Genomic DNA, 72089 nt, shown 5'->3' with positions numbered 1-72089 from the left:
CCCTTAGTGCAGTTATGTGCAACTTTAACTTAAAGGGAGCCAATTTTGAGTTTCTAAAATTTTGGCGAGCTACAAGTATCTAGTGCACTTTTAATATTTCAGTTATAAATGCATTACACAAAGTATAAAAATGTGTGGTATAATATGTTAAAGAAAAGGTATACTCTTTGTATTATTTACAAAAATTCAGCAAGATGAAAGTTAAATAAAGGGAAATCATATTTTAATGTGAAATTTAACACTGCATTTCTTCTACGAGTTTTTTTTTCCCCTTCTGCTACATGCAATGATATGGCTAAGTCGTTGGGATGTTGACTTGTTATCCTGTATCTAAACATTGATTTTAACAAGTTCATTGTTGAAAATCCTCTTTCACATTTTTAAGTAGATCGGAAGCAGGAATTTATCTTTTTAAAAGTTTAACTGTTCATGATTTTTCTGTTCTAGGACTATTCAAATGGCTTTTTGTGATATTCTTGATCTTAATTAGGATGAAAATCAGTTATTTCCATTTCTAGATCAATAGAATTGTTATTTAACATATTTGCAGTCTTTTACCATTTTTCTTAAATACTAGTATTATGGAATTGGATTGAAGTGAATGAAGTAGTTAGCCTAATTTTAAATACACTCAAAACATCTAATTTAGAAACTAATTTAAGCTCGATGAGATTTTTCAAATGATCGTATCAGTTTTCTTATATTTCACGCTTTAGTTCTCCAGATTTTCAAAGGGGCAAAACGTACATTACGTTATGGTAAAAATGTACATTCCCCATATTTGTGTAATATTTTCACAAAATTAATTTCGATTTAAAATGAATTTATTATAATACCCTTTAATTCAAAGACTTTAGTTTAGTTCTCTAGCCCCCCCCCCTCAAATTTAAGATTTAGTAACTCTGTCGGTAAGAATAGCTAAATCATAGAACCAGGTATGTTCAATAATTTCTTCATAAGTTTCTTTTCTGGATTTTTAAAATTCTTCTGTGAAACTTTTGTAACAGAAGCTGGGATGGAACCCGGGCAGCCAGACAGAATGTCCCTTCCCTAAGTTAAAAGTTCTATCATTTCTTTGAAAGTGACCTTATAATATTTCGGAATAAACCCTCATATAACACTTATAAATGTATATAGATTTTTTAATGTTTATGTAATGCGTGTTTGGTTCTTACAAAATTTTGAGCTATTATATTACTAATTCTGTATGTGAATTAACACAGTTTAATATAGAACACCTGCTTCAAGGCTAAAAGTTAAGTATCTGAATAATGTTTTACCTTTCGTCTGTTTTCAGACGCAGGTTCTATTCTACAATTTACGGAATTTCTCGGTATTGGACATCTCACATAGCTGACAAAATTTCATTCCTATGTGTAGGTTTCATAGTACAATAGGTTGAGCATCCCTACATTAGTATATGACTTTGATTCCTTCGAAAGAAAAAGGAGTATCTTAGTTTTCTTGAATTTTTGGTCAAAATTTTAGTATGTAGGTAATTGCAATAGCTCTTCCACGAAATTGCATTAAAATTTTTTGTAACATTTCAAAATGCTCTATCATTCAATGGCATTTGATGTGTTTTGGCTTTCTGTATTAAAGCTGGGCTGAAACCCGGGCAGCTAGGCAACATGTTCTTTCCCTAAATAAATATAAATTCTGTTAAAAATACATTTAAGTCTCTAAATGAAGAGGCTAAATGAAATATTCAAATCGTCTAGCTTCTACATTTAGTGTGATAGTAAAAAGTCTGAAAATAATATTAATTCTTTGGTAAAAATATCTTTGATTTGCAACACTTGGTATAAACAATCTCAAGTTATTTCTCAGAATAATATATAAAGCTACATCCCTGAAAGTAAGCATTAAGTATTTAACAAATAGATTTGATCATATTTTATGCATCATGCAGACTATATTTCCAACTCTTTCATATAAGTGCAATTTATTTCCAGTGTATGAACGTGAAATATCTTCTAAAAACTGTACAAGCTTAATTAGGATGAAATTCGTAATTTAATTCAGTTTACCAGACTATTGCTTTCTTAACATCTATTAAACTAAAAATAGTTTAATAGATATTAGTTTAATAGATGTTGCTGTAATTTAACACTTTTGATTTTAATGTTTTCAGAAATTTGCTAAATCAAGTTTATCTTTGTGTGACCTTGCATCAAAGGCACCGATATTAAATTTGTTTTGGCATTCACTGGTTAAATTTTTAAATAAAAACTTATTGATGTAAAAGAAGGAACAAATTATATTTATCTTGGTAATATGTCTTATGTTATCGTGTCTTATGATTATTTATGGTATCTCATGATATTGTAGTAACTTAAAGGGCATTTCATAGAACTTGTTGTTTCTTAAGTTGCATAACATGTTTTCATAGCTTCTTGTCATCTGTATGTTCTACTGTTCCATGTTATGAAATATATATAAAAGGTAAATTTCTAATCAAATATTCTTCTATTCACAGCACAGTAATATAATGTATGTTTGCATTTATTATACAGTACTGATCATTATTCATTATTGAGTTTTATATATTATATATATTTAATTTATATCATTCTGTATTATATGATTTTGCTTTATAGAATATATCACAATATATATTTTGAGTTGCTAATAGAACTATTATGTTTTTCGTATGTTAATGAGATCTGTGTGTCTTTTAGGTTAATTATTTTCATAAAGGAATTAAAATAAAATCATACCCTTTTAATGTAATTCACATTTTATCATAAAAAAAAGGAATTTTTTAAAGTCACATTTGATAACATTATAAAAAATGTTCGTAGAAACTTTAAAATTATTCCTATTTTTATTCGCAAGTATTAAATATTCTTCACAAAATTCCATTTTTCGGCACACACCATCACAATTAATTTAATCAGTTTCCAAATAAAAATGAAATTTAGTATGTCGCAGAGTAAGTACCAAAAGTAGAATTGCATAAAACACACAAGAACATATCCATATTTAACCAATCACTGTTCACTTCTAACTGTTACTAATTGAATTTAAAAAAATACAAGTTCTATGAATAAAAGAACAGTTACACTAAAGAAAAAAAATTTTAATATACATTACATCTTAATTCTATATAATTATTCTTTTGTTTTTCACTTGCCCTTGACATTAGTTGATGACAACTGATTCATGTAAGAAATATTGTTCCTTATTAAAAAAACATAAATTTTATGTTTTATATATAGAAAAGTCTATGTACTCTTCTGTTATAGGGACTGGATTCAGAAATGTATGTATGGAATGTATGTATGAAATGTTTATACACAAACATACGTGCATATGTGAATGCATTCATACATACATTTCTGAATTCGGTCCTGATAACAGAAGTGTACCAAATTTTGCCGCAGTTGTTAAATGAATAGTCTAAGGCAGAATGGTTTTGGTTTATTTGATTACAGCAAAGCTTTCTCAGGCTCATCTATACATAAGGGTATAGATGATGCCTTTGTGTAGTACTTTCCATTGAAAACTGGCACACATTAATATTACATGTGTATAATCAGCTATGAAATATGCACCAAGAAACTGAAATTGTCAACAGTAATTTAATATACTTTATTCTGTGTTACATACGAATAATACACTGTTTTTGGACAAAGCTATATGAAGCATACACAATCAACCTCATTCAAATACTAAATATTTAAGTATTTTCTGAATATTTAACCTCTAGTTTCAGCATTTTATAAAAGTGTTAGGGTTTTTTTATGCATTCCTGTTACACATGCGACCAAAGACAGCGCATACAAATGGTTATGATTTTATAGTTAACCGTCATTTCACTGGCAAATAGTTTTTTTATCATAATAAATTACAATAGAATTCTGGAGTCTATGTACTTTTAAGAAAGAAAGTGTTGGATTTCTTTAAAAATACAATGTTTTCCCTAAGAATAAAGAATCAAAAATGTGCATTCTATGAAATTGTACTTTTTAAATGATAAAATTTTAAAATCTACAATCTAAATATTAGAATATGGTTGGAAAATTACTGTAAAATTTCTTGTTTCTACCAAAGTGCTTTTAATATTCTGTGATGGAATGGGATTGCTCTTATGAAAATTATGTTATGGTACTTGAAATGGTTTCTTGTTTGCTTAAGAATTATAACCAGATAATGAAGCTCTTACAACAAGTTTTATCTGATTAATATAATTTATGCCTTTTTTTAATGAAATGGCTGTTGTATATAATGATTGTAGTTGTTTATCTAAGAGGTGTGTTATATTTTCCCATAAAACTGTTATGGCATACTAAAATTCATTAAGTATAATTTTTTTTGGTTGTTGCGTACTATATTTCTATTGCAAAGATATTATGGTATATTGATGATTATCTTCAAACTCCTAATATTTTTACTCAACCTTCGACCATTTTTGGCAAACAAAAACTGATAACAATGTATGTTAGCCCCAATAATGGTTAAACGTGATATCAAAACATACTGATGAATTCTCGGTGGTTTCTTATAACACTGAGAAATCTTTAATAAACCACTTTTATCTGTTGATTATTGAACCAAATAAATAGTTTCTCCCAAATTTCCACAAGTTTCAACACATAATTTTTCAAAGTTTTTTATATGCTATATCAGTATAGTTCCTGTTGATCATGTAACTCAAAAAGAAATATTTGTTTCTCCAAATATATGTCGGAATAATTTTTGTAAGGACAATATTTCCATCAAACTTCTTGACTGACAGGAAAGTGTGTAGATAATGTGTGAAGTTATTATAGCATAGGGAAAGACATGGCACACATTTTACAACAAATCTGAATTTTTTTTTTGTGTGTGTGTCTTTGGTTACTCTAAATGCTATAATTTATTTAGGAAATTTAAATAATTCTTTGGCATAATGTAATTTATATCATCTATGTTGCTACAATTCTGTTTCAATGCAAGAGCATCATGTCAGTGTAATATTTCCTAAGTGGAGACTTGGTTTCTAATTTTTGTGTAATATAATATGGAGAAGCTCGTACTGTGAATTTTGATATGTATAATTTATTCTTGTATTAGATTGGAATGGACTCGGTGTTTTCATTTAGGATGTTTCATATTCAAAGAGTTAGTTCAGTGTTTAATATTCAAAGATGATGAAGTTCATACAATGTAATTAATAGACTTATCACACTGATATTTTTAATAGACTTATTCTTAAATTTTTGGTTCAGACATAATGTTAATAATTAGAAACAGCATTAGAAAAGCAAAACTGGTTAAAAGAAAACTTCAGTTATTTTTAAAATTGATATTTTATATTTAAATGCTTTTGTTAATATAAAAACAACAATAAACACATTTCTAAATAATAAGGTTATTAAGAATCCTTAAGAAAATTTGAAACATTTATAAAGGTTTGCAAGGTGAAAACATAATCGATTTTGTTATAAATCACATGGTTTTGACATGTTTTGAGTATGGTCCTGCTGGAATGGTAGAAGCTTGGTGGTCCTGTTATGAACAAATCTTAACAGATAAAGATATAACATGTGAATATAGAATCTAAAGGAAAAGTAAGGTTAGATTAGGGTCTTTGAATATGACTAAGCACATTGGTTATCAGCCTGAAGAAGAATGTCTTTATGAAGAACTTTATAGGGGAAACTAGTTCATATTCAAAAAAAAAAAAAAAAAAATGCACTGCTTGTTTACCCGGATTTGAGCTGAGATTGAACTACCACTTTTAACCACTCGTAGGACAAATCTAAGGAAAATGCTTGTTAATATTATGTAATCAAAAGTTAACTACATGTTATATGACAGGATTGCTTTCTCAAGTACTGAGGTAGGGAATACTTAATCTGCTCTTTTTTTTTTTTTTAATTGTTTGGTAATGGTATTATTCATTGCATATATTTTCTATAATACATATAGAACACTAATATTTCTATTACAAGTGTCTTTTTTCATTTTTAAGTGCTTTGCTTGTTCAAAATTGCATCTGATAATTAGTGCTATTATGTATATAATAGATACATATATATTATGTATAAATTAAAATATAATGCTAATACATATAATGCTATGTATTATGTGTGCTATTATTTATAAATACAATAAACGCATATATAGATCAATATATTTTTAGTATATAATGATTCAAAATAATTTTTATGGAAAAAAAAAATAAAAGACACTTTTGATAGCAAAGTTTTTTTGGAAATCCCAAGTTAAACACATATGAAATCATTTGTTTACAATCAGTGAACGTTAAAATCAAAACAGCGACACAATACTTACAACAGCCAGCAGTTCCTCCTTTTCATGAACAAGAAATGTTTTTTAAAAAATTTTATTTCTCCTTTTTCAACAATGAAATGTCCTTCGATTTCATGCGATTATTACGCTATAGAACTTATCCTTCAATAGGAAGCCAAAATTTGTGCATTGGGTTTTTCATGTAAAATTCTGTGCTTTACCAAATGATGTGCTTTTAAAAATTCTTTCTGCTTCAGTAATACAGCGAGAATTTATGCCTCCTTGAACAAATCAAACATTTCGGGAAAGCTAAGCAACTCCATTTTTGGATGGGCGAAATCAGATCACAAACCAAAATACCGGTTTTTATCCACCATACTAATGTGTGAAAGTGCCACCTATATGTGAATTAAATCGCGGATAGAAAGAAAAGGAAAAGTAGTAGAAAATATCCTAAAAATATTATTGTGTCCATGGGTGTAGTCAAAAGGAGAGGAAGCTGTGATCATTTACAATAAATAGTGTCTCACAGTTGCATGTAGTGAGTATGTTTGGTAAGGCTGAATAGATGTGATGATGAGGTGGAGGGAAATGGATAGTGTTGAGATGCTTCATATTCAAGGTATTTAGCATGGAATACAAGGCAATATGTATGCTTTCATCCTAAGACACACAGCAAAAGACCTATAACATCAGACAAAAATATGTACAGTCAAAAGTCTTTAATCCGAACTCGTCAGGACTTTGCCCCCCCCCCCGTCAGAGCAGCGTGAAATTGATAAACATATTTCGGAATGGTTAGAGAATCAAAGGATATGCCTTTATCCATTTTTTGCAGCAATTCCACTTTTTGTTTGATAGCGAAACATGCTTTTGCTTTGTAGATCCTTTAGTAGCTCCAGAATCAGAAATTCTTTTTGACATAATCGAAAGTTCAAGCTTACTTTTATAAAGTTGCGCAAACAGTCTGCAAAAAATAGCCGGATTCAAATAGAAGATTAAGGAACAACGCAATCTGCAACATTAACTGAAATAAATAATTAGATAATTTTAGCTTAGCTTATACCGTCCGTTATACATTTAACGTGCATGTGTAAATGTATTATGCACATGCGTAAAGGTATTATGTGCATGCGTTAACGCATTATGTCTTGACGCATTCGCAGAAGGTTTGTAGCTTTGAGGTCTGGATTATAGATCATTCCAGATTAAAGACTTTTGACTGTATTACTTTAACTAAAATAACTAAAGACAATAAACATAGATCCATGGTATTTAGTAATATATTTATCATAATTTATTACAAGTTTATGGATAAGGTTCGGAGAACAGCCTTAACGCCAAAACGGGGAGAAACAGCTTATTATGGTAGACCACGTTATGGTTGTCATCCGATGACGTACTTCTTCTAGGAGGACAGCGTGATACTTTTTCCCTGCTAAGGGATTATTCGTAGCAGCAGATCGGGATACGTATTCGGAAAATATTATTATGTTTGCTGTTTGCTTATCAAGCAAAGAGTATTAAATTAGAAATAGCACATAATTGAATAAAATATAAAATATTGGTAATATATGTAAAAATAAGTGTGTTGCACCTGTAAATATTTATTTAATGCTTTATTTTCTGTTTTTATTTGCTTTGTTATGCTTCCCTGTACTCATCGATGTTCAAACATGGTTTATTCTATAGCTTTTTAGTATTTATTTTATGTGCATTGATTGCAAGTAATCTATAAACATTTTATTGTACTTTCTTTCTTGCAATGTGTGCTTTCATATCGTAGTGCAATAAAATAAGTCAATGTGTGGTTTCATATCATATTCATAGTTATGTACAGTAATTTGAATTCAGAGGAACTTTAAATTTGCCTATAGAGTGGCAGATTTACTTCACAGTTGCTAGAAATATCTGGCTTAAACAGACCTAAGTTCGCAGACTAAACATATTTGCAGTATATTTGTTCTGGGACATTTGTAGCCTCAGTCTGATATTTAGTTTATAGCACATTTAATATTTTTAGTATTTATTGTACGAATTAGAAATAATAATGACTTTTTAGAAATATGTATACGATAAATTTGTGTGCTGTTAGACATGGTAATGCTCTCAAGTCTTAATTGTTCAAAATTCGACAAAATGCAATGGTATTGTATTTCATTTTTTAACTGCAGTATAAATATAAAAATTTCATTAAACCTGCTAGAAGGATACATATTTTGTAGTATTTAAACACATATTTAGTTACATATGCATTATGTAATGGAAAGAGTAATTTGCATTAAACATTTCCTCATCTTTATAGTATTTTATATATATATAATGCATTATAAACTGAGAAGTCTCAATAAATTTTAATAAATTAATATTTCCTAAAATAAAGCTGGATGCAGTTAATAAAAGTGGATTTAAATGCTATAAGAATAAACTAAAAATAGTTTGTTTCATTTTTTATTTTAATTGTCATAAATATAAATCATCTCCAACTTGCAGAATGTGATAGTGAAAATTTTGCAGCATTTTCTTCATGATTTATTTAATTTAATTAAGTAAACTGAAGTCCTTGGTAATTGTTTATGATTATAGCAAGATATTTGAGAATTATTATAAATGAATTGTACAAATAGATAATGCAAACTTCCTGCATTACAAAGACAGTGGATCTTGTTTACAAAACAGAGATTGATTCTACTGCAGACCTTGTCAGCCAATTAGCATCACTGCAGCAGAGACTTGCTGAATAGCTTTCAAAGTATATGCCAATCACTTCTTTGTCATTGTGATGCATGTATTGCAGTTAGTAAAAGTTCATCTGAACAATTCTGATAAATATCAAGCATTATTTCTTGTAAATATCTATGATTAAAATGGCATTTTATTCTCTATGTTCTTTTCACTTAATATGTTTCTATATTCATGTTTCACATTCCACAATACATTGTATTGCAAAAATTATTACTTAAGCCATGCTATATTATACCTTAGAGAGTTGACTATAGAGGCAAATAAAAATTTAATTTTATGTATATTAGAAATAGTATTTATATGATAGTTGAATATAGAGTTCATAAGTCATATACATAACTACCTATCAAAATGTTTTGCATTGAAATTTATTATCCCCCTTTTTACTATATAAAAACAAAATGAGGCATTTAACACCTGTAAGCTATGTAAATAATGAGGCATAAAAAATCTGTAAGGCATGTAAATAATGAAACATGTAAAATCTGTTACTCATGTAAGAGCAATACAGTTATTCAACTAATATGTTTAACAATAATATTGATTCTAGATTAGCTAATTGCCCCCTTTCTTGAAAAAAAAAAAAAAAAAAAAAAAACATATAATGCATAGGGCATTTTACAGAATTACAGCTAAACTCAAATTACATACTTTTTAATTTACTTATTTAGTAATAGTTTGACTTATTTTATTGTGATTTTCATTTTTATTTTAATTTGATTTGGCTTGGTCTGCATGATTTGTTTATGGCAAAGTATGTGAGAGCTATTTGCATAAGCAGAAGCATGCTTTCATAGAGGACTTTCTAAAAGACATTCACTCGTATCCTCATTACACATGCAGCCAATCTGTTTACCTAGAATTGCAGTTAGGTCAAACTACCAGCTTTGAGCTGTGATATTGAGACTATTGTGGTGTCATTTTGCAAATGACTTGTATTCATACATGTGCCCCCAATAATGTGTGTAATTAAAAACTTGCTCAATGCTTATTATGCAAAGTATTCAGTTTAAAAGTGTACCCTTCATAAATATCATAATTGTACACATTCATAAGACATACCTTGTATATACATTCAGGTTTCAGCCTTAGAAGGCCAGCGAGTGATGTTGTTCCATTTGGAAAGATTGATTGGAATGAGCCTGTGCGTGAATACTTCATAACAAGATAGATACTTCATTTACTGAAGAATACTACTGAATTATATAGATATTGAAACTATCAAAGTGGTAGTACAAGAATTGGATCAGAGTATGGAATCATTAATCAAGGGATACTATGTATGGCTCGACAAATCTACTCCATAGATTGATCTTTGCATAAATTCACCTTTGAAAACTGCCAAAAATATTTAACAAAAAAAAAGGGGGGAGAACTCTTAATGTTATGCAATGAAAGGAATGGGTTTTTATTTCTATAGCAGGCTTCTATAGCACACTTCCTGACAATAGATAAATTAAGTACACAAAGTAATGAAATCTGGCATTTAAAAGGAAACCAGATACTTTTTCTGGTAGTAATGAAGATAATCTGAAGGTATTCCTAAAGGTTTTCTAAAATTGTCAGAAGAAAACTTCCAAAAAATGCTACTAAATATGTAAATAGTAAAAAAAGGTTGTCATCTTGATTCATCTAAACCCCAAGATAGCAGTCAGCCTTCTACAAGTAACCCAGATAATCCTAATAGTCAAACAGAATTTGTCACCTCAACCTAGTTCAGTTTCATGCATCAAATGTCACAGTAGGCGTGAATGTCATTCTTTCTGGCATGTAGGCATTTGAATTCTGCTGAAGCAAAAGTTTCCTAGAGCAGCCGATGATAGAAAAAGATAAATACAAGACCATTGGCTAATGAGTTGCACTTTATTTTACATACACAGTCTTATGCTTTCAAATATATTTTCATTTCAGAGCACGTTTGCCAAAATGGGACCTTCATTTATTACTTACTTATTTATTATTTTTAAAAATTGTATTTATTACAGAATTTCAAAATTTTAGTGATCAGTTTATTAATTAAACTTATTTAATTTTTACAAAAGTAATTATTGATATATCTCAGGCTATTATAAATCTCAGTATATCAAAAATTTTAAGGTATGTATATATCTGGAACTGTTAATAAGAAATTAGCACATTCACATTATGTAACTAAATTCATTTCATAAACTTGGTATATTTTTAATATATTAGAGGTATTTTGAACTGTGAGTCATAATTGGTTGGGTTTAATTGATTATAGCAAAGTAAACTAGGGTTCTCTTTCTAAGGGGAGGATGCCATCGTGGAGGACTTTCTCGGGGAAACTAGCTCATATACATGGTACAGGTAGGGAAAACCATGAAAACACCCATGGAGCCAACCCAATTCTTCTGAAATGGAATAGGAACTGCCCGTATTCAGTGATTTTTTACCACTCAGCCACTGGTTACCTGTGAGTTATAAGACATGTGCTCTCATTTACACTGAGTAAAATAAATTCGGCTTTATCGTAATTGATGACACTTTTGTATGTCTTGCATTAAACTCGTATTTAAAATTCTTCTACCGTAAATGCAAAATTCAAGGAGGGGGAAAAAACTATCTCTTTCAAAAACATTGAGATTAATAGTTTTAGAAATTTTTATAATACCAAGAGTAATTTCTTGTAAATAGTTATTCAGAATACCAAGAGTAGTAAATTACAAATTACAGTGTTATATAGAGAAGGGAATGGAATTCTAAAATAAAATGCGTTATAGATAGAATCATTGTACACTATAGATTATCTTGTATAAATAAAGCAACAAGAAGAAGAAAGTTCACAAAGCTTTCAACTTTACATATCAGTATTGAAAAATGTTCTACAAAAGGATGAGAAGTTTTACACTGAATTTTGACCATGTGGTAATTTTTTATTTAGGAAATACAGCTACAAAAGCAAAATAAACAACGCAATGGCCCATCTTTAGCCCTAATGCAAGCTCTAATTCGGTTAGGCAATGACTCGTAGAGTTGGCGGATGTGCTCCTGGAGGATTCCTTGGCATATACTTTCAAACCGGCAAGTTAGATCGGCGCCATCCAGGGAGGGTCGGACATGGCTCCTCAGAGCCCAAACGTGCTCAGTTGGGGAGAGATTTGACGATCGCGCCGGCCAGGCAAGTGTTGGAGACGCACGAAAACAATTAGTAGAAAGGCATGCCGTGTGCGTCCGAGCATTACCCTGCTGAAATGTAAGCCCAGAGATCCATGAAAGGAAGGGCAAAAATAAAGGGCTAGAATCTCATCGAAGTGCTGCCGTGCTATAAGGGTGCCGCACCAAACGAGGCCGGCTGTCAAATGAAATGGCACCCCATACCATAGCTCCTGGTTGTCTCATTGACAGTATCCAGATGAGTATGCATTGCTGTTCTGAACGTCTCCAGACATGTCTTCGCTAGTCGTCGGAACTCACTTCGAAGCAGGACTCATCGCTGAAAGCAATTAATTATATTCCACTCGACCTGTGATCCAATATTCGATCCGGTATCCGGTATTCAACCCCACAAACATGCTTAATGGTGTGCAATGATGATGGGTAGCCGGCGCAATGCCTTCTGTGACTTCAGCCCCGTTCCCAGAGTCTAATTATCACTTTCCATTGCACTGATGTTCCGGCTACACGTCGGATTAAAGCATCAGAGGCTGAGGTTGTGAAGCGTGTTCGGACGATCACTTTGTCCTTGCGTTCTGCCGTCGCTTTTGCTCGACCGTTACATTCTTGACGCTCTCTACAACCATGGTTCACCCATTCCTGCCAACATCATAGAATGGTCGCATCGCTCGGATCCAAATATCTAGCTATCCTGCGGCCACCCTCATTCCTTTATTCTTAAATTGTGACAACTGCTCATACTTTTGACGAACCCGTCTACGAGACGTTGGTACAGTCCACCTAGATCGACAGACCCATACTCGCATGGAAGTTATGCATTATCAGTAGAATATCTTCCGTTTTATGTACCATCCGTCCATAGCTTAGTTGGCAGAGCAGTGGAGTGTAGAGGTGGTGACACAGTTATCCATTTCATCTGGATGCTCCGCTGGAGCTCCATAGCTTGTCAATCATTCAACACTAAATGTTAATCATTTCCATATTTCATCGTAAGGTATAGCCATACGCAATTTCTACCTATTTGGATAACTTCTCAATGAGTCAATTTCTATGTTATAGGCTGTATGTATATCTGTATGTACGTACGATAGATTTCAATTTATTTGCAACAGTACTTATTTGTCAGCTGATAACATTATGCTACCTCCTATTAAAATTGCAACATCATGAAGGCGACATGCTATAAATGTCAAATTTGCATGAACCCCAAGTACTGTATCCTGGTTATAAGAACAATTAGCATTCCAGCGCATGCGCGCAAAGCATGTATGAGTAATACCATCTGCATTGCATGTAAATGGGGGAAAAATTGATAAACGGGTTTTTCATTCAGAAATCGTATTTAAGGGTTAGTTGCTCTGATTAGATTATATTACGCCCCCTATAAAAAGAAGAAACTCTTACTACTATGCATTGGAATTCGACCATGGCAAGATCGTGGACTCTTTGGACTACGATTCATTCTTCCGCAACATTGCTGTCCGTGTTGGTCGGGATCCCATGACTGTAAGTCGAATATGAGATTCAATGGGTCCATATTGAACGCCGTGCAAAATCTCAGCGTCCTTGGGGCATTAAAACCCGAGAGAACGTTGCTGGCAGTGAGATGACATCTGCAGCACCACGGACAGTCAGCACGGTGAGCACTGTTGCTGCTTCCCATGATGCTACAACAGAAACAGGTGCACCTACAGTGGAAGTCATCGACGACACTGGGCACAGGAGTGCACCATGTCGTGATTCACACGAAACCCATTCTGCGTACAGCATGATACGAACGCATTCGTGTGCCAGGCACAGAGGAGAATGACGTTGCCAACTTGCATTCGTGAAAATCACATGAGCCCAGCACTTGTCGTGCTGGTATGAGGTGCCATTCTGCCTTCATCCTAGTTACGTCTTGTTCCCATAACTGGCAATGTGGGCAAACGGCTTTACATTTGATGTGTTAATGCCCGTAGCTGTGCCGTCTTCAAGGCCTGCGTGACACCATCTTTCAACAAGATGATACACGACCTTATGTTGTCTGTGCTGTCCTGAAGTTCCTTGAGACAGAATGTGTTCGAGTGTTGTCCTGATCAACATATTCTCTAGGTCTAGATCTCTCACTCATCTTATCATGGGTTGCCGGGAGATTGCCATGCCATCACTGGCCAGAAAATAGAATTGAAGCTGCATGAAATGAAGTACCTGTGTTTGCCACTCCATTAGTTCCATTAGATGCTCAGCCGGATTACAAATGTTGCCGCTGCCAGAGAAGTTGGGAGACCCTCGGAACACCCGCAGGGCCATCTTCCATTAAAATCTGAGATGCAGCTTACTAGTTAACAAGACTCAGCAATACACAATGTACTTTCGGGAATGGACGGGTGCTTACCAATTAACTTAACCTACAACTGCCTTTTCCAGTTGGGATGTTATGAATGAAACTTCTATAATGATAGAATATGTGAAAAGATTTATTTCCATAAAATTAAAGAGTGTTTTTAAACTTAATAGTCCTCAAATAATATTAAAAATGATTATTAACGGAAACATAGTGAGATATACCTAAATTTATTTACAACCTCTCCTATATTCCCGAAAATTCTTATAAATGCTGTTAGTACAGGAAGTTTTGAAAGCTAAAAATTAAGAGCAACATAAATAAATGTACAGTGGGGGGGGGGGTAAGAATCCAAAATGATTTATATAGTTTTTTGTGGTCAGTACAAAATCTTAATTCAGAGTGAATTAGTTTCGACGTTATTTGACTGATTGATAAATAGCGCTCTAAAATTATATTGGCTGGATAAGTTTCGGATTACAAAACATCTACAGCATTATGTAGACAGACATTACTAGAAATGTGTATGTAGGAAGTCACTTGACATGGATTAATAGAGGAATGAAGCAGTCCAGAGAGGTTTATTATAAGTAGTTACTATTTTTAGTACAGAAACTGAAAATACCTAAATTAAAAGGATGAGTTAAGGGCAAAACAAATTTAAATTAGAATTTTGATTTACATAGTTTTTATCTATCAATCTCTAGATATACGGTTAACAATATACAAGAAACATTAAAAAATTAATATTCTATTTTCTGAGGTATTTTTTAAATATATATGCGGAAAAAGACTTACATCTATAGTTCATAACATAATATCTATAGTTCAGATTTCAGACACAAACTGTCTGCCTAAAGAGATAGTTCAGATTTCAGACACAAACTGTCTGCCTAAAGAGATTTGGATTTATTAAGTTATGGAAAAGTATGCTAGTATATATTCCTTGATGGAATAATGCTGTTAAGGAGGGCTTTCTGACTGAAACTGTCTTGCACTCATGTTATGCAAGGGAGAATCTATGAAAACGTGCATGCAGCCAATCTGTTTCCTGAGAATTGAACTTGGACTGAACTATCAGTGCTCAGCTGTCTTACCTGCTGGGCTGTGAAGGAAAAAAGATGCCTTCATGATAACTTTCTACGAAGAACTGCCTCTGTTCATGTTATATATAGGGAAAACTACGGAAGCATCCATGGAGCGAATTTGTTCACCATAATTTGGCGTTTGTCTAACTATCAATGTTCAGCAGTCTTACCCACCAGATTCCATAGTAGGCTGTATATACAGTCAAAAGTCGTTAATTCGGACACCCATAATCCGGACCTCGAAGCTACAAACTTTCTGCGCATGCTTCGCGTTGACGCATGCGCGTAAGACCTTTACGGCTTCCAATATGCGTGTGCGCATACCTTTTTCATGTATTAAGGTTTACTTTGTTAATGTAAAATTTACTATGAGAGTTTGATACTTTTAAATGAAAATTCTCTTTCTTTAAAAATTTTTCTCAACTGGCAAAATCACCTAATTTTTACCTATTTCAAAACATCTTATTCAAAAGGCTCTCATGAATTTTCCAATGGACCCCCCGCCCCTAAAATGTTCCAATCTCATAACCACTTTTATACTTTTACCCTAACGGAAATGTTTTAACCCATGACATACTGTTATCTATATTTTATCCATAAGTGAAAAAAAAATAGACCCATCTTTACCTTAGGTAATAAAGAACTTTTCCTAATTACAAGCATCTCATGAGTAGTTTTGTGTTTAGTGCCTTGTTCTAAGTTACATTAACACTAAAAAAATGAATCTAAACAAAATTTTGTAATATGCCAAAACAGAAAAAGAAAACGCTTACCATAAAAGATATTTCCGCAATCAAATAAAGTAAAAATAATTCAATTTCTTTCTCATCGACACTTGATAATATCATTCAGATTTCTTAATAATTACTTAACAATAATCCAGGAGATCCAAAATTCGATTTATTTATGTTACAAACATATAATGGCAAAATTCTTTAGGAAATTTCATGGATAAAGTCTTCCAGCAGATCTTATGTCCAAATTTCAACTTTTTTTTCAAATTAGAGAAATCTCATGAGTAGTAAAGTTTTCCAAGTTACATTAACACTAAATAAATTATTGTAAACAAAAAACTACTAATTAAACATATTTCTCCAGCCAAGATCAGTTTCTTTCTGACCAATACTTGAAAATATCATTTAGATTTCTTAATAATTTACGAGATCCAAAATTCGTTTCCTATTGATATTTAAAACATACACAAACTATATCCATTTTATTCATTATAAAATCGGTGTTGCATAGAGCTTTATTGGAATAATTGATCCATATAGTATGAAACAGCTTAAATTCTTTATGAAATTTCATTAGTATATTTTCTGCAGATGATACAGCAGGATGTGAAATTGTATTGTGTTACTATATAATGATTTAATGCAGTTGAATTGCCATAACTAAATTGCATAATTAAAAAATGAATTTTAGTGCCTTGTTCTAAGTTACATTAACACTAAAAAAATGAATCTAAACAAAATTTTGTAATATGCCAAAACAGGAAAAAAAAAAAACACTTACCATAAAAGATTTCCGCAATCAAATAAAGTAAAAATAATTCCATTTCTTTCTCATCGACACTTGATAATATCATTCAGATTTCTTAATAATTACTTAACAATAATCCAGGAGATCCAAAATTCGATTTATTTATGTTTTCCAAGTTACATTAACACTAAATAAATTATTGTAAACAAACAAACTACTAATTAAACATATTTCTCCAGCCAAGTTCAATTTCTTTCTGACCAATACTTGAAAATATCATTTAAATTTCTTAATAATTTACGAGATCCAAAATTCGTTTCCTATTGATATTTAAAACATACACAAACTATATCCATTTCATTCATTATAAAATCGGTGTTGCGTAGAGCTTTAGGAAATTTCATGGATAAAGTCTTCCAGCAGATCTTATGTCCAAATTTCAACTTTTTTTTCAAATTAGAGAAATCTCATGAGTAGTAAAGTTTTCCATTAACACTAAATAAATTATTGTAAACTAACAAACTACTAATTAAACATATTTCTCCAGCCAAGTTCAATTTCTTTCTGACCAATACTTGAAAATATCATTTAAATTTCTTAATAATTTAAGAGATCCAAAATTCGTTTCCTATTGATATTTAAAACATACACAAACTATATCCATTTCATTCATTATAAAATCGGTGTTGCATAGAGCTTTATTGGAATAATTGATTCATATACAGTGTCTCACAATCTCACAAAAGTGATGGGACACTTGTGCTTTACAAAAGGAAACTGTAGTAAAATAAATTAAAAAAACATGTAAAAATTTTTTGTGGGTATATTTCATACTTAAATTTAGTAACAATTATTACATAACATACATTTTCTAAAAATATTAAAATATTAATTTAATAAAAACACAATTGTTTAGAACAGAGCAAAAAATGGCTCACATGTGATGGGACACTTAATTTTCCATCAAATATTTATCCAAAAATTTTACTTTTTAGAAGGTTTTAATATTTTGTTGGATTTCCTTTTACTTTTAAAACATGATTTAATCTTTTTGGTATGGATTCGACTAATTTTTTTTATGATTTCTGAAGCGATTTTACCCCATTCTTCTTGAAGCACCGATTTTAATTGTTGCTTTGAAGAAATGGTGTGTTTGCGAATTCTTGATTCCAATACTTGCCAAATATTCTCTATGGGATTTAAGTCTGGAGATTGTGGTGGTGTTTTTATTATTTCAGGATAGTTATACAGCCGCCAGAGTCTAACGTTCAAAGCAGTGTGCTTGTGGCCATTGTCTTGGTAGAATTTAAAATCATTATGAAGGTTCAATTTTCGTGGTTAAGATTTCAAATTTTGATTTAAAATGTCAATATACTTGTATTGATCCATTATACTGTCAATAAAAATGAGATTACAAACTCCAGCGGACGACATACACCCCCATTCCATAACTCCTTCTCCACTATGTTTTACTGTTGGCACCAAGTTCTGTTTGCGAAATTCTTCCCTGGGTTTTCTCCACACCAAGATTCTACCGTCAGAACCAAATATATTAAATTTACTCTCAACAGCAAATATAACTTCATTCCAGTAATCAGAATTTTTATTTATGTTGGATTTTGTGAAAGCCAGTCTGAGTTTTCTATTCTTTTCACTTACGAAGAATTTTTTCCTGGCTGCTCTACCGTGATATCCAGCAAATCGAATTACTCTTCTAATAGTCTCAGGATTAACAATTACTCCATATAATGCTTGTAAATCAGCAGCAACTTTAGGAGCACTCATTCTTGAATTTTTTTTTAATATTTCGAACGATAATTCGCTTTATTCCATTGGATAGCTTTGATGGTCGGCCAGGTCTTCTTTTATCCTGAATCATATGATTATTTTTATATCGTTTAATGATATTGAAAACTGTTGAATGACTCAAGTTAACTGTTTCAGCAGTTTCTCTAATAGATTTTCCCCGTTCAATATGCAAATTAATAACTAATTTTCGAATTTCAGGCAAAGTTTCTTTTCGTTTAGCATTCATGGCTGCACAGAGCTAAAAAACACAAACTGGAGAGAAATACTGCAGACGATTTTATAAATTATTGCCAATTGCTTTCGAGTAAAAATAAAAACACACAAAAAATATATTTTTATTGTACTACGTAGTAGTATCTAATGGTGTCCCATCACTTATGTGAGCCATTTTTTGCTCCGTTCTGAGCAATTGTATTTTTTATTAAATTAATATTTTGAGAAAATGTATCTTATGTAATAATTGTTACTAAATTTAAGTATGAAACACACACTAAAAAAAATTTTTACCTGTTTTTCAAATTTATTTTATTACAGTTTCCTTTTGTAAAGCACAAGTGTCCCATCACTTTTGTGAGACACTGTAGTATGAAACAGCTTAAATTCTTTATGAAATTTCATTAGTATATTTTCCGCTCATGATACAGCAGGATGTGAAATTGTATTATGTTACTATATAATTATTCAATGCAGTTGAATTGTCATAACTAAATTGCGTAATTAAAAAAATGAATTTTCTTTCGGGGATCATATAAATTCATTTATAATTAAGTTTCGCCCCTCACAAAAAAATATACTTCTTTAATGTGTACTAAAAGTTATAGCATTAGTGTAAAGTCAGAATACACGTCAGATTGCCATTCGACAGATTGGTAAATTTGGTTGTTCATTAAATAGCTTCACAAAACTCACTTCATTCTCTGACGACTGAAAGTATTAAATTATATTGCTTGTATTATTTGTTACTGTACTAAAAATGGTCTGCCTTAATAGATGTTGTGTATTATTTATTTTTAGATTATTATATTAGATTAAGTTTATTCTTATAGGAAAAGAAAAGTAATAATGTATATATGTGCAAGATAAGTTGATAAAAAGGTTAATTTTTTTGATTGTTTACTTAAAACATCCAACAGAAGTCATACACTTAAAATTTATATGTATAAATTGATTCACATATTTGCATTAAACTGAATATTTTTAAATACATTATCTTAGAATAATAATGTACTTATGTAGAATTTACTATTATTTTACTTTATATACATACAAATATATTGCACTATTTCAGATTTCCATATTTAGATAAAAAAGGCCAAGCATTTTTAGATGTCACATCTGTAAATAGTATAAAGCAAAACTCTTACAGAAAAAAAAAAAAAAAAAAAAGGAAAAGAAAAGGACATTCGAAGTACAGTTCTTATACTAGAAATTAGGTGCTTTGAACCTGTAAGTTCTTTTGATAAAGTTAATGACAAGACATAGTGCTGCCATTTATTTCTTAAATAGAATATATAAATATGTCATCTATTACTTGAATATAATATATATATATTAATATATAAATATGCTTGAATATAATGTATAATTATTTTCAGGAAAATATTTTTTTAGAAAATATTCATAACATTATAATTTTTCTAACAAAAATAATCATCTGTTATCATACTTCAATACCATAAAATATATTTGGAGGTAAAATGACTTTCCTGTATAACGTTTTATTTTTGAGCTTATTGGGGCAGGATATGATAATAAAACAAATACTGCATAAGTCATTTGTAAGCGATTATTTTCTATATTCAGAGTGTGTAATCAGTCACATATATTTATAAAAAATACCTTAGAATTATCTTTATTATAATTTTGCACATATCCCCCTCCTTCTTTTCAAATTAAATATAAGAGAGTCAATTGTGTTTTAATAAATCATCAGGTACACTATCAAAAGGTCAAAAATTTTCACGTCTTTATATTAAAATTTGAGTTCTTCTAAGAGTTTAAAACAAACCCACCCACAAAAGTTTGCTTTAGAAACCAAAATTATGATAAAAAATTTCTAAACTGTTTTTTTAAGGAGCTGGGAGGTTTGTTTACATTCTTTTTCAGCAAGACTTTTTTCGAGACCAGACTCAAAAATGTATGTATGCATGTATATCTGTGCACACACACATATACATATGCTACATGAACACCTACATCCGTACATACAAGCATATGCACATACATTTCTGAATTAATCTCCTGAACACACTCTTTATGTATATAAATGCTTCTGTATGCAATTTTATAGAAATATTTAGCTACGCATGACAGAAAAGTTACACAAGGTTTTAAGACGATTTTTCAATTTCGTTTCATAAGAATGTGATTTTACTGCTTGCATGCATGATTTATTTAAATCTGTTGATAAGAATTTCAAGAAATTTTGATTATTTGTGTAATCTCCGCATCAGTATAAAATGATCAAACATTAGCAATTTAAAACAAGAAATAATATTCAGATATATTTAAAGTTCTTTATTTTATATAATGTTTTAGATATCTATCAAAGAATGATAGTAATTAGTCATCAAACGAAATAAAAAATTTTCTTGACATTCTAGCACTACACGGAAAAGCAATTCACCCTTCCGATAATCAACACAAATGTAAACAAACATCTCTTTACGCGCAGAAATCACGAAAGTGTCTCTGCGCAACTAGTCGTACGTTTAGCATTTTTACCATGTTTCAGCTAAACGTCCGACGTCGTACGGGTAGACACAGCCGGATTTTAAGGGGAGGTCTATAAAGGAAGTCACTCGGTGCTCAAAACTCAATGAGGTTCCATATAAGTCAACTAATTAATTTAAATAGTCTCATGATAGACATTTTTATCGATTCTAGAATATTTCAAAAAGCGTTGCCAATGTTTTCGAAAGCGCTTTTGTTCAGCCTGCTTCTTACTAAATAGAGTAAGTACCCGACTTATTACCTGCAAACATTATTATCTGCAATAGTCCAAAATACAGCTTCTGCACTCTTAAGAACTATAGATCTCAAAAAGTATGCTTTACTTGCAAAGTAGGAAGAACTCTCTATCTCTCTCTTTTTTTCTAATTTGGGAGGCTTCAGTAGTAACAGCTTATCCAATAAAACTTCGCTTTTGTTCCCCCAGAGCAGGGATAGTCAACCTTTTTATAACTACCGCTCACTTTATATATAGTAAAACTTTCTTACTGCCCAGAGGTTCCTCTGTAACTTAATTTAGGCAGTTGCAAAGTAATATTTTGAGTGGAGGTTTAGTAAAAAATTTATAGTCTAATTGATCCATTTATTTGTACTTTACAAAATAGACAGAAAATTCATTTAAAAGTACCAAATCTGTTTAAATTGAAGAAAATGAAAACTAAATAAGAAAAGTTTATTTATTTATTAATGGAATCCTGCGGGATCCAATATCTTGTGTCTGGTTCAATTTTCGTAAGGAATGTAAAGAACGCCTCTTTCGAAAATATTCAGATGACTTTACTCTTTGGTCCCAATATGAATTAACCTGATTAAACCTGAGTCTATAAGATATGAGGTGGGGAAAGGTATCAGTAAATTAAATATAATTTTCCTCATATTTGGATGTAATGCAGGTTCAGTCAAGGTTTTCGCATCCGCCACTATCAAAACTCTTCATCTTATTTGAATTCTAATAGTTCTTCTCGGCAAGTAATATCAACCTCAGCATTATATACAATAAAAGTATTATCCAGCCGTACAGCTTCAAGTTCAAAATATCTTTAAATTGTTTTTACATATCCCATTTAGGTTCAATAACTTGACCACTGAACCTTTCAATCTTTTGTGAAGTTATATCATCTTTTATAGAGGAGAATTCAGGAAGCTGATGAAATTCTGTGTTCAGTAGATTAGGATGAAGAAGATCAAGTTTGTCAACAAATAATGACCCAATATTTTTTTAAATGATCAGAGTTTTATTGGCTCATCCAAACTCCAAATTGATTTCATTAAATCTCTTAGGAACTATTAACCCCATCAGACGTGAGCGAATGATCGCTCTGTCTAAGTAACTACGAGCCATGGAAAGGTTTCAATAACATTTTTAATTAACAGAAATTAAAACATCAGTGCACGTTCTTGTGCTTACAATATCAATCACAGCCCGTGGTGATGCAACTAATGAAAGAATAAATTTCAAATTAAAGATTAGGCTAGTAATAAAGAAGTACACAATTAGATTAATATCTCCGCTGATTCAATGACTCTACCGGCGTAACAAATTCAAATGTCGGCAGCGATAACGCAAAGCCGAATAATTACAAACTGATCAGAGCTGGCAGGAAATAAAGTAATGTGCCCGCAAAAATCAGAAATACGGTTTGTCTTACAATCTAAAAACAGCTACTCTAACTAATTTGCATTCTGGTGAGAAAACAGATAGAAAGAATTATATAAAAGCGTGAAATTATAAAATAACCTGTTAATTAAATAATAGTAATGCTTTCAAGGAGCTGTATGATGCTGCCATATAATGCTGCAAAACGAGACAAGCACGTGCCTTTGATAGCCATCGAACTTCTGTATGCAAAAGTAACATAACAAAATCCTCATTATAGTCCTAACATAATTGTCGAAACATTCTGTCATGTTTGGCATTAGATTTGATCCTGTTTACAGCTTTAATTATTATCCTTAATGATAAATAGAGACTTATACTTAAATGCAATTGTTTCCCTATACAATGTAATGGAGCTACTCCTACTTTGGCGAAGCTTTCCTTCTTAACAATACATATTCTTTGACTCTACCTCAGAAATATTTCCAGGAATTTTAGCTTTCTGGATATCTGGTTCACTTACGCGAAACCATCTCTTTGGTTTCATAGGTTTTGGTCTATGAGGGACAAAGCTTCAAGCGAAACATTTTCATCTATAATGCAAAATGTCTCACCTAGCTGGCCTCATGCATTGTTAGGTGTGATAACCTCATTATGCGCAAATATAATCGCAGAACACCAGCTAAGAGAAGTGACAAGGCAGTATAAATATATGGAAAGAGAAGAGCGCTGCGCGCCGGGAATGCTGAAGCACAGAACGAAACTTTGATGTGTCCCATGTATATCGAAATGTGTTTTGATCTTCCTCGATCTTCATCATTGGATAAAAATCTCTACCGCCCACCGTGACAGCTTAAATTGGACACTAGTTTGCGGTAGGGACCAGGTTGGTGATCCCTGATTGGCAGCATTTTAGCAGCTAATTTCTTTATCTGTGTAGTTTTAGATCGGTATATTTATATTTACATTTTTCGAAAAGTAAATATAGTTATACAAAATTCACTTAATGATAAGCAAATCTCCATAAATTGCTCAACTGGAATTATCGTAATGTGCTTAGAGATTATAAGAACTAAAATGAGTTCCAACTTATTTATTTAACTACAAGTTAGATAATATTTCAAAAAATAAATGCCTTATTTATTTGATGTCATGTAGCTAAATCTAAATTAACTACGCAAAATATTATATGTTTGGAGGAATATGCTTGAGCTTATAGCACGTAGAATTAATTGTACACTTATTTGGCTAACCTTTAACCCAAATTCCTCTATCACTGACGAATTTTGCATTCAAAAGAACTCAGAGTAAATTTACTCAGTAATGTCTACAGGCAGAAAAAACAACTAAAATTTTTATGCAGATTCTCTTAGATTTGCTAATATGGAATTAAGGTCTTTCTGGCATTTTAGCTTTCTGATCAACTTTGTATCTGCCTTTCAAACTTTCATTTCTTTATGCCTGTGACAACTGTGCTATCTCCTTCAAATTCGTGATACTCTTTATAAGCGCAGTCCAATAATTTTATGATATCCTGAGTTAAACACAAACTAAACTTTTCCAAAAATTAAAATTTATTACAAAATCTTTAGAAATTGCAGTAGCTAATTTTAACTATATTTTCTTATTAATAATTATTGTAACTATTCCCTTACTGGTGAGCTTGTTAACACAGTAATTGTTAATAGTTGACCAATAATACTCTGGCGGTACGACTATCTGTAATAAACAACAAATTTACAATTTAAATAATTACCTTATTAAATACTACTTAAAAATTAATTCACAAAATAGTAACAGCAAATAATTTTCTCACTATCCTATTTAAGTTAACTTTAATTGCTCACTTCATTTGAGCAGCTTATTCACTAATCTTAATTCAAACTACGATTAGAAAAATACACTGTTGGATTTGTTCAACAATAAAGTCCTGCTAATAGCAAATGTAATAACTAGAGATGGGACTAATCGTAAATGTTTTTTTGGAATTCGAATTCTAAAATTTTCTCGAATCTTCCGAATGACAGATATTTCATATAAGAATAACTGAGAATATAAAGAAAAACAAAAACTTTTACTTTTGACAGTTAAATAGTTAAACATTTTGTATTCGAGGAAAATCTGAAAATTGTGTGTAATAAAAACCAATTTAAGAATACAGATTTCAGAAACAAACCTAAATTTATTAAGAAGTAGCAAATGAAATTTAGTAAAAGAAGCCCATCTTTTACATTTTCCCAGAACCTTTTAAAGAGAGCATTATATCAAGTGTTAATACAGATAAATGCGAAACATGTAACTCTAAATTCTTTCCAAATATTTAGATAAATTATTTGAGATTATTTGTATTTGACCAAGGATTTTCTCCTGTCGCAGCCTTTAAAAAAATTTCAGCTTGATAAAGCTTTAAAAAATATTCAGCTTGCCATCAACAAAGACATTCCGATATTAGAAATAACATTAATAACCTTGTGGTGCTTCCATTTCATCCTTCTCTCAGTTATACTAAAATTGAAAGAAATTCTTTAGAAGTTCAATTGTCGAGTCATTTTCACGCCTATGAATAAAGTCCAGAGTTTGATTCTTAAAAGATTCTGACTTTAATTTTTGGCATTTCGTGTCAGTGTGATTTGAGATATACCGGCTAAACTAAAAGAGCGTTAAAGTTTCGTATCAAGGAACACGAATCTTATACTTAAAAAGAAAGCCTTCGAAAATTTTGACTTTGGGTCTGCAAAAATTATTCAGAAAGTTTCTTCTATGGGGGAATTAGATCTTCTTGAAGCTTTCTACATTCACAAACATTTATCTTGTTAATTTAATGTTTTTAAGTCCATTCTAGTCCTTCCTAACGTTTTTAAAATTCTAGTAATTTAATTTTTCAATTTAAAATTCTATTAAGATAATTTTTCAATTTCATTATTATTTTTGCCGACAGTTAACTCTACCTTCATTCGTTTTACTACCATAGGGTATAAATACGTTTGTTGCGTCCACTGCTTTCTAGTCATATCGATCAATTTGGAATTCGGCCAGAGACTTGGTGCGTGAAGGTGCGTATGCCCCTCCCTGAATGAGTTAGCTGACCTCGACTCACTTTTTGCTCATTCTCTCTCAATCTCGTCATGAACAAGCAACTGCCTGACAAAGATACTCTCTCCACGTGGTACGATGCTGAATCTGACCCTGATTTTAAAATGGAAACTAATTATGAAATTAACGTCGATCCCCAGACTTTAGAAGCTTTTAGAATGCTGTCCCCGATTACACGGGAAATATTGGGGAAGAAAAACCCGCAATGGTTTCGACCACATAAAGCTGCGAAAATTAGTCACGCTGAAGCTGCTGCCCTGGAAATCTCCAAAATAAATTCGGTAAACTTTCCGTTGATGAAAAAGAGACAGACACCCAGAAAACTTTGTAAAATTAAGGAAATAAAGATGAAAATATCCCATCAGTGGTTTTTCCCAGGAGGAAGTGGACTGGATCACAGTCGATGCTATTTTTTCTGAACTTTGCTGTACCCACGAAGCTCAGATGAGGAAAAACTACATTTGCGTTCAAATGAAGACAGTCAACGAATATCGCGCAGTAGTTTCTAATTTAAAAGACAAGAAGACTCCTTTTCACTCATGCAAGCATTTTTTTCTGAAAGAAATATAAAAGCCGTAATCAAGAATCTACCCAACTCTGTTGCTGAAGACGCAGTTAAAAAAGATCTAGCCCGCCGAAATTTTCCTATCCTGAAAGTATGAGAATGTAGCAGGTCCAGTAAGAATAACTGCGTCAGGCTACCTCTCTGCTTCATAGAACTTGAAAGAAACCCAGCTGGTGAGGCAATTTTCAACGCTAACTACATGTTCAGCGTTAATATCCTAACTGAGAAATACGTGCCAAGAAAACAGCCGACTCAATGTTACAGATGTAAAGAATACGATCATTCTTAGCATTCATCCTTCAAGCAAGACAGGTGCTGTAAATGTGGACTTAATCACCGAAGCTTACTCTATCCCCCAAACCGGATGAAAAACCTACTTGCCCTTTTTGCGGAGAAAGTCATGTCAGTAGCTACAGAGGTTGTCAATACTACCAAAAGAACTTTGTTAACAAAACTGAAAAACTTAAAGAACAACCAAAGAAGCAATCTCCTAATATTTCAAGTGATGATTTTTCATTCCTAAATAATACTGCTGCTGAAACGCCCTCCATTTCTACAGGTTCCACCTAGGCGGAGAAGGTTAAAAGAAAAGTGACTGCAAAGCCCCTCTCTCAACTGAATTAAGCTTCTGATTGGCTACAGGATGAAAAAATATTAGACTTCCTAGGGAACATTATGATTTCTATTGTAGACATCCTAAACTCTAAAAGTACTTCTGAAAAAAATTATTGAAGGAGTTAAAGCTGTCCACATACTTTTCAACTTTGCTGAAATCATTCCTTAACGGTACCCTCATTCTCTGGTAATCTCCTTCCTTAGCTTTTCTTGAACTTGTACCTGATTTTTATTTCTATTCACTCTTCCGCTGAGCCTGGCTCACATCTTTCACTCCTCTTCTGCTTTATGATTAAGTGCCATTGCCAATGATTCTTTATCTCACTTCCTCCTAATTATGTTTTCTCTCAGCTATTGCTCCTTTCTCATAACGAAAATTCTCGCTTCTCAACTACTTACAGCCATGTTGGCTTCCCTTTTATCTCACCTCTAGCTTTCTTTTCTGGTTTCCCCAACTCTGTACATTCTTTACTCTTCTGATGTGGAGGTAGATGGTTTCGAACCATAGGTGCTCCGAAATCTTTCCTCATTGGCATTGCCTGCTTTCCAGTTTTGCCGATTTCTTTGTTTCTGATGAAAGAGAGACTAGTACCTGTTTGCCCTTATATCGAGTGAATTCTTGATTAAAACCACGGCAAACACAAGGTTGTTTCTATGTTAATTTTATCTTTCCAAATAATTAAAAGACTGGCTTTAGACTGGCTCCAAATAATTAAAAGACAGCTCAGTTAAAACTGGAACAAAAGCACTCTCGTTTCCGTTCGTTTGGTTTGGCTTGGTAAGTTACTGAAAAGCACACTAGGTCTGTTTGCCTAAGAGAAGGGATGCCTTCGTGAAGGACTTTCTAGGAAAAACTGGTTCATATGCCACTTACACCTGGGAAAAACTACGAAAACGTCCTTGCAGCTAATCTGTTCGCCAAGATTCAAATCCCGGACAGAACTACCAGCATTCAACAACTTTACAGCTCCGTTGCTTCCGGGCCCCTTGTTTGCGTTCGAGTCGAGGAAAAGGTATTACAGGAATGTAACTTTTCGTATTAGTATAAAACATAAAGGCGACTTATCAAATCGCAACATAATTCATGAATGAAAAAATGATTATTCATCTCGGTGATTGAATTCATAAACGAAATCCTGAAGATTTACTTTAAAAATTGGAATCCGCGGGTCACAGGAGAAGCGGCAACTGTCACAGGAACTTTACACAAGAGTCAGAAAAGTCATTAATACCTCAACGAAGAATTTAAGTTTGGTTCTAAAATAATACTTTAAATTGTAAGTGTGTAAATATTTACCTAAATTTCTGTTAGAATACAATTATGTGTTCTAGTTAAGTAAAAAGAATGTACAGAATAGGTAGACTGTACAGAAATGAATAGGTAGAATGTACAGGAAAAGCAAAAGAAAAGCTTGAGACAATCATTCTCAGGTTTTAATGACAGTTCGATTTTTAATTAAACTCTATCCGTTCTTCTTGGCTCATGTCACAGTTTTTGTTCAAACCAGAAAGTTAAGCAAATTTACAGGTATGCGTCATAGTTTTTAAAAATGAAACCAAACTTTAAGTGTAGCCTACTGGAGAATTCTCCGTTGTATCTGTGTGCACTAGTTCTTCCTGCATCGGCCTAAGACCTAACGCAGGTAAGCAGCTGTGCTGTTAGTAAGTGTTTTAAACATTTAGCTATAATGTAGACTGACCTGGTGTTCAGCTTATTTATTTTTTTAAAGATTTAAAAACTTTAGCAACAAAGCAAACAGCCTTTGTAATAACTTTATGCAATAAGTCATCGTTTTTTTAGTCTGCATTGTATTTCTTTCAGCTGTAGCCAAAAGGATTGGCTTAGCAAATTTTACTCAGATTTTAATTTGACTTGTGTTTTGCATTGACAGAAAAATAATTGTTAAAAAGCTCTAACTTGCCAAAAAGTTAAGATAACTATTTATGTTACCCTTTAGGATGAATCTGCACTTTAATTAAATTTTACACCAGAGCATTGCAAGTTTACCAGCACACTTTTTTATTATATGAATATAGCCACATACATGCTTTTATTTTATCTCCTGAAAATTATCGCTCTTTTCAAACATACCATTGAATATTTCGCATACTAGTTTAGAATAAGAATACGTAATAATACAAATGTTTTATTATTGTTTATGGTTTAAATAGATATATTTAGAAAATTTTAACTGCACTCAGTCAGTTAATCATAAATACCATCATAATTAAAAGTTAAAATATTTTTTTCTGAATTAATATTATCATTGTCATCATTCTTACTATTATTTGAGATAGTTTAGATATTACCGGCTTTAATGGAATTTCCTTTTTATTAAATTACTATCAGGTACAAATTTGCGACTGTGGGCTTCCTTATTTCGATCAAATTCCCGAATCATTAAAATCAATTTCTATTTTATCATGTGTTTTGAACTAATTATTAAAATCAAATTTGGTCTTGCAATGGATGTAACTATTGATAGCCCATGGTATACTGCACATATATAGTACGTATACTTATGTAAAAATAACTTTAGAGAATTTTACTAAACTCTAAAATATAATGTAATTAAAAAAAAAGAATTTCAAGATGGAAAAGAATTCATTCGACTCTGCAATATATATAATTATTAAATATTCAAGATTTAATTTTTTTATTTTGTTAAATACTTTCTAATTTAATAAATGTTTGGTAAATTTTTTATACATTTAACACTGTTCTTAACATTATAATTACTTATTTTCTTAGGAAGTTTGGACTTATCAATTTTATAAAAACGTTCATAAACGCATTATCAATAAACAAAACAATAAATAATAATCGTACTTAAAGACGTAGATTAAATTTCAGAATTGATCTACACTTAAACATTTAATTTTAAAATACGTTTTAGTTATTACCAAACGTATATAATTACCAAACTGTTTTACTTTATATTAACCAATGTATATAATTAGCAAACTGTTTTGCACATTACTATAAAAAATTTGATGTGTACACCACATGACTTCCTTGTACGGAATATTAAATTATAGGCATTTTTCCTGCATTTATTTTAAACTTATTTTCACGAATTTCATTAGATATATTTCTCATTCAATAAATTCAGTTCTCACTTCGCGGCACGGCAAAAGTACATAAAAACTCAAAATGTCTTCATTAAAAATGCAGTTACACAAATGCAGTTAAAACAATTTAAAAAAAATTATAATTAAAATTAGAGTTTCTAGTCAAAAACAAGCAATTCGGCCAGCAGGCAAGAAGACAGATTTTTCGGTGCACAAAACAAAAAGTTTCCTTTTGGTCCCCCTAGGCAAAAAGACACTGAAAGTGCAGAAAGACTTAATTCACTGTTCTCATAAGTTTCAAATGTTAACAAATATAGCTGCCATGGTAAAAAAAAAAATAGGTTTAGCCGCACTTAAATAACTTTTAAATTGTTGATAATTCTACAACTATTGCATGCAGATTGATTAAAGGTATAAAAACTTTAACCGAAAGATAAGAACAAGAGAATTCAATCATTTTTAAAGTAAAAAAATGTGCAATTTACCAACATATAAGAATAAAAATACAGAGTGGATATATATGTATAATCATATACTTTTGGTGAGGCCGATTGAAACCAAAAAGGGAGGTGCATAGCTATCTGTTCTAACAGTTTTATATGCAAAATTTCAACGTTCTGAGGTTACTCTTGTTTGAGTTATGCGAGATACATACATACATACATAAGTGTACGTACGTGCAGACGCCACGAAAAAAATCTCTTCTGAATGCATTTTAAGTCAGTTTTATAATTCTCTTGAGGAAAATAGTCCTTTTATTCCTCCTTTACGTACATATGTCACGCATCGTTAAACATCGTTAAATTGCATTCGATAGCGGTCAAAATGGATATTTTCGTTGAAATATGATACCCGAAATGTTTTGTGATTACAATACTTCCTTTACTTCTTACAAGGAAGTAAAAAGTTATTGAACGTATTTCATTGGTACTTTGACAAGAGGCTAATTAAATATTAGTAGAAGTAAAAGAAATTACTAATTTCTTTTACTTCTACTAATATTTAATATATATAAAACAAAAACGAAAAAATGTGTAAATAGGATTTTCAAAATTAAAGCCAGCGTAATTTCTGCTAAGATTGTTATACAATAATTACATAAAGTAAATTATAATTATAGATAATTAAAAGATTTTGAAATTATTGTGAAATAGAAATGTCAGTAGCCTTTGGCTAAGAGTGACAATTTGCTGTAAATATTTAAATCAAAATGACGTTAACAAGACCAAATTAAATGTATGAGAAATTAACTGATGCAATTTTAATACCCTTTCTTGTTGAAATCTTCAGGAGTTGGTCATCTAGAAATAGATAACTTATCTAGCCCCTGCTACACAAAAATAAATTTCAATATACAAGAAGCTCATAAAAAAAAAAACTTCCACGATATATGAGCCCTTAGCCGCCTATCCGCTCAACCAATCGAAATGAAATTTCAGATATTATTATAGGAAGATAGGCCCTCGAGACTGTGATGATTTAAAACAGCAGAATTCTCACTGTTGCGGTTGCGATGAACAAATTTCGACATTTTCGAATGGCAACATCCCCCGCCCCTCGTCCTCAAAAACTGATCAGTGTGTTGAAAAACCAAAATTGGCGTTGGAATGATATGACGAAAACTGCCGGCTTAAAACATTTAAAAAAAAATATTGCAAAGAACCAATGACAAGAGGAGAGGAAAAAAATTCCAGTTTCTTGCACATCCCTTTATCCAGTAGATAGTTATTTGGCTTTCATTCCAAAGAAACCTTTGATGACACAGTTCAGGAAACAGCTTTGTCAAATACATAGACAATTTGGCGGCTACTAAAGCAGCCATCAACTCCAAACGAGGTAGAGTCATAGTCTCGAGTGGAGCTACGTGACCCTTCGCTGCGATGAAACTGGTGCAAATAATATTTTTTGAATCAAACAGAGTTTCTGAGATTCAGTCACTCACGGATCCTGAATGCTGGTTTCACTGCAGTGGGAGTGAAAACCCTGCTGACCTTTTATCTCGAGGAGAAAATGGCTTTAACCTTGTGAGAAGTTCCCTTTGGTTACAGGGACCTAGCTGGCTCTCTCAACCTGAAAGTGTTTGGCCACTAAATCAACCGACCAACATCGACGTGGAGAGCGTTCAGAACGAAGCAAGGATGCAAACATCTCTTCATGTTTCTGTTCAAGACGTAGAATCTTCAGCATTACTAGAGTTAACACGATTCAGCAGGCTGCTGAAGGTGTACCGAATTACGGCTTATGTTATGCGGTTTACAAACAATATAAAACGAAATTCAGTGAAAGTCAAAGGTCCATTAAGCTCTGTTGAGATTTCGCGAGCTGAGCTCTATTGGGTGAAAGTTACACAGCGAAAATACTTTGCGAAAGAGATTCTAGAACTATCAAGTGAAAAATGCTTAGAAAAGACATCGTCTATTTATTCACTTAACCCAGAATTGGATACCCATAGTCTTCTGCTTTTAAAGGGCAGACTTCAATTCTCAGACCTTGCTTTCGAAGAAAAACACCCATGACTGTTACCTTATAAAGATAGATACAGTGAACTAGTAATTTTTGAGTCTCATACTAAATTGTTTCATGCTGGAGTCGAAGCTACCTTAGCCGATATTAGAGAAAAGTTTTGGATCATAAAAGGACGCCAATTCGTCAAGTCCACTTTAAGTAAGTGCATTTTGTGTAAACGATACAAGGTGCGTACTGGTACACAGGAAACCGCTCCTTTACCACCTGATCGTGTTCTTCAATCATCTCCATTTTCTGTAACAGGGCTGGATTATGCTGGTCCCTTCTTTACAAAGGACAGCAAGAATAAACATTATCTGCTTTTCCTTACATGTGCTACAACTCGAGCTTTACATCTAGAACTTGTCCCTTCTATGAGCGTGGAGAATTTTATGCTTGCGTTTCGCAGATTTATTTCTCGTCGTGGATTGTGCTCAACGATATATTCGGACAATGCCAAGACATTCAAATGTGCTGATCTCGAGTTGCGAAAAATGTGGAAGTGTATTCAACATCCATCTGTACAAAATTTGTTTTCCTCCCGCGGTATAACATGGAAGTTTATTGTGGAAAAGGGAGCATGGTGGGGAGGGTTCTGGGAGAGGCATTTTAGAACGATCAAAACTTGTTTAAGGAAAATAGTTGGACGTTCTAGTCTCTGTTTGAATGAGCTAGAAACAGTCTTCATAGAAATCGAAGCCATAATTAATTCAAGGCCCATAACGTATGTCTACAATGACCCTTCAGAACCCTCACCGCTAACTCCTGCTCATTTCTTTAATTGGTAAACGTTTACTTTCTCTTCCAATTACAAGAGTGTGCAGAGAAGACTTGATTGGGTCTAGACATTCCTTGATCAAAAGGTATAAACATCAACAAACCTTATTAAACCACTTTTGGAATAGGTGGAGGAAGGATTACTTGCTTTCTTTAAGATCTGTGAATTTATGTCCACCTACTAAAGTGTCTGGTCAGTTTAATGTTAATGACGTAGTCCTTGTACATGACGACCGTTTACCTAGGAATTTGTGGACTCTAGGTAAAATAATAGAAAATTATCCTGGCAGAGATGGTCAGGTTCGCTCTCGTCTCATAAAAACTCAAACAGGTAATCTAAAGAGACCAGTACAATTGCTGTACAACCTTGAAGTGCATAATCAGTAGTAAAAGGTTACTGTGTAATAATCTGATTTATTGTTTGCACATATGTCATCTTCTGAGTATCTTTATTGATTGTTGCTAAACGTAGTTTAGTTTATATAATTATTGCGAATTTGATTTGGTATAATGTTTCTTATTTAGTAATTACTTTAGAAGTTGATTTAATGTGTTTAAACATTACTTAATTGTTATTTGCAATTTGATGTAGTTTATATAGTATTCAAATGCTGTGTTTGATTTAGAAATAGTGGTTTATTTTGTATTCGATTTGTGTGAACTTAAAGAGTTCACAGGTGGGGAGTGTTGTAAAGAGAGAAGTAGATGGCGCTGCTTGGCAGTAGCGTATTGCATGTAAGTAGAAACGAAATATCGTTTGATTAGGCAACATGATTTCTGTGAAGGTAGTCCGCCTAACAATAGAACAGTTGTAAATATGTAAATATAACGGATAATAAATAGCATTAAAAAAGTGAACCACCGGATGCTATGTTTTGGCTCTTCGGGCCGCCATAGTTAAATGTAGGTTCGTTACAACTTATATATATTTGTGTGTGTGTTTTAAATTGTTAACAAATAAGTACCATTTTAAGAGATATTCATTTTATTACTTTATGCAAACACATTCGTCACACAGCATAAAAATCAAAAAACAAAAAATGTGCATATTTATAAAAGACAGGTTTCATTTGTTTATAAAAATCACTGATAATTTTATAATTAAACAATTACGGATTTTTGTACTAAAGAAACTTATTGAACTTTCACAGTACATTAGAATGAAGTTTATTTGTTTCATTTGTACTATAAATTCATATTTACTCGTCATTTCATACTTGACAAAATAATTTATAATACTGTAAATTCGTATTTATTATTCAATTCCTGTTTCGCATTCTTTATCAAACATGCTAAACTAGTGATAACTATATTTTCAGTCAGTTTAAGTAATTCAAATAAAAACTGAATTTTCTAAATATTAAATTCATATTTAAGCTCTTATTTCGGAATAATTTAAGCCCAAATTTCGTTTTTTTTAGAGACCATAAAATTGCAGTTAAAATACATGCTTCAAGAGGAAATTTTACAAATCCATTATATTTTTTAAAGCAATCAAAAACTTAAAATATAATAAACTCTAAGATTTAGAATTTACTATAAGTTTTCAGCAGCAAAACAAATTACTTGAGTATAGAAGAGTTTAGTAGTGATGCAGAGAAAATGCATTTTGAATTAGCGGGAAACATTCAAGAGTACTGAGATTATAATTATAATATCGAAAACTGTATTATTGCAATTCTCCTCCTCCACTTAAATTATTTAAAAGAGTTTTTCCTGGGTCAGCCATTACATAATTGCAGTATATTCTCTTAATTCTTAAAAATATTTTTTTTTTAAAGCACTATTTCACATACGCTGATGATAAATTTTGAAGAAAGCTATATATAATATATATTCAAGAAGGGGAATAAATCAGAGAGAAAAGAGTGTCAACACTTCAATTTTCAATTTTCGGATGCGGTTTTATGCAAAACAATTTTATTATTTTAATTATTTACTTACATTAAACTAGCATAAACTATCTTTCCATATACTAGATTCTACGTTTTTTTCACATTTAAGCCCACCATATTATTTAGAATGACTACGGGATTATATTTAATCTCGTAAAATTTTTATATATATTGTGAACACGGAGAAAGCATATTTTTTGGAGAAAAAAAAAGCATTTGTAATACACTATGTAAAGTTCCATTTTTAAAATTCAAATTTAATACAATATAAAAATCAGAAATTGAGGAGACGAAGCTGTTTAGCTTTATTTCCTTTACAGTTTCTTCTTCAAAAGACGTTTTTATTCTTTTGGAGTTTTTTATCCCTGTATATACACTAGTACAAATTGTGATCATTTTAATCGTATAGTCAGATTCTTACTTATGGAGAGAAACAGAAGAGGCGTTAGAGGATTGAACAGCATTATTTTACTGTTAGGCAATACAATATCTTTATAATTCTAAAACTCTGAACTTTGTTTCCCAATTTCTGTGACATTTTGCTACTTCCTGTTTACTATTTCTCAAACGATACTTGTAAAGTTAAGGTTCGCTTATTGTACAGTTAATTAGAACTCATCTATTTCTTCCCTCATTTCATATATTTTGGATTACCTTTAATCGTAAGGCACTGCTGTCATTAAATATCTTATTTTTTTCTGAATCTAGTTACAGAATGGTCATTCTACTAATGGTTTCAGTTGAGATCTCTTTAGATATCTTTGGTTATTTTTTACTTTTAATGTGAAACTGTTAGACGTCTTCGAAATTTTGCTATTGCTGAAAATGTTACTATAAATCAGATGGTTCAATTAACTCTACTGAAGTTCCTATTCCTATATTTAAGCAACGGTCAAATTATTTATCACTGTAGTGCCTGGTTTCTTTAGCCTACTTATTTTAACTGCTAAGAAAATTGAAAATATAACCATTTTCATTTGTGCTAAACATAAAATTGCAAGTTACGAAAACTATCCTGATCAATACAAAGTTCCGCAGTTTTAATGAAGCAGAAATATGAATTATATCAGGAAATGTGTAAGAATTGTGTACATAAGGGTTTTCTCAATATTCAATACTATATTAAGACTTCAGTAACATTTTCTGTTCAGAGATAAATTTTAATTTTAAAATTACTGCACAGTAAAACAATTTATAATTTTTATAATTTCATCTCAATAATTCAATAATACTCCTAATCAGATTTCTAGATCTTTTATATAGTTTTTGATACATAAACATATTTCTCTCTACGCCTGAAAATTTAATAGATGAAAGATATGTTCAGCAAATATTAAGTGAGAAAGTGCAGAGCTCAATTATGCAGTCATTTATAGATACAGTAAATTGTTTAAAAAATGCTTAAATTTTAATTTACATTTTATAATATGTATTTTCAATAATCTAGCTATAAAATTTCTCTTTTCAGTAAATAATTTCAGCTCATTGCAAATGCAGGATTGATTACTGGTTCAGGGTCTGAATATTTTGACTTTTTATTCCTTAATAACAGGTATAAAATCAAGACTGTTATCGTTGATAGTACACATGAAGTTGGAACAATATAAACAAGAACTTCAGGTACACTTTCAATGTAGTAACTTATTGTGAATGGCACAATCATTTCACCAAACGCTGCACCAATAGCGAGTGAAGACGCTATTTTGTTCGTAACAATAATATACTTTTCCATCCAACCAACAGTCGCTGGAAAAAAAGAAGCTATACCTACTCCTAACAGTACAGATGACAACCACAGGGCCCATTCATTCGTAACAGCAAAAAATAATAATATTAAAGATCCCACCCCTGTTATAACGAGGTCCCCAACTATTAAAGTAAAGCTAGTGAATTTAATTGCAAGAAAAACGGATATAAATCTTGAAACTGTGAAAGACCCCCAAAAAACAGATGTCATGAAAGAACCAGTAGTTGCAGAAAGTTTCAGATTCCCTTTCACAGCATATGTAGTCAACATCTGAGCAAATCCAATTTCTGTTCCAGTTTCGACGAATACTAAAATGATGTTAAGCGTCACCAGTGTGACTGTAAATTTCAGACTTTGTTCTTTTGCTTGTTTTCCTTCGCTTTGTTGACTGATGGCATCAACTGGTGATATAATGCAAACAGCGAGGAAAAGCATCGATACTATAAGTGCATAACCTCCTATTGTAGTATAAGCATATGTGACTGTAGGGATGCTCGAGTTTGTAATAAAATTGCTGTTGTATAAAATATCCTGTGACTTGTTAAAAAGAAAAGTTGTATTATCAGTAATAATACTGCTGTTGTTAATTTCTGAATCAAAATTACCAAGAAAAGGAGCTGCTATTAGAGGTGCTACTAGGCCTCCTAAACCAAAAGCAAAATGTAAAGCCTGATAGTAAGGCCCGCTGTCTTTACCCCACAAATTGAGACAGCACACATTTCCACCTGAAAATAAATTAAAGTACTTGGATAATTAAAAAAGTTTGCTGTTTTAGTGAAAAAATATTTAATTCAGGTTATAGCCAGAAAACAATATTCAGTCTTTTATACTTTTTACAACACTATAACGTGAAATTACTTGTATCTATGCATCCCAGAGATAATCCATTAACAACCATAAATCCTGTAAGAACTCCTAGGCTTCTGCTCCAAGGTATGCCTAGTATGGTTACTGTTGATAAGAAGTTGAATAATGTAAGAAGAATTTGCTTTGGAGTGATAACATCGAACAAAACACCTCCTATTCATAAATAAAATTATTATATTATATTATATTAAATAAAGATTAAACATATTCAAGAAGCAATGAAAATAAATCAAAAGCACACCTAATATGTAAGGCAAAGTTTGTAAACTTAATATGAGAAGTACGCCAGTCTAGATTTATTTTAATGGTTATCGTATAACGATTTTATATGTTCGCGGACAACTGACCTTTAAAACTAAGGTTGTCAGAAGATTACTAATCGGAGGAAATTTTAATGCATATCCTGTTTACACAAAACAAATGCTACACATAATTATGCATGTTTTTAGCTACTTTACGCAGATAATTTGCATTATAAAAATTAGAAAAAATATTTCAAATTCATTTATCTGCATCTTGTCATTATGACAACTGTGAGCAGCAAACTACATCAAAAGTATTCATTATGATTGCTCTTTATAATAAAATACGAGTACTTCTTCCACGTAAATGTTCTTTAATTCTCTCGTTTGATAGATATTACAACCTCCTACGCATTTATTGTATTATTGATACGCAATTAGTGTCCTCGAAAAGTTCGTAACGATGTTATCCATTCATAAAAATTGAATAAATGGGTACAAAGAAATGTCACTTGTATGATAATATGTCAGAAAAGGTAATTTTTTTCTCCCCGAGTGGAACTATTTGGCTCAAAGTTTTACATGTGGAGACCACCGTACTTTACGGGCAGTAATTATCGCAATTAGAAGCAATGAGAAAGATGCTGAATATTTCTTTTATGAAAGGATATCATTAATTTTGCTTGAAAAGAATTTTTTTGTGATTCATTTCAAGCAAATATCCATTTGCCTGATTTTTCTCATTGTGACACATTTTCGAGCAAACCACCTGCTGTTTGTACTCAATGGAAATAATTCAATGCTAAATTCTGTCTCTGTGTACACAGCACAGTAAGCCGAACATACACTTTATTTTTTATTTTTCTATTGTTATACCTCGGAAAATTTGCCTATGGCCTAGTTATGCAAAATAAGAAAAAAATGTTTTCATATGAAAATAAATCCTACGTTCTCACATCGCACTCAAAGATTTGAAAAATAGCGAAAGTTTGCTGTCTTTCATCAATTTTTTCCTAGTTCAATGTTTTTCGTCAATTTCGTAAATGAAAATCAGCTTTGTTCACGTTTCATGGAAAAATTAATTATATTTTTAATTTTATATTTTTCCCCATTAAGTGCAAAAAATAATTTTAGAAGTTTTATTATTTTATCTGGAAGTCAGTACATTATTTTTTTAAATTGTTGTTTCTGGTTATTTAGTAACCGGATGATTTCCAAAACACTATATTACGTTTACCATAATTTTTTATTATTTAAGTATCGGTTATTGCTATTATATTTGCATACAGCTTCTGTTCTACTACCGCCACTTAAATTATCCATTTATATTAAAGTAGTAGAGAGAAACTACTTACTTTGCAATTAGATGCCTATCATTACCCAAGACTATCATTGCTGTTTAAAAGCATTTATTACTACCTTATTTTATGCTTACTGCAAACTGAAGATGCTCCTAAAATTTAATTGAGATAAGTTAAAAAAATATTTTAATATTTTGACCAAACACTTTTAGTTTCATTGCAACACGGTGTTTTTCTCAGCATATTTAAAACAGTGAGAAAACGCATAGAGTTTCATTAAATATGAAAATTGATCTCTGGCATACATCTTGCACAACTTGCTCTGCAACACCGTATTCTCTGGATGGAATTCGTAAACACTATTTCACATACTGCCTATCGATGTGTAATGACCCGTTCTATTTCTCTAAATTCTTTTGTTGTTTCTATTTTCAATTTCGGGTTTTTGCGGATTTGTAATAGCACAGTCAAGCATAATAGCGATGTTTTCAGTTGACAGGCTAGATTGAGAGCGTGGTGATTTAATATCTGCTGTCGAAATTACGTCCTTAGCTTTCTTTATCCGTCTGAAAACTGTTGTTTGATTAGGTGTTTCACGTCCAAAGATTGCACGAAGCTTCCTAACAATCTGTGCATAAGACTCATCATAACAAGATTTTGCAATAAATTCGCCGAGAATCGAAGCACGGACCTCTGGAATACCGGCCCAATGTGCAGACCACCACACCCCGAAGGCTAGCTAAGAAGGCGGGAGAAATACCTTATAACATAATTACGGCAAAGCATCTGAGGGTTACTTGCCTTACAATGAATCAACTATGAAAGGCAAGTTTGAAAAAAATTCTTATTGCCTTTTTTCAAATACGTTGTTGGTTGTTCCGCTTATTTGGGTTAACTGAAGAAAACGTTGAAGACTTGCCACCAGCTTTTACAATCTTTCTTCAGTATCATTTTTCATTTCTGTCCCCCTTCCATATATCGACATCAGAATCCTTGCTGCCTTTAAATCGTTTTGCTTCGATCCGGTGGTTAATGCTGTAATATGACAAACTGCTGTTTCATGTGGCTTGAGACTCTAGTGCAGTGCTTCTCAAAGTGGAATTTGCGGTAAAATGCTAGTTGATCAAAAGAAGTATTCCAATAATGAAACAAAAGTACCTTGGTAAATAATTGATTTTAGTAATGTAAATAAATATATAAATAAGAAAATAGTAATCAAATCCATCTAATTTAACGTCTAGCTATTTAACTATAAAAATAGAAATGTGTATCATAAATCCAGGAATGTAAACTAAATATTAATAAGTTTGAAAACATAAAATAGAAAAATTTATTAAAAAAAAAAAAAAAAAAAAAAAAAAAAAAAAAAAAAAACTGAGACATCTCCAATATTCAGAGTGTAGTTATAAGGCTTACTATACGCTATATTGTACATTTACAAATTTCTTTTAACTACATATGAAAGCCTGACATTTCAACTTAATTCTGAAGTGAAAATAGAAAAACGAAAAACATTATACTCATGTATAGTGTAAGGTAAAGATCATGATGTCACTAATTGCACATATAATCTTAAAAGTCATTCTTCCCATCGTAGCATTGCGTTGCAGTGGCTCATCCGTCATATGCGAGACGATTGCATTTTAGCCAAAAATTACTTGGACGGCTTGAGAGATTTCAGGTCCATTATAAATTAAAAACATCGAATATAAAAATTATCAACTGAGAACTTGAACCAAACTACAACCAGAGAGCACATACAAACAAATTATCTAAAAAAAGAGGCAGGAAGAAATTCACATACAAAAGCAAAATGTAAATTAAAAAAATAGCGACAAAGCAGCCTTCGCTTTTATCAGAGTGTTTGAAAGTTCTTGGTGTTTTACAAACGGCATGTGTCGGGAAACGGAAAATGGCCTGCCGCCTCAGATGGCTTTAAGTACAAATTATGATGAAAAGTGGATGTTTCTGTGCTTTCTATCATCCCCTAAAATTTGTTCCATTACCCTTATATATGTATGTATTCGGAACTCATTAATCAACTTGGTTTAAGACTTCAAAACACAATGAACATTTGACAAGTTCTGTTTGAAGCGCTAAACAGAGGAGATAAATGTTATACTTTTTGTTCTATTTTGTATTATTTTCAGTTTAGTATAAGCATTTGAGGTTTCTTTTAATTTCACATGTACTCCTTTTGAATTACGACTTTCATTGAGAAAGAATTGGTGAGGGCAATCACAGAGAAGAAATTATTATCTATCATTTAAGTTCCGGCTTTTCCTTTTAATGTAATAAATTTTATCTAAATATATCTATCTTAAATCTTTTGTTATCATTTATATATATAAAAAGGGTGTTTCATATTGAATAGTACAGAAAGAAAGCATACCTGTGAAAGCTGTAATTATTTTACTTTGCTAAACCAAATTTACACTAAACTATCCAAGTTTCTACAGATGTTCTACGTATGCTCCTCCGGTGTAAATATCTATTCGCTTTTACAGTTCCTGCTAGACTCGGGAAAGAATATCCTTTGATTCCAGCCCATCAGTTATCCGCTGCTTCAGTTTCTGTAAACGGTGGGGAAATGGAGGAACAACATTTTGTCTTTAACAAAACCCCGTAGGAAAAAAATAACAAGGGGTTAGATCTGGGGATGTCGGTGGCCAATAAAGCAAAGGCAGCACTGCCCAGCACGTTTGACCCAGCACGGTCAGTCCAGCAACAAGGCAGACTATCGTTCAGGTACTGGCGTACGTTTGTATGCCAATGTGGGGGAGCACCGTCTTGCTCCAAAATAAATGCGCGAACCGCTTCCTCCAACTGAGGGAAAAACCACTCTGATGGCAATGCACCCGTTATTCGATTTTTTCCACGAAGGAAGAAGGACCAAAAAGACAAATATCGGAAATGGAGCAGGAAACGTCCACCTTTGGAGAATCATGCTGATGTTCCGCTACACCATGTGGATGTTCGGTGTCTCAGAATCATAAATTATGGAGATTGACAGAAATGTAAAAAGTGCCTTCATCCGTAAACACAAGTCTGTTCGGGAAACCATCTACCTCCAACTTATAGAGACATTAGGTATTTTGGAAGCATGAGTGATGTAAAATGAGCAACGCCTTCGCCGGGAATCGAATCAGGGAACCTCCGGAATACGCGTCCAGCGCGCAGAGCACCACACCACGAAAGCACGCTAAGAAGACGGGGAAATACCTTTTATGCTCCCCCTTTTAATAGGGCTTTAGGGCTTTTAATAGAGCTTAATAGGAATGGGGCTTTTAGGGGACCCAATCGGCAAATTCTGGGTATGGAAAATCATCATCAACCACCCTTTTAGTTCGGGCGCCACTGTAGAAGACATTAGGTATTTTTAGAAGCAGGCAAATTAAAAAAATGAGCAACTCCTTCGAAGGGAATCGAACCAAGGAACTGTGGAATACGCGCCCAGCGTGCAGACCACTACACTACGAAGGCCCGCTAAGAAGGCGGGAGAAATGCCTTAGGTCCGTCCGAAAAATGTATACACGCTTTAACGGATGGTTTATTGCGTACTGGTTTTGAAGTTGAATTACGTTCATAACACATAGTATGGTATTTGCTCAAGTCATATTGTTACTCTCGTGACTGTACTATGTGACGTATGACGCACGATAGTACGATGAATTAAAATGGCCTCGGAGGGCTTTAAAGGACGTCATATAGCGCAAAAAATTGGCTATTTTGGAGGCCTTTCGGTAAGAAATTACAGTAGCAAGTACAATCCTCCCCGAGGACACACCGACCCACACAAGCGTTTAAACCCCCAAGATGTCACTTTGGCTCATTGCCCGGTTTCAGAATGACAGTCGAAAAACGGAATTTCGTTCATGCGCTTATGATCGAAGATGGAAGTGTTATGCGTGCAGCCACAATCTCTGAACATATTAACGAATTTATGATAGTGGTACTGTTTACTTAGCTTATTTTTTAATAATGAAGTTGCTAATTTCATTTAATAGATTATGTAAGATTAATTGCGTGTAAATTGTGCAAAAGTATCTCTGAATGCATATTCTTGTGTATTTATATCATCCGATATGAGCTGGTGATCCCATGCGAGAATTCCACTGCATATTACCCAATTTATTGTTAATTACATTAATATAAATCGCATCTATATAAAGATTAAATAAGGGCATTTTCAGACTTTTACAGGGAAAAAATAAAGAATTTTGCTTTTCATTGGCAGCTTTGATTTATGAATGTAGAAACCCTTCTTACCATGAGATTGAAACTTGTTCAAAGATAGATAAGCATTTATTTTATTTAATAATTTGTACCTGTGAATCAATATTATTTTTCTTATCTTGTGCTCATTCTTTTCTGATTTATTCAACTTCTTGACTACTTTGTAAACTGGTGAAAATTGTTTGTTTGACTAACTTACGGCTCATTGGTAATGTTTTGTTCTTAAATAATAATATAAAAAAGCATTTTCTAAGAAACAAGAAGTTGATTACGCAAAAAAGAATAACTTATAAGACCTATACCTTACATTTTGAAACCAGTCTGATCAACGTTTTTCAAACAACCCCTCACTGTTGTGTTATATGTCTGCCTCTAATGACTATTATTTTGACACTTTGAGCGCTCGAAGTATCTATATGTGCACACAGGCATATTGTATTAAACTCAACCTACGATATGTATGATTACGTTAACCTATAATTAAATTTGCTTCTTACACACAATAAATAATTTTCTTCGTTGAATGTCTATACATTTCTCTGACGGACGCTGTATATCGTAAGGTTAATTTTATGTAGCTTTAACTTTGGTTCACCGATTTCGTACGTGTACACTCAAGTTCCGGGAACTTGATTTATAGGAAAATGAAAATTTTTCTACATATAAAAAAATACGTATGAATCAGTAGTTAAAAACAACTCAGAAGCGACGTCAGCACTTATTATTTCACTTGTCTGCTGCTCATGAAGGAGGCCCCTAGAATTCACTGCGTTGAATCTGACAAACGCCATTGATTTAAACTTCATCCCGGTGAAATAGCGCTTTCGTAGGTAAGTGCTGAAATGTTTTACTTTTATAACGAATGACTAATAATAATTTCGTGAATGATTGAATACAGTACGAAGAATTAAATGTATTAGAATCACCTTCTGAGTGGTTAACCTCTATCAGAAAGGTAACTCTGCTCTCATGTCGACCGCCATCTTGAATCTAGGAATAACCAGCATTTTTGTGAACACAAGGGAACATCGGTATTGGTGATTGCAGTATTATTCTGTAAAATGACCATTCCTTACCCGATCGAGACCATCAAATATTAAAGCGACGACCAAAATGTCTAATTTTAATATAAAACTGAAATATTTTACGTTCTAAACAAATCAAGATGGTTATAAGGAGCTACATTTCCGACTGTTAATATAATAGCAAAACTATTTCCATCGTAAACAGTCATTATTTTTTTTGAAATATTAATTTAATCCTTTTAAAACGCAGCATAATTTGTCATGTAGGACTTATTCAGCGTTTACAATGCATAACTCTATCAACGATAGTTAAATTCTTATACTGTTTATTAGGTAGTAAATTATTTTTTTTCTTTCCAATTTCGTCACACTGTAGTAACCGTAGTGTAAAAAAACTCATGTTAATATCGTTCAAAGATATCGTTGTTAATATCGTTCTAATGTTAATATCTTTCTGTCTTTGCTGTCCTTAAAGTCTCTCGCTTTTACTTGCAAGCTTACAAGTTGGTGTGTACGTATGCGCGGTTTTATTTATTTATTTATTTATTTTTTTAATTTCTAATGTCGTCCATTGATTTTAAATTAAGACATCTGCAAAAAAAAGAGGGAAATATTACTAACTGGATTCAAAATTAACTGGGGATTATACAATTGCGATTGCAATTACTTTCTAATTTTAGTTAGATTGTATAGTTGCAATTACATTGTAATTGTTAATAGATTAAACAATTAAATATAATTACATTTATGTAATTGCAATTACGGCGTTACTGTGATTGCGTTATAAATGGAATTACAACAGAATTCAAATTAAATTACACAACTGCAAATTATACAGCAATACTGTAGTAAGACTGACGCTAGCCTTTTCTTTCTGCTAGATGCAATATCTCCAGGTGCCTAGTGCCTGACTAAATTCTAAAAATTTTGACGCCTCTTAATTCCGCCGACTTATACAGCCGTACGGATTGCAACGGCTTTAGCGCCGGCCTTGACCGTAGTTACAATACATTGTCTTACTGTAGTTATAATTAAATGGAAATTACAACTGCACTTTAATTACAGCTACAATGTAATTCTAATTGTGGTAGTTAATTATGCCTACGTAACTTGAAAAGTAATTGTCTAAAACAATTAAAGTACGTAACTATAATCATATTCATAAATAAAAATTACACTACATCCATACTGGGTAGCCAGTTTGAATAACAAGTGATTAAATAATGTAAGACACAGATGTCTGGAAAAGAAATGTTAATATTTTCCATTTGGTATCATGATACTTAAATTCTGCATGTATTTCACCTTGTTGTAATGACATAAATTATACACTAATTAAAATACCAAATATATTTTCAGTATGCAAGTAAAAGCAATATGGTCAAAGCGGAGTACACTTACAGGAATTATTTCCAGCAATTTCAGCTAGAAGTAAATGCGAGAAGCTTTGCTAAGCAAAAATGTGGGCTTATGATTTTCACCGATAGACCTGTCGATCCAAATTACGAGATTAAAGAAACGCAAACAAAGGCTGTCGCTGTGAAATGGGATACCTTCGTGGAGGACTAATTAAGAGAAACTGGCGCTTTCTTACATTACACAGCAGATAAATCACGAAAACTTTATTTAGTCAGCCCGTTTCACTGTAGCGGATCGAAGTTGAACTAGAGGTGTTTCATAGTCATGTCAAATTGAACTGTTGGTCGGCCCTTGCTGGCAGAAAAATGGATCTCCTTTCCATCATGCTATGTGTACCCATATTATGAACTAAAAATATGTTATGAACTAGTCTCATAGGAAATATAACATATATTTTCAATAATTATTTAAAGGTAGTTTTTTATTTTCAGCTGCATGTAAGTACAGTAATTATTTTCCATATCTTCTGGTAGAAATTGCAGTATAATTTTGAATAGAATTGAGTATCAGTAGATAACTGCCGCGGGTAGAAAAATCGCTTTACGCTAAATGCACGCTTATACAGCATTGAATGGTTCGACACACGCGATAATAAGGAACATTTTTACATAGACCATAAAAAGCAGCAATAATATAAATATATAGTATTTTATTAGAAATTAATATATATATATACAATAGATATATAAGTGGTCTGATGGAAATTTTATAAAATTAGATTCTTTAAAATTTAGAAAACAAAATTCATTAATTTCTCTGTTTGGTAGTTCTTCCAGTGCTTTTAAGCTTAAGTGGGAAAAAATGTACGGTTTTATTACCATTAAAGGCATTTTTATGAATTTAATACACTTAGGTAAGAAAAGAACGTCTCCGTGGTAAACTCTAATTATTTTTACACCAAGACAAGAAATATGTTCATGCATTAAAAAGAAAGACAGAAAGAAACTGTAAAAGTAAATAATTTCTTCATATGCGTCCTTATTTCTCAGCTCTAAATTTTCACAGTTTAATTTTAAAATAAAATTTTACTTTCATTCCAGTTTTTCTGTATTCAAAGAGGAAATATTCTTAAGTTGAAGTCCTGGATGATAGGCGCTATTTTTAATCAACTAAATTGAAAAAATTATTTAAAATTAAAAACAAAATATAAAAGCATTCTTAATTCTAGACTGCTCCACCTGCCTTCATGTTACCTGTTCATCTTTTATATTATTATATCTTTATGCATCTTTTATATGCATTTATTACATCCCAGGTCAGTGTAGTAAGAAATTCAGTCTCGTGGTAGGAAGTAAGACATACTTAGTAATAAAAGTTAGTAAAAATAGTTCAGAAGCAATAGTTGTTAGTAAAAATAGTAGTTCTTTTAAAGCTGGAACCGTAATCCAGCGCTGAGAATAAAACATGAAAGAACAGCATGAAAGTTACATTTATCGAGCACAAATGGCGCCAAGGCATTGCCCCCGAGCACAGGAGGAAATGAAACATATCCAATCATGAGAATTGACTTTTTTCAATATGTTCGCTGCGCGATACGGTTTACTCAAATGATTCTCGGAAAATAACATCCATGCAAGTTAGCCTAGTAGCCTTGGATTCGGACCTGGCTCAAACAACTAATATTCAGCGGCTTTAATCAGGCGGTCACTTTAGATCTAGTGAGCATAGGTATAATAATAATTATATAGTGTAGATAATAATTATTATAGTTTTAATATCTTTACAGTATTAGTAATATTCAGTAATGCTTGCAGGCTAGTTCTTATGCTTCTGCCACTTTCTGTTAATGCTTTACTTAAAATTTTTGCATTTATATACCTTGCATTCTTTTGGTCTATCTAAATGTTTCAAAAGTTTGAAATATATTAGTAAGAGAATAAAACGAAAAACCCATGAGTAACAAATCACCAAAAGATGGGTACTGCTAATGGACTAAAGGAAAATGAGAGTAGGAGTATTGTAATGTTAACATCAATATGAGAGAGAAAATAATAATAATAAGAAGAAGAAGACTACTGAAGAAAGGCAGTGAGTATTCATATTTCTAGGATTTATTTATTTACTTCTCTAATTTTTAAAGAGAGATATCTATAAAGCAGGTGGTTGTTCAGCTTGTATGTAGATAGCTTTCATGTGCTGTAATTAAACTCTGAATAAATTTACTTATTAATAAGATTTCTTCATTAAAGATATTTAGAGAATTACTATATGCAATTTTCCTCCATCCTTAATGCATTCAACAACACAAAAATAGATCACTTTGCAGAGTTATACAATTTCATTCAGAAAATTCAGCGTATTTGATAATCCGCCATTTCTAAAGTTCCAAATGGGCCAAAATATTGGACTTTTGATCAATTTTCTAGCCGAGTACATTCTGCTCAACGGCTCTAAGAACTTAAATAATAGATTAACTAGGTAATGTGCACATTAACGACTTTCAAAATTTAATGGCAACACGTATACTTAAAAATTGCATCGATTGTAAATTGCAATCGATAAGTTGCTAATGAGAGAATTTCTTATATCGCAACATAATACTACTGTACTATACTGATTTAACTTTTCAATAGCAGCATCAACACAATAATGTGCTGGTCACCCATTTTGGAAAACCATGGCTCACACACGTCTTAGAATTAAATTTCAGAAATTCTGGATGTTCTATATGCATATCATATAAGATATCCGAAATTCGTAATCAAATCTATCCTCACATGATATTCGTTGCGGAAGCTTCGTCAGTTCACGCATATACACAGAAAGAAGATTAGCTTCCATACCCTTCCGAATATTTAGACGGATTGCAGATGAGAAAGTTTGAAGACTTAAAGCTATGTGGATAACTCATTCTTATATGTCCCCAGTTACCCAGCAGTTAACTGCTGGGTAACTGGTACTTTACCATCGTGCTTGAAAAAGCACAAGGTAAAAAGCACGATGCTTGAAAAAGCACGATGGTAAACTACATTTGCTCTTTTGGAAAATAAAAGGATTGTATCTGATTGTATCTCCCGCTGATATGGGTGGTCAGTGGATAAATTCCTTAACATTCACCGTTACGTTTTGTGGATTTATAAAAAACTGGTGATGTACCATGAAAAAGCTTCTTCGGCTGAAACACCGCATCCACCATACTTTGCGATTCCCCTGTGTAATCAAGGAATACATCTTAATTTTTTTTTATTTTTTTTACCTACAAAGGGTTTTCGGTGGCGGTCAAGGTGTTGTTGCCTCCGTTAAATCTAGTCAGTCTTGTGGCGCTTTTGTATTCGGTAATAAGGACCATTTTTCTATTCGAGAACTCTTTGTTTTTGTTTCTTGTAATGCTGATGTTAACCGATAGATGGCATCAATGAAGGTCATTATCATTTTGCTGCTTTGTTAGAATCACGTCCCGCACCTTGGACTTCTTTTGTAACATGATGATCCAAAGATCAGGGCAAAAGTTCTCTTCAACCTGAGTATTTTGGAGTTATGCTTTTTCTATGCGACGAGTGAAGTCGTTATAGCTTCATTGCCAAATTTCCTTGGTCCCGTATGAGACGTTATCTGCCAGGCTTAGAGATCATCATAATATCTGTCTGTTGTCATTTCTTTGATACCGTGCTAGATGTTATCTGCCAGTTTTCGACTGTGTAATCCTAAAGCCCATATCACACGGCGTTTGCTTCACACGAACAACTGTTTCGGACAATTTTTCTGCCTGGTTTACTATTGAAAGAAAGACGTGCAACTTTTTCCTTCCTTTCGAAAAAAGTTGCAAGTTGTTCGTTTTCAACCAATCAGCTATCAGCGTCGAATGCTGTTAGCTTGTTTGTAATGGAGAACCAGTTTCCCCTGTGTTAACCCCAAAGCGATCTGTGGTGATTGGCTGTTGTGACAAAGCAGAAAAATTGTTCCAAACAGTTGTTCTTTCGAAACAAGGTGACATGTGATAGCAGCCTTAGTGATGCAAATTAGATTTTTGCATGTACAAGTGGAAACAGGTTACTACTGCTATACTAAGGTGATTTATATGACTGATACAGTGCGTTGCTAAGATACCAATCGTAATATTCTATTGCACTTGGTTCATATTCTTTATACCAGCTCATGTTTCATTCACTACTGGTACATGCTTGATACAAGATGGGAGAAACCAACAAGTGTGGTTCTTCCTGAAACACCAGTGCCTTATGAAACATAACTGCGATTTTGCCCTATTCTGTGATCTGAAGTTAGGAAGTATTCCCATTATTTTGGGAAATGATTTATAATCACATACAGTTACTTGTGCTTAATTTATAGAATCCACATTTGACGCTGATAACTCGTATTATTTCGTCATGTCTCTGAATATGTAAAACGGAGTATACTCCTAGTGTAAATCTAATTCAACATATTTACACTAGAATGCCATTCATTCTTGGTGTCCATTGTTAACCTGGAAGCTGTACATATACAAAGAAACTTGCTTTTATTTATTAGTCTTGTAATTAGAATAAATTTGAAATTCTCGGGTTTAAAAATATATCTACCTTATTTGCGCGATTAAGCTGCATTGAGCTCCGGTATCGAGTAGGACGGTAGTAGTAACATCGTTCAATAAGATGTGGATCTCGGTAAAGGCCAAATTTTGTACGACTACCGTATTCAATTTAATCTCCAAAGGATTTTTCTTCTCGAAGGGTGACCGGGAACCGTTTTCTCGGCCACCGTGATCAATTTAAATTCTTGTTTTCCGCACCTTGGTTCTGCTGCTTTTTACTTCGGTTTCCAAATGTTTTAGACTGACCTGTCTTGTTATCTAGTTTTCTGCTTTCTCCGCTTGCTGTTAAAAACTCTGCTGACCTTGAGGTTTCTTCTGAGGTGAAAACCTCGAATACTGACGAAAGTTGCCTGCACGGGGGCGCGTTTTCAGCGGTTCGTTTGCTCTGAAATTTTACTTCTAATTGGAATAAGTTCTCTAACGTCTGACATCAAGAAGGTCCTGAAATGACGAGAGTTGACGTGGCGGAACCATTTCAATAACTTAATTAACCGGCTTCTTTTAATATAGTAAGTTAACTATCTGGAACCTCTGAATATGAAGTCCATCAACTCGTCGAAATTGGTTTGATATTTACTAAAACATTCTGCCTCAAACTTCCCTCGGTCTTTAACAACTGGGAATGCTTTTAATAGCGCTGTTTTATAGTTTTTCCAGGTATATGTTTCGGAACCTGGATCCCCCAACAGGAACTTGCCAATTCCTTTGAACCAACTGAGGGCTTGGCCTTTTAGGTTCGCTGTAACAATAGTAATTTTCTGCAGCTGGTGCACTGGGTATGTAGTGAAATGCAGGTCCATCTGCTCTAGGAAGGTCATCACGGAACCTTCGCCATCTGATGTTTCAGCTGACTTCATAGCTGCTCTCATTGTTTCTACGATGAACCCGAATCCCTCCATCTGGTTTGCTGAAGGCTGAGGGACTTGCAAGGTCGGACGGGGCCAACGTAATTTTTTTTCTCTAACAGCATAATTCTTGAGAAATGCTTCGGGCGCCAAATGTGAGGTTCATTCTTTTATCTAACAGATAAATGGGGAGCCTAGTGAACAGCTAAGCGAATAATCGCTTTAGTTCCGGAACAGAGACGTAAACTCGAAAAAGGTTAATTATCCTTATTACACAAAATAAGAGTTAACAGATGGTCCCTTTCTTAGGCAACGGCAAAACCTCCACATGGGCTTGAACTCAAAGTAATAAGAAATAAGACTTAACTAATGCTTATCGAAAACGATATAACCGAAGCTATCAAAATTCTAAGTAGTTGGCCCCTAAATATCGAATAAGCTGGCGAAGCTATTAAAGGGCCTGAAATACGGCCGAGCTTAGTAACAGCTTAGAGAGACTTAGATAAAAAGGGGAACGCGCGCTAGTCAGAAACTCTGAGGCTCTCTCTCGAAGTCAGTGGAACTTCGACTTAAATACTACTCTTACTCATTTGCATTGAACGCGATTCTAAAAACACATTTTGGTGGGAAATTGTAAGCTGAAATTAGAATGGACAAGAAAGTAGCTTTAACTAAAGGTAACTGCTAAAAACTTAGGATAAACCTTGCGACTTATTTCTGTAAGCCTCGTGGCATACTTTGTGGAACATAAGGCGTTTTGTATTTGTTCTCTTAAATAAATAACAGTTAATTAGAAAATACAACTAATTAGTTATAAAATGCTACTTATTAATTAAAAAATACAAACCTAAAAGAGACCCTGCAAGATATCCAATTGACCTCGCTGTATAAATGAAGGCAATGTGCTGTGTATCCGTATTTACCAGATTTTGCATATCCAAAAGTGTTGGTCCCGGAACAGCTACGCTCATTCCCTAAAAAATTAAATACTTTAATAAAATGAATGTGAATGGTGAAGGCAAAAATAAGTACTTTTAATTCCCAACTAACACGCACTGTGGTCTAGGAGCTAGAATAAATTAAGTTCTCGCACACGTTCTGTATTACCAAATAAGTGATTTCAACTAATGAAGTTCAAAATTGCTCTTTTAAATTTTTAACATTTATAATATTTTATAATATAGTTAACACTTTTCAGATAATTCTAAACAACACAGTGTTCGATTAAATATACGTCTTTTAAATTGGAAATGGTAGAATTATGGAATCCTATTAGGGATGTCGGATACTCCATTCCTCGAAAACGGGTTGGCAGCTGTCTATCAGAACTCTTACGTGGCTGTCTAACACGTGCAGCGCAGAGCAGAACTAGACATTAACGTCGTGTCCTTTATGATGAAGTAATGTACTACGTGACATTAAGTGCAGGAATATTTTTATCTGCGTCAAAGGAGCTACCGCATACTTTTTTTGCGCATTAACTAAATCTTTTAGGACTTTTTCAGTTCGGACTGCTTCGAATTATATTAGCATAATTATATGTGTAAGGGACGTATAATATAATAATATGTAAGATATGTAGAATACCCTTATATGTTAATTATAGATGATGGAAAGTGAAACAGAAACTCTTAGTGACTATAGCAATTTAGTTTTTAAGCCAGTACATGGACTTCTGGTGGGGAACCCTAAATAAGTGATTTTGAATTTGAACAGTCCACAGTACTATAATCGCGAATAATTTGCGTTTGAGCAAAATGTGTAGATTTTCTAAGAAATATTCGGTGAATTCGATTATTCGATAATTAATTTTGCAGATCACACGCAAAATTTATTTACCACATCTCTTAAAACGCGAAAAAAAATTCAGAGCAAAAGGTGGATGGTGGATAAAAACTCCTCCCGGCGAGGGAATTGCACATTTTTTTTTTTCACGACTCTAGCTTCAAAATAACCGAATGATTCTGCAGTGGCCTTTGAACTAAAAGGCGGCGGATAATAATTCGTCATCACCAGGATTTGGCGAATTCACCAGGATTTAGTCCCCTAATCCCGAGTCTCCCTTTTAAAGATTTTCTCCCTCCTTCCAGCATGCCTTCCTAGTGTAACGGTAACACATTCGGCGCATATTCGAAAGGCCCAGGTACGAGTCCCGGAGAGGGCACTGCACATTTTTCACATCTTCTGCTTCAAAATAACCTAACGACCTTACCAGATGAACAACAAACTGCCTTGAGCAGAAGAAATATAGGTAAGTATATGTTTATTACGATAAAACATTCGAAAGCTGTCCGTTTTAAGAATAATGCTTTTGTGAAGGGCTGTTTCAGAAGAAATGGCTCATATTCATGCACTTGGAAAATCACATGAAGGTAGACCATTCAGCAGGCGGCAACGGAACACGGGATGAGCTAAACCAGTAATCACTATATCATATGCGCTTAAGTGACTGTATGTTTTGTTACGAATTTAGATTTATTAGCTGACGACTTCGCACTACACCGATACTATCTGCTAAACAAAAGGAGGCCTTCTTGGAGGACTTTCTAAGGGAAAGACGCTCATGTTCACGTTACAGATTGGATGTTTTGTTACCAGCTTATGCGAATGCATGATACAGAGCAGTGCATTACAAAGGGATGCATAAGAATTGAAGTGTTGGCGTAATAATTAACAAAGAATGAAGCACAATTGGTCAGAAACTTGTATTTCTAACACTATGTACTTCTTGACTTTTACGGGCGGAAATGCGTATTATAGCTGGAAAATAATTGCACGGTGATTGCAATATTTTCATTTGATCGTGTTTAAGTTTTATGATGTTACGCTTTGTAATTTCAATAAAAATCCTACCTGATTATATTTTTAAATCTTAGTTTACTTGCTACTAAATAACTGCTTAGTAACAAAAGTATTTAAAAATTAATTATGAAACGTAAACAACTAATAAGTAACTGAATTATGTAAAAAACAGTACGAGTAATCAAATAATGTAAAATAAACGGAGAACTTTGTGTGAAAAAAAAATTTTGGGGTTACTTCCAAGAATTCTGTTTAGTTTTGATCCCGTAAATTTGGAAGCATATATCCGCATAATTCCTTTTAACATCATAAAACAAATAATTGCAGATGCAAAAATATATCTATAATAGTATAAATATTCTGTAATGATTGGAACCTAAACTGAACTACCAGTATTCAGCAGTCATAACGCCTCAACGAATGTTGGGGCCCGTAAGCACATGGCAATCCAGTAGCAAGTATGAGCATGCTCCAAGTATCTGTTATCTGATACCTGTTTTTCGTGTCCTCTAAAAAAAATTTTTTTCTTACCTATTGCAGTAAAAACATCGAAGGTTCTTATGTCGATGTTGGTTCTAATCCATGTCTAATTGCTAAATACTAATTAAATTATTTTGAATGAAAATAATGCTCGCAGGATATCCTGAAAAGTATGTGTTAGAACTTTCCTAAAGGCATAAAAGTTTGCCTATTTATTCATTTCCTTATACATTAAAAATCTAAGAACAAGTGTCGTCAATAAATAATTCAATAATTCTTTTATGTACACTGGGTATCGTATATAAAGGGACCCGTCGCTGAACGTTTAAAGAAGTTTTTCAGTAATAAAAGAAAAATTTCGAAAGTTATCGCCATCTTAATAATTACTACAATAATCGGAGTTAAAGAAAGCTAAATTCGGCACGTGTGCACTAATTTGTCATTTTTGTTGAAAATATGATGTAGAGACATTAGGATTTTTCGGAAGCAGGAAAGATGAAAAATTAGCAACGCTTTCGCCGGGAATCGAACCGTGGACCTCTCAATTACGCGCTGAGTGTGCTGAGTACTACACCATGAAGGCACGCTAGGAAGGTGGGAGAAATACCTTCTAATGAAAGAATAGTTTTATTGTGCAATTTTCTGGTTGAGCTAAAATAAATATTAATACCTTTTATCACTGTTGAGCAGATATAAAATTCAAGAATTAACCTCTGAAATAATTAATTCCTAAGTTATACATTTTCCTTTGCGACTCATATGGTTTATCTTATATTAAGCCATTTTTAAGACATTAATTTTTTGGAGTAACGCGTATTTTAAGCATATCTATCTCATAACTAAATGAGGCCATGATTTCTTAATTGATTTAGTTTACCTAATTTAAGCTACAGTTACGTAATGCGTTTATTCTCAAGCTGGAAATTTAAAGTAAGGGCCTTTCTGATTTTATATATTTTACTAATACACAAATTCCATATTTTTTAACTTATTCTCCAAAAATTATTATATCGTAGCTTTTGCTATTCTAGCCCGTCAAACGCTATTTTCAGGAAAGTAGTTATTGAATTAATTATGGAAATTATCATTCAAACTTTAAGGATGCTTTCGCTGTAGCAGCGTACTTTTTATATATATGACTGATATGTGAAGGTTAATCGTTATAGAATATTACTTTAAGATGACAAAATTTCTGATCATTCAATTATAAAACTTAAACATTAGAAACTTAACTTGCTTATGATTTTTAGCTAGAACTTATTAAGTAAAAGCTGTTACTTATGGTTATGTAATTAATGTTTCCTAAGAGGACTTTTATTTCTACTCAAGATTAGCTCTCAAGCTTTCTTATGATTAAGTTCATTCTCAAACATATCGCATTTTGTCGTAAGTCTTCACAACGACGTCGTCAATCTAAATGAAGTTTATGTCACTGGACCGAAACGAGCCTTCAAAGAATGCACGTCAGAGACTGACGCATATTCCCCGAAGATTTCTTTCTGACCTACATTTAAGAAGGAAGATGAGTAAGAAGACTATTGGGAGAAAAAAATACGATTACATCAGATTTTATTCATTTCGAGAATTGATTTAATACTTATATCTCGAAACCTTCAATTAATCTTGAACTCGTTCTGTAAATTACTGGATGAATCATACAGAACAGCTACCGGGAAATACGGATAGCAGCTTTAATTACTTGTAATTTGTTTGTGTTTTATAAAAATTGTTTTAATTGAAAATTGCATCCAAAGGACTACAAGGCTACGTGATGAGAATTTTATATTTAAAAATAGTATTTGCAACCACATTTAAAATTTTAACAGCCTGTTGAACAAGAAATTAAATTTAAAAAAGGACTGAGAAGTGTTCTTGTCTGACTACTTGCAGTCTCTGATAGCGCCTAAAATTGCTGGGATACTAAACATTAGTTCAAGTAGAAATTATTCGAGGGTGGTTGTCATCTTCGATAGCTTATGGGTAATGCACAGTTTGCTTGATAAAGTGCCAAGGTTATATATACCACTTGAAGCCCACGTATTTAAAAATTAGAATCGAAATTAAAATTAAAATTAAAATCGAACCAAAAATCGATATACCTTTATTACATTTTATTGAAAGATGGAGTAGATTATCTTTATGGCTTGCATTCATCATTTCTTATAACTTCCGAGCACTACCTCCAGTTTAACTTGCGATTCAGAAGATATGAAGCTAGTTTTGCCTCGGTTAGTACCATAAATATTTGCATTTTTATTCTTTTTAATTTCACAACAATGGGATTGAAAACTTACTGAAAATTAAATGACAAACTGGTAGCCAGTCAATGTTTAATTTATAGCGTTGCGCGCCTCTAACTTGCACGCAACCAAGGGTGACTGTGAAAGCTTGTATAAACCACAGAGTCTTGTAAAGGGTTTAAGTCCCTTTTTATTCAACGTACTGAATTACAATTGCGTTCTCTTGACGCTTACAAAGGGTGCCAACTCGGCAGTCAAAATAAAAATAAAAACCTGAAAAGAAATTAAAGACAATATTCTAACTACGAGGCTCTCTCAAATAACTAACTCACCGCGTTTTACAATACGGCTGCTAATTCAGCCGACTTGAAGCTCACTGGAGCAATTGCAACTACTTCCCGCCAAGCACATAGGCCGCAACGCGGGGTTCTTTTTCTCTAACTACCTCCGCGCTCGCTAAGTAAGAATAACTCCCTTTCCGAACTCGTTTCCTTCTATTTAAATCATACTACTTCCGCTGATAATTTGAATGCTTGCGCGTTCTACTCAAATTTACATATTCTGGCATTGGCAGTTCCAGGGGAAAGTAAGGCTTGACAGGAAAGATAGTTTAAACTTAAAATAAATGTTAGTTAAAATAAATATAAACCCTACAAATTAAATATATAACTTGCAGGAGAATAAATCAGCTACATGGAAATTTTCGCGCTTTTTTTAATCTTTATAATATAGGTACTAGTTAGTTTCTTTCAAAATTTCCTTCATCATAGTATACTTTTTTTGAAGCATATAGCTTCAACTTTTTCCTAACCGATTACCTGTTCAACCATAATTAAAAATCACATACTACTGCCAAGTGCTGAACGTAGACATTTACGTAATTGATTTTATATAAAACTGAGCGTGAAAAATAACTCGGTCTTTGTAATACTTAATATTAGCTTGAGTTTTGCAAGCAAAATTTTACTTCTTATACGCAAAACCAGAATCTGTTCAAGAAATAAACTAGAGCCGTCAGAAACATATATTTTCCCGTCAAAACTCATCCTCATAGGAGTCTCTTTAAACGTAAAATCTTCCTCAAGACGTAAATTAAAAGTTGATGATATGCTTAAGACATTTAATTTTTCAACAGTTTGGATTTTTTAAAATCTCTTTGCTTCAGCATTTCAAAAATTGTTCGAAATCACTTACCAGATTGAAAAAACAGAGATATAAATTGGTCGTCTTTATTATCCTAAGCCATTTCTCAGACAGTTTCACCATTTTGTTTGCAGATTTGCAGTCTTCTCACCCAAAATACAGATCGAAAATGAAAATGCAAACTAAAAAGATCAAGTTTCGGCACTATTAACAAGTACATTAAACAAGGAAAAACATATGCAGTATTTTCATATTTTATTATTTTTATTCCCATTGTATCCGTGAAAGTTTACAGGGCTCTTACCTTTACTGAGATTCTGGACTGTTTTGGGAAGCATACTGATTATTCCTTTATAATAATATGTATGATTATTCCTTTATAATAATATGTATGATTATTCCTTTATAATAATATGTATGATTATTCCTTTATAATAATATGTTATGAGTATTTCTAGGTTTGCGCTTGATTCATTATGTACATTTTAAACTACAACCAAGAAAAGTTTTTAATTATTTGTTTCAATGAATTTCCTTGTAAAATAATAATGACATATTTTTGTTTAAATACTTTCATAAAATATTCTGAACTCTAACTTATTTTAAAACGAAGTTTTACTGAAACCATTTCGGTACTTCCTTTTTAAAGCGGCAACCACATTCAATCGCTAAAATTGAAAGATTTATGGCTAGAATTGGCAAACTTAATAGCCAAATTTTTAAACATGCAGACCGATTAATTAGCAGATTGTTTAGATTAGGAAATTGTTCATGTACTATCATCAATTCAGCATTTTTTCTTCCTTTAAATTGTTAACCATTTTTTAATTTATAATCAATTAGAAAAGAAAAAATTCATTTCTGTGATATTTATTACATGCAAACGTGTTTGATTTTCATTGTTTTTCTGCATGCTTAGTTTAGACCGTGTAATATCATTCTTTCCTTACTTTCTCCCCTCTAAAATACTGACTTTTTTTTAGCTTTTTTATTAAATGGAAAATCTTGTTGTTCCTTCAATCTATCTTTCATTCTTTTGTATCCACTCGTTACTTTACCCCTTTAAAAAATTAACTCCGCTTAACTTACCATCAACTGAAGAAGAACCAGTGATTATTTTATGGAATTTTGCTTAACGCAAAAGTAAAAATGGTTACCAAATGAAAATATTTATTGGAAAGCAAATTATTTGAAGATGCAATGGGAAAAATTGCAGGGAAAAAGGTCTGAGTACCGATTATTTGTTTCATGTTTCGGAGATCCCTTTTCTTACCTCTTTGCGTTTCATATACTGTTGGGTTGAAGAACAAACTTCTATAAGATAGCGTAATAGACAATTAAATATAGGACGAAATCAGAAAGTATCAATATTTGGTTCCATAGCAGCAGCAGTTCCGCAGTTATAACCTCTAGAAAGATAAATCTCGTAGACTAGAAAGATAAGATCCTCTATAAAGATACATCCTTAGATCCCGTAGATTGCAATTTTTCATTTTTTGAAGATTGCAGTACTATTTTTTTACCAAATTATTTTTAATTTCCGCGTAAAGTGTTCCCGCTTAAGTGTTTTCGTGTGTGTTTCGCGTAAGCATTTGATGGCCGTTTTAACTAAAAGGAAGTACCATTGTTTCTTTGTTGCAGTGTTAGATCAAACCCAGTTTTCAAATACAAAAATGTCCCTTAAATGAAATACCTTAATTAAAGTAATTAATGCTGTACCAAGAATTTACGTATTTTTATGTAATAAATGGCGTAGTCTAGGTAGTGTCTAAATTTTCATTTCTATCTAAAACTATTGCAAAATAACTGTCTATAATTATACTACTATTTAAAAAATTAAAAAAGTCACACCTTTTTTAGTGCTCTTAAGAAGATAACTTCATATTTTTATTGAAAGAATTTAAATTCTTTCAATAAAAAGCAGCCCATATTGCGGTATCATATCTATATAAAAAGCAGATTATTTTACAGAATAAGTTCCTAAATTTGAACCTAAATTTCGAGTTTTTCAAACAGTGTTTTCCAAGCTATTTAACACTGCGATCCACATACATAGAGTTGAGATTTGTTACGATTAACATGCATGTATTTACTGTTTTAAAAAAGTGGGGAAGAAGAGAAACAGGAATCCTAAATGGAAGAAAATAGCAAAGTAGCATAACAATTAAGTAACTATAACTAAATATGTATAATTATCAAAAGCTAATTAACATTTTAAAGTAGCTAACAGCTTAAACGAACCATATAATAATGTAATGAAAAGTTAAAAACTTTTGAAAATTGTTCTCGATTTACACTTTTGATTTTAAATATTGCTTCTTTCGATCTGAAAGAAAAACTTTTGATTTGTCAATCTGTTTCATTTTGTTTTGTTTCAGTTAGTTTCATTATGGCTTTTAAACTTCGGTATTTTGAAAGTAATAAGAATTCACAGTAGTTAACTCTAAAGTCCATATCCAAGCAATGAAAACGTTTCCATTCATGTCTGTAAAACGAAAGAATTACAGACATTAACTGAAGAAAACAATAAATGTAACCAAGATTATTAAAACTTTTTTGCAAAATGTGTTTTACAAATAATTATTTGCAAGAGTTTTATTAGGCAAACTGAAACTTAATGAAAATTACAAAAAGTTGAAAGACATATGTTTTCAAACAGTGCATTTTGGTATATACACCTTTAAAACTTTGGAAATAAATTTTCTTCATATAATGCAGTTTTAATGTAAAACGGGATAAAAATAAGACATTCAAACTTACTAAAAGCTTTGCTACCGCTCTCCTTTGTAGTATAACGAATCTTACGTACTCGGTTTATTATTGCTTTGACAAATCTTTCGCTTTGAAACCTTGAAAAAAATAACTGTTATCTGTATATTTGCTTATCAGAGAACCTCCTTGGGTGAGATGATGCTACTTTAAAATATTGTGCGTTTTTAAATCATTTTCACGCTTGAAAAGCGAGAGATAACATTAAGACAAAGAACTGTTGTGCTGCATACAACTGCTGTAAATTTTTTAGTCAGATGTGAAGTGATCATTACTCAGCATTTCGCAGGTTAAAGGGAGATGAGGTTTTGTTAATGAAATGGTTATTTAGAACCTTAAAATTCTCATTTTACGAAGTTTTAATTTTTATAGCAAAATCTGAACGGCAAGACACGTACGTAATTAAAAGGTATATACCATGAGTGACCAAGTTTCGTATCAGTTAAAACCACAATTTAGAATTCAGAAAATTAAAAAGGCCACAATTAGATTTACCAAGAGACGCAACTGTATATTTGTATCATTTTAAAAGCCATAAAACTGTTTTCGAATAGAAAGAAATATTTCACTCAATTTTAAAAAGATATCGCATTTTAAAATTAATAAGGTTGTTTAGTATAAACATTAATAAATTGACGTTTTCGTTTTCTTTTTTTTTCCGGTAAAGTAATTTTTTAAACAGTGCACAAATTTTGAAACTTTTGCACTGTATCACTCATCATTCTGTTTTCAGACAGAAACCCAAGCATTACGGTTTGGCTTCCAAACATTTCTTACCTTATTCTGAATATAATTGTCAACTGATTTTCATGGAAATAAGCCGTGATTTGAAAAGCAGAATTAGTGAATTTACAGAATTCTAAAAAAGCGAAAAGGAAAATAACACTGGGCATAGAAATCATAAATCGATATAGAAAAATATTTAAAACAAATTGTCAACTTAGCTAATTTTTTTGGTGAAAAATATGAAATAAAATAGAACACTGCTCAGAGAAACTACATTTCGATGTAAGAAAATTATTTAAAATAAACTGTCAATTTAGCTGGATTGCTCATAAAAATGTAATAGTTTAGTTTTCGTGCATAGCTACCGAGAAGACTATACTAATGCTAAATCATTAAATTAATTTATTAAATGCAACAGATACATTTGACTTCTTTCGATGCAAATTCAACGAAACATAACCATAATCTGATTCAGTAGGACTTGAGGTAGCTCATCAAAGCAACGTGTTGCTAGTGTAGTTGTCCTTTCTGTCTCTGTTAATTTCGCTAAAAATTTTTTCGCTACGGTAAAAAAAAAAAAAAAAAAAAAAAAAAAAAAAAACAGAAATATTTCACAGATTCGAACTTTTTAAAATTACAGTACTATAATTTAAAAGATGAAATTGCTTATTGCTAGAAAAAACGTGCAGTATAAGACATTCTGCTTTAAGTTGGAATGATAGTTCAAATGTAAAATTATTGTTTGTTAGAAAGGAATTTGCAATTTAAGAGGTCAAAGATCCGCAAGCAGCTCACGAATTGCAGTTTGGCCATGCCTGATATATCTGTTTCATACGAAGTACCTAATCGTAAACTTAAGAGCTGATAGAACCCACCGACTACTTAAGCCTGAACCCAAGTGGAGGGTGACGTGATCGACTCAGTGAAAATAAAATCTTTCGAGACGCATGACGTAATTAAGTTCGGAGTTAACGGGATGGTGGAAAAGGGGTTAAGAAGTAGGTTTGCGGTAAAAAGACCAAAGATAAAAAAGTTGTGGAAAACAACGCGAGGTAGAAAATATTATCGTATAAAATATCATGACTGAAAAGAAAGCTAGGAGAAAAGATCGAAATTCTAAAACATCGTGGCATAAAATATCGCTGTAGAAAATAAAACGGCAATAAAATTCCCAGTTTTCAAATATCACTTATAAAGTTATTATTTAAATTAACCTTTTATTTATATTTCAGCCTTTACTACAACTTCTGCTTTCCGTTTTCCTCACCAGAATACAAATGAGTAGGCAGTATTTAAACTGACATTTTTTGGAGTTTTAAAAGAGAGTATGTTTCTGGCTGCTCATGCACGCTTTGTTTAATGCCTATCAGCTCTGATGGTTGTGATCCTTCAGCTTTGCGTTATATTGCTGCCAACAATTTTATTTTGACGCTCCGGTAAAAGTACTGAGCCAGCTTCGTATAATATTAAATTGTGTAGTCTTTGGCTAATGTTCCACGTTTAACTTGAATTTATCTGTTCCTTTAGTTGCATCATCACGAGCTACGAGGTGTGGCTAATATTGTTAGCACAAGAGATTGCGTTTATGTTGTAAATTATGTTTAAATAAAAAGGTTCTTTCCTTCATTATTTCCTTTCTTATTTCCTTCTCCAGATTTGTAGCTACTTCAGACACAGCAATAATTCTCTTTTTATCCCAGATCAAGTAAAACCTCACACATTGCATCAAGTAACGTGTAAAAAATAAATATCTGTAAAACATTGCATGGCAATAACATCGCAGATATGCGCGACAGTTACGTTTCAAATGCATGTTATCTGTTTCAGTATGCCATAACTTGCAAACGCGGGAAGAAATCAGAAATAAGTTTATTCACATTCTTTTAGATTTTCTAGGATATTTCTATTTCTGTGAAACTAATTCTTTTAACTAAAAAACTAAGAAACTTAAGCATTTACACTTTCAAAATGATTAGACATTAAAGCTATATCAGTTATGTACAGCAACATATAATAAAATTTTAAATTTACGCACTTTGCTATTATGTAATTTATATGTCATTAGGTATTAATTTTTTATAAAAACCTGTTTTAACTTTTCATGAAAAAATACAGCATAAAACAAAGCAGTAAAGCAGGCTTGTATTATTTCACTTGGGAAAAACCACATGCAACCAACCATTTCAGTAAATGAGTAAGAAATAGAGTTTTGCAGTCTTCCTTATACATTGTATGAAGGAATGAATGTAAGGAATTAATTAAAGTAAGAAATTTCATTAAATCCCAAAATATTTGTTAACGATTTTCTCTCGATGAGGGACCGTCTTTAAAGATGCTCAGTAGGATGCGATATCCCATTGACACATCATGATGTTGGCACCTCCGAATGCATTAACTTTCGATGATATCTGACTCTGTGTGTCTCATTCCCTTCAAATCCTTGACGCTTATCGTCTAATTCCAAGGCAAATCTGGACTCTTCCATGAACAGGACGTTGTGCCAGTCTCAGACAGTCAAATTAATATGTTGACGACATCACTTTCATCTTGTCCGTCTGGATTAGACGATTAACGAAACACAAATGGTACTCGGACGTACAGTTCCTTCATGTGAAGCCTTCGGCACACAGTATTAGCAGATCTTATCTTAAAATGTGAGACTGCAACTATGGATGTTAACAGATGCCGCTAGCCGATACCGCTTGGCTATTTTAACAATATAGCGATCTTTAGAATCTCCATTAAACTATTTGAGCTGTTTGCCGTAGTTTCCGCATTCCAGAAATCATAGAATGACCAAAGAAAAAAAGCTACATATTTGATTGACTGAAATGCTTAAGTGAGTTTGACAGCACGACAGCGCTCTTGCTCTGCCATTCGTCTCCTTTCAGCCACGGAAATACGAGAACAACCAAAAATTATCTATTGAAAGATATAAGAGCTTCGTATCAACATTTAAATAAACCTTGATATCTGCATACTGCTATCGTCATCTCAAGTGTTTTCCAGGCACTTAAATTTGGCTACGCTCTCGAAAACTGCTAATTTGCATTGCGTGTTTAATTTTTTGAAGTCATTGTATTTTCATTTATTTTCGTTTTAAAGGATATACTTACAAACCAATCTAAAGGCTCGGTAGTATTGATTTACGCAAGCAATCGCAATGCGCTGCAGCTGTAATACCAAATTTATTTGCTCGAATCCTTTATTTTCCACAAAATGTGCTGCTTAAAAATCTAAGGATGGGGACTACGCTATGTATATTTGTTCTGAAGAGAGAAATGAAGGAAGAATTAATACGGTAAAAAGCGTAATATGAATTTTAAATGTACCAGTGTTACTGTTAGTTATTGCCTTGACTACTTTTTGAATTTTCTGATTGTATGTTGCTATCCATTTCTTGCTCTACGGGTAAAAGCAAAATTTCTCCTATTGATAGTAAATTCTCCTGTTAATAGTAAAGACATATAACAATTTTTAAATATCTAAAGTAGAAAGAAAACTGTAAACAGTATCTTCAGTACCTATAGCATTCTAAATTGTAACTAGCCATTGGAAAATGATCTTCAATAGAAAGACAATGAGGTGAGTTTTTATCGTTGAAACTATTTTTCACTTTCCTGAGGAAAAGAAACACATACACCTTTGGAGTATAAAGACTTATTCCCCCAACTCTGTCAAGAGAAATTGAAGATTTAATTTCTAAGATTAGTTTATTTATAATCTCTGTTCCCTTCAATATCATCTTTATCTGCATGAGAAGAAAAAATAAATGGCTAGGCTTTGTGATGTTAAATGAACAGCTTTGAATTACATGTGCAAAGAATACCAATTCGGAAAATTCCAATAACTGGTAATTCTTGTGAAGAAGTTCATTTCCTGAACTCATGGAGCAAGCTGAAAATTATGGGAATAAATCGAAAGTTTCTAAATCGTACTTTAAAATTATTGGGAGGATGATATGCAAGTGTAGACAGTAATTTGGTGGCACTGCCATGCAATCCTGTTTCCGACAAAGGTAACTAATCGGCGATGCTTATTTAAAAGCTTGCGCAAGATTTCGCATATTAGATGCCAAAGGCGAGAGTTTTTATTATACTTATGTCGAAAAGAAAAGAGACATCCCTGAACTCCTTTCCTGATTCCCTTCGATTTTCTGTAGGAATGTTTAAAGTTTCATATGCATCATCGCATCTAGAGTTATCTTAACTTTTACTAACGAAGCTTGTTAGCAGAAGTTATTGTGATAATCATTAATTAGGTTACTTTCATTTATTTTCCATCTTTCAAAAAGTAATATCGAACACATCAAAGCTTATGTTATACTCAGCAGCTAATGTAAGAGTACATTTGTTATGCATTGTCCAAACAATGTTTGTTACAATCGAATAGTAAAAGCTGACAAACTCACCACTTGTGGGCAAATTGGAGTATAAAAAAAATTCAATAAAAACTAGTATTCAAAATGTACAGTTTTATTTGGAATTTTTTAATATGCAGTTGTTTAAAAAATTTCAGAGTATTTTATTGAAGGTATGTATGCATTTTAGAATTTATCCTAAAATAATTTATTACATGATATTCTTTATTCATGATTCATTGAAGAATGATTATTTTTATCAGAAACTAAAGTCATCACATTTTCTTCAGAAAACGATTTGCCTTGGGAAAGGAAGAAGCAGGATTTGCAAATTGTTACAGTAAATTTATGAACAGTTTTCTCACAAATAAAATCTTTTGCTGGAATGAAAATTTCTGAGTTAAAACTAGTATTAGCTACTATAACAAGTAATAGTGATCATGAGATGTATTTGTGAAGCATCTGTTTGAAAGGATTGTTTTGGCTTGGAAAACGGAGAAAAAAAATAATGAATAATTAAGATCACAGAAATTAGGAAATGATTAAAAAAGAAAGCAAAAATTGAGGGTATTGTTCCAAGGGGCGAATGGTAGAAACAATGATACAAAAGGAAATATAAATTAGAAAAATTATCACATGAGTGTTAATGATTCTGAAGCTGATTGTGCTGCGCATGCAATCGCAAAAAGTATTTAACTGAGCAATATTAATTTATCTTGATCCAGCAGCTTGGCGTTCGTCAGAATTTAGTATCACTGAAACGCTTCATTTATAGTTTAAGGCGAACCTGAACATTAAAAATAATCGAAGATTTTCAACAAAGTTATTGGACGTTGTATATCACTCTAAGAATCTTTTTGATCTTGACAGCATCGGTAACAAGCCCAGAAAGAGTTTTTTTTTAAATTTAAACTTCTAAAAACGTGCACTACCTCTATGGTGGCTCTGAATACCAGTCTAACAGTAATATCTGTAGTATGTAAAGTTTCGTCTGCAATCGACATGGAAGTACTAACTCAAAACTACGCCAAAGCCAGAAAGATATGAGAAAATATTTTTTATAATATTTATGTTTTAAAGTACAATAATTTTCTTCGCACATATTATAAATTAGGAATAATCATTATGTGTACGTAAATGTATTAGCGTTAATAAATTAAAAATTAAATTTCAATGAAGATATTATTTTTAAAATATAAACACACTTAGGCTTTTGTAAGCATGCCAATATACATATAAGCAAGTAAATATGTAGAGTTATCAGGCTTTATGAAGTAGGCGTCATGAAAAATGTGCAATGCCCACTAAGCACGGAACATGATTTTAAAAGCTCAAGCTGCTAATAATTCAAAACTGACTAAGTTTAAAAGATTAAAGTAACTGAATCTAAATTTGATATTGTAATTACTTCAAGTATAAAAAGCATTTCGAAAACAACTCAAATAAAAGTACAAACATTAATCAATCTATGAAATGAAGAAAATATGATCACGAAATAATCAGAAAACTTAATTCGAAGGAAATAAATAAATAAATAAAACTTGCTGTTTTGAATACACGTTAAGACCCGTTCGTACTTGATTTTCAACGATGCTAACCAATGTTCGGAACTCTGATCTAACAGAACTAGCCCTTTCAGTGTCGCTTGAACTCTTCTCTCCTTAAACAAACGATAGCTCCTAATAAGCTTTCAAGTGTGAGAAGGAGATTGCGACTTTTCTTTGTTCACTTTTCGTTTCAGGCGGTTTTGCGCCATGAACGATCTATACATTCTACTGCATTATATAATATTTAATTACTATATAATGCAACAATAATGTATTTTGCTGTGTTGTATGTATTTAATTATAATATCAAGATTCTTGATATTGATATAATTTCCTATATCTAAAATATTCCCATGTACGTAATCAAAATTAATGTAATGTAATATGTATATTTTAATTGTATATGTCTTTGTGTATGTAATATTATGTACTATGTACTTATTTGTAATATGCCATTATATGTAATATGTACCTCAATTGTATGAAACAAAGTACTATTGTATGGCAATGCACTCTCTGCCAAGGCCCTTGTATGATACTGTATTTTAAATCGGCGACTGATGTCAGGGGTTCATGTGGCCCCTCACTCTTCCCCATACCATCTTGGGGTGTTCTAGACAAGGGGGACGCGGCGCTTTAACAGTTAACCGCTATGGTAGAGGGGTGGTGCTCGCGTCCTCCGTCACTTATTTAATTATAATATAATATTTAATTATTATATAATGAAGAAAAATTATATCTATTTACTTAAAACAAAATCCTAATAAATCATGAATATTTTTTACAATCAGTATTTTTATACTTTAATTAGGCTATGATCAATTTTATACGCAGACATACGCACACGCACGTATATATATATATATATATATATAAACACACAGACACACACACACACACCAGACATTAATTTCAGAATGTGAGCTATAATGGAAATAAGGAAATACTTCAGCATTTCGAAGAAGCTCTGCAACGCGTCCAACTAACATGGGAACGACTTACAGCACTAGAACACGCGTGGGAATGTCATTAATTCTCCTCAACTTAAAGGGTGTCTGGAAAGAGGCTACAAACTCACTCGACCAGGTGGTAATTAATTATTCTTTGCCACATTTTAAGTCACTGCAGAAACATGCGCTTTTGGGGGGGGGGATATGTGTGTGTGTCTGTTTTGGAGAAAGAAGCATTAAAAATTAGCTATTAACTTACCAGGATTCGAGCCACGATTTTCCGATGTTACCCTGCTATAAGGTATATTCTCCCTTCTTCCAGCATGCCCTTCGTGGGTTAATGGTAGCACACTCGGGGAGTATTCGAGAAGTCCACATTCGAGTCTCAGCAAAGGCATTGCTCATTTTTCACGTCTCCTGCTTAAAAAGAAACCTAATGACTCTAATGACCAGTTACAGCATGAGAGAATGCACATTTAATTACGTTCATTTTTGTTGGTTTACTATATGTATAGAATATTTTTCCTTAAATAATGCGGTTGTTAAACTACACCGCTGGACATTAAAAGTGCAGCACCAGGGAAAGGAATAATATGACGTACGTCAAAATAACTTGAACGGAAGAAGAGTTCAGCGCATTTAGACAACGCAGGAGGGACAAATAACATTTGCAGCACTGCATAGAAGAAACGTTGCATAGTGGATTTCTCATTCGGAAAGCACTTTGTAAGATCGGAGTTTGCTCAAAATATCGTTTTATGCCTCGAATAATATGAAGAAATGCTTACCAGCAAGTGTCGGAATTCGATAGAGGCAGGATCGTTGTCTATCGAGAATGTGGATTATCATTCCTTGATATCGTCCGTCGCACTTGTCGACATCCAACCACTGTCATGCGAATATGCCTTCAATGAGTTGCTGAGGGTCATACTGAACGGCATGCAGGGTCTCAATGCCCTCCCATGACTAACGTTCGAGAGGACAGACATATTGTGAGGTCAGCCTTGCAAAACCATACAACCATGTCACAGACCATTAGTCAGGAAATGGCCATGTTTGCAGTAGGCCCAGCATCAGCTCCTACGGTGGGTCGACGTTTGCAGCAGCACGGACTATCAGCGCGGCGACCATTACTTCGGCATTCTTTGACAATGCAGCATAGAGAGAGACGGCGACTTTGGTGCACCGAACGGCAAAGTTAGATAGAGGAGTAACACAATGCCGTCTTTTCAGATGAGGCTCTGTTCTGCATGTAGTATTCGCAGTATTCTGATGACCGTATACGTGTGTGGCGGCTCCGAGGAGAACGCACGTCGCCTCCTTGCATTCAATATTGGCGTAGGGGCCCTGCACCTGGTGTGATGGTTTGGGCAGCAATTGGTTACACGAGACGCACATCTCTAGTTCGGATCGAGCATAATTTGTCAGATCGGTACATTTCTGACATTTTACTTTGCTCTGCATTTCCAGTGAGATTGCTCTGCATTCGAGGCCTTCCAAACGCTGTCTTCCTAGAAGATAATGCAAGACCACATGTTGTGTAAGGATCCTAAGTTTTACTAACGTTTATTTTGTTTTAAACCTTTACTATCACTTCTTATTTTCTACTTCCGGCCAGAATTAAAAGCTTTTAACTTATTTATGCAAATTTGTCTTGCTAACGCCAAGTACTTAAGTTGTGGCTTTTTGCCAAGCAAGAGAGAGGAAGGAGTTATTAGAAGCAGGCCGCTTGCCATAGTAGTTTTACTCGTTTGCTGGTTGCCTTCAAGGCCAGAGGTTTAATCCTCTTGATAATTTTAAACGTATCGTAGTTTTAGCAGCTCTCTGTACTACATACGGCTTTTTGTTAATTAACGGCCAATCTTAAAGTAGGCACTTGCATATTAATCCAAAGTTAGTTTAGTTAGAGTTTTAGTTAATCTTTTTATATTCTTACGTTCAGACCACAAGTGGTTGGTCTCTGTATTCCGAAGTCCGGAAATCTCTGTAAAGATAGAAAAATAAAGGGTTTCGTATACCCTTCCTGTGTGTATTGTCTACTTCACAATTTATTGAACATAGCTTTAGTAAGCTCCCTGTTTCGAATCAGGACAGTTCATGTTTCCAAAGCAAGTAAAGAGGAACACCAGTCCTGATAGTTGAACGTCGTGTTCTGACCTTTACAGATACACAAGGTACTCGATTGTTGCCTTAACCTGCATGGTCTCCATATCTGTCACCCATTGAACACATCTTGTCATGGGATGCTGACAGTCTGGTCCGCCATCCCTTTCCAGCTAATGCGGTTGATGAATTGGGACATACACTTGAAGCAGCATGGAATGCCGGTTTCTGTCATCTAAGCCCAGTTCGCCTCCATGCCTAACCGGGTTAGGACCGTTTTTAGCTGCCAGGGGTGGCAGCTGTTTCTACTAATTTCGCACACTTGTAAAACACCAAACTGCTTACAAATTTAATCATTTTGTCTTCATGCCATGCGATTTATGTGCAATAAATATCTTTTTGGCATTTGCTTTCCTTAATGGTGTCGCAATTTTAATCGCCAGCAGTTACTTTAAAACTTTTTATGTATTTCTTGAACATATTCAGTTGTATTGTCTCTTTCTTTTGGATGCTTTGTAGCAAGGTGTTCTTGCAATCGACATTTTTTCATTGCTTGATTCGATAATTGTTTATGGCATAATAAACGCATCGGAAATTGTTTACATGCAACAGGTTCAGTGAAACCCATCTTCAGATATTCCACTGAACAAACACGAACATAATTTACAATACCTCTTTTAAGCCACAGACACGTACCTATGTAGATACCATCTTCCACTTGAAACAAACACATCTCGAGACCTGCTCTTTTTAAACTGGTATCACGTCTACTACTTACCCTCAACCTTAGAAAGATATCCTCTGAAACTCTACCAAAGAATATGTATACCAAAGAATGCATATTCTTTGACTCTACCTTAGAAATATTTCCAGGAATTTAAGCTTTCGGGATATCTGGTTTGTTGACTTACTCGAAACCAGTTCTTTAGTGAAAGCCTATAAGGGACAATGCTTCAAGCGAAACATTTTTATCTGTAAAGCAAAATCTCTCGCCTAGCTAGCCTCATATGTTGTTAGATGTGATAACTCCATTATGCGCAATATAGTCGCAGAACAACAAAGAGAAGTGACAAAGCCGTATA

General features: G+C 32.7%; 1 protein-coding gene across 2 annotated transcripts; it reads right to left on the bottom strand.

Annotated features, from left to right (window-relative positions):
• Positions 1-35541: 35541 nt before the first annotated feature.
• LOC118204582 (solute carrier family 60 member 1-like) lies at positions 35542-69318 on the bottom strand. Of its 2 annotated transcripts, none has more exons than XM_085809031.1 (5): positions 69164-69318; positions 58604-58734; positions 52735-52861; positions 38280-38441; positions 35542-38146 (listed from the first exon to the last, which is right to left on the bottom strand). In XM_085809031.1, the coding sequence occupies exons 2-5, from the start codon at positions 58673-58675 to the stop codon at positions 37152-37154; spliced, it is 1356 nt and encodes a 451-aa protein (XP_085665157.1). In that variant the 5' UTR covers positions 58676-58734; positions 69164-69318; the 3' UTR covers positions 35542-37151. The 2 variants fall into 2 exon arrangements, with proteins under 2 accessions (XP_085665157.1, XP_035232779.1); XM_035376888.2 differs by lacking the exon at positions 69164-69318 and adding an exon at positions 61313-61466.
• Positions 69319-72089: the final 2771 nt, after the last annotated feature.

Source organism: Stegodyphus dumicola, chromosome X2, assembly GCF_044657685.1.
Source record: "Stegodyphus dumicola isolate Sdum_Otavi_A_Nest chromosome X2, ASM4465768v1".
Lineage (NCBI taxonomy): Eukaryota > Metazoa > Arthropoda > Arachnida > Araneae > Eresidae > Stegodyphus > Stegodyphus dumicola.
This window is presented reverse-complemented; position numbering and strand designations above follow the sequence as displayed.

What these genes read in the sequence shown, in the direction of transcription:
- LOC118204582 (XM_085809031.1), bottom strand. Translation starts at nt 58,675, where the DNA reads ATGGTGAAACTGTCTGAGAAATGGCTTAGGATAATAAAGACGACCAAT. An exon ending in TCTTGCAGGGTCTCTTTTAG is followed by an intron (nt 38,442 to 52,734) that starts GTTTGTATTTTT and finishes ATTTATGAATAG; the next exon opens with GAGGTGTTTTGTTCGATGTT. An exon ending in TCTGGGATGCATAGATACAA is followed by an intron (nt 38,147 to 38,279) that starts GTAATTTCACGT and finishes ATTTATTTTCAG; the next exon opens with GTGGAAATGTGTGCTGTCTC.